At 43.2% G+C, this 72,089-nt stretch overlaps 3 protein-coding genes and 1 long non-coding RNA gene across 5 annotated transcripts in view; 2 read left to right on the top strand and 2 right to left on the bottom strand.

Annotated features, from left to right (window-relative positions):
- LOC117845455 (aminopeptidase P2) overlaps positions 1–1,512 on the top strand; it is a 6,681-nt gene extending 5,169 nt beyond the window's left edge. For both annotated transcript variants that reach the window (XM_034726503.2, XM_034726504.2), the window contains exons 10-13: positions 49–203; positions 276–368; positions 643–723; positions 1,088–1,512. In XM_034726503.2, coding sequence (XP_034582394.1) covers positions 49–203; positions 276–368; positions 643–723; positions 1,088–1,159 — 401 coding nt within the window. In that variant the 3' untranslated portion in view covers positions 1,160–1,512. The remainder of the gene's footprint in view (positions 1–48; positions 204–275; positions 369–642; positions 724–1,087) is intronic.
- A 28,087-nt stretch (positions 1,513–29,599) lies between these two features.
- LOC117846052 (uncharacterized) lies at positions 29,600–30,967 on the bottom strand. The gene is made up of 3 exons (XR_004638208.2): positions 30,687–30,967; positions 30,188–30,604; positions 29,600–30,097 (listed from the first exon to the last, which is right to left on the bottom strand). It is a non-coding gene; the product is annotated as an uncharacterized lncRNA (long non-coding RNA).
- Positions 30,968–41,597: 10,630 nt separating this feature from the next.
- Positions 41,598–45,921, bottom strand: LOC117843168 (disease resistance protein RGA5). Its single transcript, XM_034723727.2, has 3 exons — positions 44,606–45,921; positions 42,064–44,068; positions 41,598–41,942 (listed from the first exon to the last, which is right to left on the bottom strand). The coding sequence occupies exons 1-2, from the start codon at positions 45,430–45,432 to the stop codon at positions 42,079–42,081; spliced, it is 2,817 nt and encodes a 938-aa protein (XP_034579618.1). The 5' UTR covers positions 45,433–45,921; the 3' UTR covers positions 41,598–41,942; positions 42,064–42,078.
- Positions 45,922–49,050: 3,129 nt separating this feature from the next.
- LOC117844031 (uncharacterized) lies at positions 49,051–65,828 on the top strand. Its single transcript, XM_072291777.1, has 9 exons — positions 49,051–50,982; positions 51,478–51,610; positions 51,725–52,992; positions 53,233–53,639; positions 53,718–54,167; positions 64,320–64,464; positions 65,086–65,313; positions 65,562–65,733; positions 65,824–65,828. The coding sequence occupies exons 1-9, from the start codon at positions 49,051–49,053 to the stop codon at positions 65,826–65,828; spliced, it is 4,740 nt and encodes a 1,579-aa protein (XP_072147878.1).
- The last annotated feature ends 6,261 nt before the right edge of the window (positions 65,829–72,089 follow it).

The raw sequence follows: 72,089 nt of genomic DNA, 5'->3' as shown, positions 1-72,089 counted from the left end.
TTTATAGCATGCAATGTAAATCCATTTTCATGTTCATTCTTGTTCCAGGCACAGGCCATGGAGTTGGAGCTGCACTAAATGTACATGAGGGCCCTCAGAGCATAAGCTATCGATATGGAAATTTGACAGCCTTACAGAAGGGCATGGTTGTCAGCAATGAACCTGGCTATTACGAAGATAATTCATTTGGCATTCGTATTGAGGTAGATCATTGTACTGTACTTGAGCTGCAAGTAGACATTTTTATCCCTAATCTTTTCTGTTCGACGTTGCAGAATTTACTTCTGATAAAGGAGCTTAATCTGGCAAATTCGTTTGGTGGAATTTCATACCTTGGTTTTGAGAAACTAACCTTTGTTCCAATTCAGGTACAAACAAATATACTTGGTCCATGTTTCAATGGATGGAATTTTACACTTGTTACGTATATCTCCAATTGTTGTACTGGTGTATTGTTTTTGTTTGACTAATCAGTACACGAGATAATATGAGCTATCTTTTGCTGCTGCTTGATATTAAATCTAAGCTCTCACTATGTGACCATATGTTTAGCAATACCTCTGCTGTTCTCTCATTATTGTTCATGCTGAACACATAATTCATGAAGTACTGATTATTTCCTCATTTATTTTGCAACTTTAGAGCAAGCTTATTGACATGTCCTTGCTTTCACCTGCGGAGATCAACTGGGTCAATGCTTACCATGAAGAAGTCTGGGAAAAGGTGAGCTCATATATATTCTTTAGGCGGTAATCTATTAGTACACCAAGATGAGGCTGGGGATATCGTTATTTTGCTTGATGTAACACAATGACAACCTTCGATGTGTTTTCATGATATAGATCCATGTGACTCATGCCATCTCCAAAAGGAGGGATTGTTAATTTGGAATAGCATTTATATGCACTTTTTTTTTTGGCTCCCTACTCCCTGGTTCTTTCTTGTGCAGCCTGTTGTCATCACTGATTTTCTCTGTGAATGTTTTTATCTATTTAATCATCATCACATTGCCTTACTAGTTCCTACAGCAAGCTATCTCATCTTCCTGGAGTCATGGATCTGCTAAATTATCCACAATCTTTTGCAGGTTTCCCCTCTGCTGAGTGGCGATTCTCGTGACTGGCTATGGAAGAACACTAGACCTCTTTTAGAAATGTAACTCATCGATGCTCATGGGATAGCAGGGAGACACACAGCACAACGGGACAGGAGCAGCAACAGAAAGTGAGAAGTCAATAGAAATTGCTGGCAGCAACATCCTTTGCCCATTTGGTTCCCCTTTATGAAATGCATCTACAGTAGACTACATGGCAGTAAACAGAGGCAATAGATGCCTAGATGGCACTAGGTCAGGGTATGGTGGGTTGAAGCTGGTTTATTTGACATCCAGCCAATTTGATGCGACAATTAATGAGATGACATGGGTCGCATAGATGTCCTCTTCATTGGCTGAACATGCCTCTAAATGTTCACCATAATTTGCAATGCTATATGCTAGTTTTCTGTGGTCTACACTCTGTTTCCTTACAACATGGCATTTTTATGGTTTTTGGGTATATTTTAATCAATTAAGTACATGTTAATTTTGTAAGGCAATGTTTTTATAAAAGTAAAGTGATTTGAGATCATGTAATCATGTAAGCAGTTCAAATATGCATGAACACGAGAAAAATTAGAAAAAGAGCATTACTAATATGATGAGCCTCTGTACATCTACATAATTTTAAAATTTAGCAATTATTAGAGTAGCAACATGACACAATCCTGGAAGTGCCAAACACCACCGTGGAATTACATCTGCCTAGGTTGCCACTAATGCGGAGGGGAACTGGCAAAATAATTTACACTTCCAATGGTGGAGGAAGTTGACAGAAGAAAGCTGCCACCAGCCAGCACTCGAGGATTGCAATTGTTCCAAGCAATCATCTGTTATTCTCCCAGTTGTGTGCATTAGTCTTCATGTCTTTCGTTCAGATTCTTTTCAAAAAAAAAAAAACAGGATATCACAAAATGTGGCATGTGTCTCCTTTCAGCGAAGACATGACAACTATTTTTAAAGCTTGCCTTGTAATATGGAACGTGCCTTGAAACTTACAAGTTGGTTGATGAACCAATAGTAGACCAAATTAAAGGCTATATTTACTGCATACACCAACAGAGAAACTTGATACAACAATCATTGCTTCCTATACATATATTATAAATAGCAGAGTTCCAGAGGTGACACATCCAAAATAAGTTTCATTTCTGAATTTTGTATGGAGTGGCAAGATCAAACCTGGAGAGGTTACTAGTGAAAAAGATTACAGTGAATAGCCTGGCAGTTCAACGGTGACAGGAAGTGAGGCTTCCACTAGGGATGCGAAGCACCAGGAAATTTAGATGAATCAAGAAGGGGGAAAGTTGAGCAATGAATCATCAGAAAGCACCATGGTGACACAAACGTACCTTGTTCCTCCTGTAGGGCATGTATATGGAGACCGGGTCCCTCTGGTAGGACTTACTATGCAGTACCGCATCACATTCACCTTTATCATAAATGTATTAGCATACACCCCAATGTACGCTCAGTGGCGGAGCTTGGATGGGATTACAGAGGGGAAGAAGCTCTGTGTACGCTAAAACGCTTTTTGAATTAATGAACCCTTCGGTACTTCAATGCTTGGGATATCGTTGGGATTCATAGTAGTGGATGCATGCATGACATAGCAGCAGCGACGTAACTGAAAGTGAGATGACAAGGGAAATTGGTGGATGCAACACCTTTATAGATGATTTGATGACCCTTTATGAAGTGCATCTACAAATAAACGTATAGCTGCAGTGACAATTCAAGATGGCCAGAGTTGCCTTCTTGGGTGTGATCTTTGGATGGGATCTGTACCACAGCATGATTTTCCGGAAAAAATTCCATGGGGACCGTCCCCAAACTTCTGTCCGTGAGGATCCATCCTGGATGTGCGACACGTGGCTACTGCTGCCATCCGATGCACCTGTTCACGAGGCTCGACAGGCTCGGCTTGGCTCACAGGCTCCAGGCTTCGATACAGCCGAGCGAGGGTCTTGGGAACCCAGTGACGCCGCCGCCATCGCCTACATCCCCTCATCCACCACTTCAGCTCATCCGCTCGAACCCGTAGCATCCGGGGCCGTAGCTCTGCAGACGTCCCCACACCCCGCACTCAGATGGGTACTGACCCTGTCAAGTGCTTGGGTAGTCTAACATCCGTCGTAGCTGCAATTGTAACAACGACAGTTCGGCTGTTGGAATTTTGAAGGATTGCTGAAATCAAGTTGAGCAAAATGGAAGGGGAAGCACGAGAGCACAGTGCAGAATAGGAATTAGCATAGCATATGTACGTCCTGGTGGCTTGCAAGGGACCGACGAACTCATACACCAACTCCATCCATTTGGTTCTGAACTTTTTTCAGAACCAGGAAGCCTCTTACCCTCTTTGTCGTTTTCAACGCGTGTCTCCACAGTCACAGTGTTTCCTTGCTACATGGGGACGTCTGTGGAGCTGCGGCGATAGCGATGGTGTCCAGCGGTCAAGCTGCGGGTGGTGGATGAGGGGAACGGCCGAACGGAGGTGCCGCGGTGGCGCCGGTGCTGGATTCCCAGGGATTCTTCGACTGTATCGAAGCTAGGAGCCTGTGAGCCGAGGTATGCAAGCCGAGCAATTCGAGGGATATGCTGAGCCAGTCAAGCTTCGCGAGCAGGGGCGTCAGATGGCAGCAGTAGCCACGCATTGTAGGATGTGTCCTCACGCACAAGTTTGGGGACCGTCCCCATGGAATTTTTTCCTGATTTCCCGGAGCTGTTTCCTTTGCTAAATGCAAAGTCATTTCTATTTATGAGGCACCGAGATGCACTTGGCTAGATCAACTCTTTCATCTGCCACTTTTCACCCAAGCTTATGCTCAGCTATAGGAATTGTTGGCAATGCTTGATAGTTGTCACACCCAGTTCTAAAATAAAATCAAGTGCTACCTATATATATATGTGTGTGTGTGTGTTAGAATCAAGTTTCATACATGTAGTGACATCATTAGCGAACGACAACAATAGTATCACGTACATGACATTATTAGTGAATAGCAGCAATAGTACCACAAAAGAATAAGAAAGTATATCAGAGATTTACAGCTTAATCCTAGAAACGAAGGCTCCAAACTTCACAGGCAATCGACTGGGAGTCGCGTACGCTTAGCACTCAGCATCATCTTCAGAAAACTTCACACACCTTCTCCTTCTGAGCAGCAGTTAGCAAGGGTGAGTACACTTTGGTTGGTATTCAGCAAGACCATGAGAAATAACCAGAATAATGATTTAAGTCCATCTTCAAGTTTACTAATCATGTGAGGGTCTATGCCACTCTTGACCGTGAGCACAACTAATATATTAGTTTTACACTATGCAGAGATTGTACACTTTCATCATAAGTCGCGTAAAAGTTTAGAAGAACTTTGGACCCAACCATGCTGTACAAAAGTAGGCATTTATCACACTATCAAGGTGTGACAGCATCGGGATGCTACGGGGCCTTTACAAACATTTCCTAGTAAGTGGTAACCCACTAAGGTTTCAGGTTGAAGCAGAGCATAAACCTCTCTCAAGACTGCAAAGCTACCGTAAAGCAGATCAGCCTGAGGGCCGGGCTATACCCTATCAATGCATCCTCTTACCCTTTCGATAAGATTACCCTAGGCTAGAGTCTCTAATTAGCCAAGACCAAAGCCATGTAGTTCTTATGGTTGGACTGTTTTCCTAGGTGATCGCTCCATGTTCCAATTAATGCATGGTATTCTTGTAAATAAGCATAGATAGAAGGACGGTTAGGGACACTTGACTTTCTCCAAAGAGAAGTTGCTCTCACTGCTCTTCAATTCTTGCTCCTTGAAACTCTTAATCTTCAAAGCAATCCATCTACTCGAAGCAATCATCGGCAAAAATATACAAAACAAACAAACAAGTACAGCTAAGAACAGTACATCAATTAAAAGAAAAGCTTTAAAAAAACGTACTAAAGGATAGGGCTTGATTCTAGGTACGCTTGAATGCAAGAAACGTTGGGAATGGAACTATGGTTGAAAAGACAAAACTATCAAGAGGTTTGAATTATAAAAGAAATAAAAAAAAGACTATATGCTTGATCCATTTTAATTAAATAAAATGCACATAGGTTATTTTAGAGAAATACCCTATTTGGAATTAAGATAAAGTATGTTTGAACATTGAAAACATGGTAAACTTTATCATATTTTATTTGTAAATATTCAAGTGCAAGTTAATGCAAATTTAACAATTAGCTTTAGAAACACATGACATATATAAGACATCTAATCGAATAATTTTGTATTTTGTGTTCAACTAAACATATTAATATTGAAAAAGCATTTATAATATCATTAAGAATATAAACTTTATTCATGAAAACCGATATATGACACTATGTAACTTTTATTTAGAAAAGCTAGTTATAAATAGAAATTAATTAATTAAACCTTAATTTATGAAAACCCGGATAGAACATAATCAACTTTTATTTAGGAAAAATAATTGAATAAAAATTAGTAAAGTTCACATTTAACTTTGATGTTAAAAACAAGCAACAGGTAAACACACATTGCTAGCGCATAAGTTAAGGTGAAACGAATAGGAACAATAAAAACAGACTACTCTAGAGCATAAATGAAAAGTATAAACTATGGTTTAGAAAAAACTAGTCTACAAAGAGAACAACTGGACTGTAGGGACAACAAACTAGTCAAAGCTAAACTAACCTAGTCGGTAGAGAAACAAACTAACAAGATTAGCTCTAAAGAGGTGGCTGCGAAAGGTTTGGCCATAGAGAACTAAAAGAACATAGTTAACTCACAAAGAGACAACTGAGACATGATAGCTATGAAATAGGATTCTCAGAGAAACATGAAACAAGCATGATAGAATTACTTAGATAGGGAAAATGAGCAACACAAAACTACTCACACATGCACAGATTCTACTAGGTAGAATAGAAACTCTAAGATAAACTACTTGGCTCTCTAAGCACACAAACCGTGCTTGAAAAGGAAAGGCTTGGTTAGCTTCATGAAAGAGACTAGGTATGAGCTTGAACCGGGACTAGAGAGATCTAAAGCTTTATAAAAAACTAGATCTACAAAAGAGATACCGAGATAGAGCTGACAAAGAACAGCTATCGAATGATTTGCATTTATGAGAACACAAAAGACTATAAGCTAGGTCTATTTTAATTAGCAAAACATATGTAAAGGATGTTTAAGAAAGAAAATACATTAAGTTGCAATTAACCTTTACTAAAGGGGTATTAAAGGGGAGCCTTTAGTACTGGTTGTTTATACTAACCGGTACAAAATTGGCTGCCACATCGCGTGTGGCCGAGGTCAATTTAGTACCGGTTGGTAAATTCTTTTTTTATGTTTCTTTTCTCATTTTCTTTCTTTATGCTTTTTTATTTCTTTTCTCATTTTATTTTCTATTTCTTTATTCTATATTAGTATTTTGTATTTGTTTTCTTTACGTATACTAGTTCTAATATGCTAATATATATAAAGTTATATTTTATCTATGATATTACATTTAAGATAATATTATACATAGACATATTGTGCGTACAAATATATGAATAATATTACATTGCATCAACTTTTCAAGTTCAACATTTTGGATCAACTATTCTGAACCCGAGTCCTGACGGTGATGCAGATTTGATACATCATTATAGAACTCTTCTACTGGATTTACTACCTCGTCTAGAAGAAATCCACTTAGTTGTTCTTGAATTGCCTAGAATTTTTCTCTCGAGGAGTTCTTCGTTCATGTGCATAATATATGTCATTAGCAATGGATCTGCACAATTAGAACTAATTTATTGTACCGGTACTAATGGGTGACCCTTAGTACCGGGTGAAGGCTCCACCCGGTACTAAAAGGGGTTACGGGGGCCTCCGGGGAACTAGCCGTTAGATCCGGTACTAATACTCACATTAGTACCGGGTAAAAAACCAACCAGTACTAAGCCTCGGGACGAATGCTGAGTTTTCCAGTAGTGAATAGTGCAGTAATATGGCGTGATCTAAAGGGTAATGTGCTACAATTCTAACAATCTAACAGTTGTGGTGTCAATATAAAGCCAGGAGCTCAATTTACTGTATGCACCTAAAAAAGTACATCTTTGAGAAAGTTCACGTGCTTTGTTGGCAGAAATGCGACATCTTAAGATAAACCTTGGGCTCACATGTATGGAATAAGTCGACCATAATTGGACAAGAAACCAGACGTGACTATATGAGGAGGATATGTTGCGCAGCATGACAATTTCAATATTGAATGGGTTGAGGTTTATCGTTGGGGAATCGGAGGCATTGGGAATTTCTCCTGTGTTAGAATATAAGCTCTATCTCTACCAATGCAAGTAGTGTCTACAGATTCTTCAGCCTGCACTAGCTATCATTTATATAGGGAACTGTTGCTGTAAGCAACAACCTGTGACTGCTACATTAATTGTCAGGTCGTTCGCTTGGCTGCTGCGTTCGGCTGGCTGGCTGCTGCGGCAGAGAGCTGCTGCGTGCTGCAGCTGCTGCGGCAGAGAGCCGAGCAGCAGCAGCCGGCTGCAAAGCAGCCAGCCGAACGAGGCCTGTAATTCTGAGCTTGGCGCTCCTGTTTTCCGTCAGGCTACTTTCATGGTATTACAGGCATGTTCCTACGTAATCATGAGTTAGTGAAACCTCGGTCATGTCCGCCAACACCATGACCAGACTGTTATAATATACATCTAAAAGTCTCACCAATGTAGCATTTTTTTTAAAGAAACAGCGAGGGAAACTCCCATTGTGGTATATATATTAATAGGAGAAAACAAAATAAACACTATACAGAGCCGGAGAAGAGCAACAGCAGCACAAGAGTACCCCCACCGAAGAGAAAACGAAAAAGAAGAGAAAAAACTATACATTAACTATACAGAGTTTACCCAATCTAAAAAGACTTGTTTGTTACTATCCTTTAGTCTGTGTGCTTTTAGTATAGCTTTTTCCACAAACTGAGATGTCCAGGCTTGAAGAAAGTGCCTTCTTCCTTAAAAATAAGGTTATTCCTTTGCTTCCAGATTCCCCATGCAGCAATGATAAAAGTTTCCATGAAGGAGTTGTTCTTGTTTTGCCTTGCATTTGTCATCATATTATAGAAAGATAGATTAAAATTCCATAGCACTCCAATCTTTTCCCAACAAGCTCCGCTAAAGGGGCATGAGAAGAAGAGATGCAGGGCAGTTTCTTCCATATTTTCCCTACACAGCATACAGTTGAAGTTTCCATTTTCAATTTGAAAGTTTCTCCTTCTCAACAGATTTCTTGTGTTGAGTCTATCCATTAGAAGAAGCAATGAAAAAACCTTCAGCTTGTTGCTACACTTAGAGTTCCAGATCCACTGGAATGGTGGAGGAATTTTGATGTTTTTATAGGGCAGGTTGTAGAACTGCTTGGATGAGTACCTGTATGTTCCCCAAATGTAATGCCATCTGTCTTTTTTATTCTCTTGAATTTGTAGATTTTGAATCAGGTTTTGAAGTTCCTGATATTCTTGAAATGCTTCACTGGACAAAGGAATGTCAAACTGATCTTAAATTGTATTATTTTGGAGGAATTCAGCCACTGAGATGTCTTGATTCTTGGCAAAGGAGAAGAGCTGAGGGAAGGCCTCGTCTAGATGATTATTGTTCCATACATCTTTTCAGAATAGTACATGTAACACCCAAAAAAATTACAACTTTGCATTTTATTAAAATTTGCTAGAAACAATTTGCTTGTTTAATAGACATCCAAGCATTTTCCTAATTTAATAATGAAATATAGGATTTTATTGATCATTCATTCTGTTGCATATCTCTTTGTTGAATGCTTGAAGAAGGATTTGTGTTTCACCTTGGTTTGCTGTTTTGAATTTTCTGTCAGTCAGCTTCCTGCCCTTGGGTGTTTCAGTTTCAGAGTTCAATCAGTTAATTATCTGTTCTCTAGTTCTTCAGTTGCAGTTCTGTAGCTTTTTTGGTTGTCAGTCGCCAGATGTTCCTATCAAGCTTTTTCAGTCTTGTGGCCTGGTTTCGTGGTTGTGTACTGCTTTTGGGTTGTTAAGTTCTTTTTATTTTTCTGTCAGTTGGCTGGTTGTCCTGTTTTTCCGAAGTTCAGAGTCTGGGGCATCAGTTTCAGTCTCCGATTGATTTGTATCTTTCCGTCAGTTCCTGTTTCTGGTTCGGAAACAGCAGCTCCTTGCTGGCCCGACGCTGTGCTCTGCTCGTGGCCCAGCACCTTTCCGGAGCAGCAGGCCAGCTAGCTTGCCTCGGCCCAGTTCGAAGGCAACGGCCCAGCTCGTGGCCAGGTTCCTCTCGCTCGCAGCTCTCCTCCTGCCGCAGACAAGCAGGGTCCGCAGTCATCTTCCTCGCAGCGTTTTCTTCCGCTCGCACGCAAAATCGCTCGCGTTCCTCCAGCGCCGCTTCTCTGAATCGGACTCAAGCCCGGACCGTGTGCGTGCCGCGCCCGCGTCCGACTCGATGCGGACCCACTCGCCAGGGCTGGTACAAAAGGCCACCGCCACTTCCTTTTTCCCCAAAACCGCAAGCTTTTTCGCATCTACAGCTTCCTTGCGCCGCCACCCGAAGCATCTGCCGCCACGCTCGAACTCCTCTGTGCGCGCTGCCGTCACCCCTTCGTCGTCCTCACCTCCACCAGAAGCTCCGCGGGAAGGTGAAGACCCGGCTACACATCGCCCGTGCATCCCTGCGTTTTGTTTTATTTTATTTGTTTTCCTTGCCGCAAGTTGTTGCCGGAGCCTATGCCGCCGCCAAGTCCTCGCCGTCAGCATCCCAAATGAGTTCATTGCGCTCGTTTCTATTTGCTGGTCTAATCCTCGCTCAAATCTGCACCCAGTCGCGCGTTCCCGGGCGATTCCGGCGAACTGCCGTTTTCCGCCGCCGCTCGCCGTCGCTGATGTCAGCGCAGCAGCTGCCGGCCGCCGGATCGCCATCCGACGGTCCACATCAATTCAGCCGAGTCAGCAGCCGCGCTTTTGCACTTTAACCCCTGCAGTTTCTGCGTTTTGCGTTGATATCCTCCCGCACCTCAAGACTATTTAAAACCAGATCCTTGTAATCTTAGTTTTTCTCGTAGTTATACCCCTGCATCTTGTTTTAAGCATATCTTTTGCTTTATAGCTTCGTTTTTAACGTTCTTTATATCCGTGTGTTCGTTTTAATGCGTAGAATAGATTTTCGAACATGTTTTCTCTGTTTAATTATGATTGGTGTACTGTTTTCTTATGTATTGTATTTATTTGCTTGTATGTGCTCGTGTGACGCGTGTACACGTTCAGCAGTTCGAGGGATTTGAAGATCAAGCTTTCGAGGAGTACGAACAACAAGAGCAAGGCCAAGAAGGCAAGTCGTGTCCTTGATCACTACTTTTCGTCCTATACACTTTTACTTTCTCGTACTCAACATTTATGCTATGCACATGTTAAAATTAAATTGATGGGTCCCAATTAAGGTTCGCCTAGATCGAATTACCTTTGCCTTGACCAACCGGTTTACTTTATGTTGGGTAGCTCATGCTTAGTGCTTACTTGGTATGGTGGTTTAACTGAGCACAATGTTCAATCTTGCTTTACTTCTGTCATACCTTTCATTAATACAAGATCACAAGTGTTTAATCGGAACATGGAGAACCACCCAGGAAAACAGTGCTACCACAAGACTAAATGGCTCTGGTCTTGGCTGAATAATTAGAAACCTTAGTCTGGGGTAATCTTACTCGTGATGAGGCAAGAGGGGGGACTGAGTCGTTGCATTAGCGGCTTATGATAGGTTGTGCACGCCAGACACCGAAACCTTAGCGGGTTACCACTAACTAATGAATCTTTGTAAAGGCCTCGTAGCGTCCCTATGCAATCACACCTCGGAAGTGTGGTATGGTGCCTTGCAAACACCGCATGGTTGGGTCCAAAGTTCTTTTGAACTTTTACACGACTTGTGGGTAAAGATGTACAACCTCTGCAGAGTGTAAAACTGATCGATCAGCCGGGCTCACGGTTAAGAGCGGCCTGGACCCTCACATGATAATGCTATCGAAAGATGGATTTAAATTGTTGTCATTTCTTTTATGGTTATGTTTTTACTTTATTTATGCTCATGTTTAATTTCGGGTGGTATAAACTTATACTTAGTTAATTGCTAATAAAACTTGACCAACTTAATTAAAAGCTAATGCTAATTTAGCCTTAGCCATACCTTGATTTGCCTTACACTACACTATTCCCCACGACTTGTTGAGTACCAACCATAAGTGTACTCACCCTTGCAAAACCGTTGTTCAGACCAAGCTAATTGATAGGAGTATCTGCACGACTTTGAGGAGTTCTAGGTGTACGGTTCTTCAGTCAGCTGCCTGTGGTGTCGTCATCATCTTTGGAGTTCCGCTGCGTAATAAATTAGGCCTATGTTTTATTGAGACTTTCGGTCATGTAATAATGTTTAATACTCTCTTTATTCGCTTTAGCACTGTCTTTGTTATTCACTCTTGTCGTACATGTGTGTAACTTGATCCTGGCGCACATGTATTTAATGCACTCGATTTTGTCCTTAAAATCGGGTGTGACAAAAGTGGTACCAGAGCCGTGTTGACTGTAGGACGTTAGCCTAGTTAGAAAAGGATCGTATTTAAGGATTATAATAATATAGTAGCCATTCCTACCTTTTCTTAATTTAAGTCAGCTTAAAATAATCTTCATCTTGATTTTACCTCATCCTTACTGCTATGCTTTGGTTTTTGTCTTAAACTTTTGTTTTGGTTTTTGTCTTAAACTTTTGTTTTACTTATGTTCTGTAGAATCTTTCAAAATCTTTCAAAATGGGCTGGGTGGCTTCACAGATTTGCTTTAGAGCAAAGGACGCATTCTCCATCTCATGGCTCTTCAAAGTCTCCATAGCTTGAACAAGGTCAGCTTTGCCATCCTCGTGCATCTTTTTCTCCTTCTCAAGGTGATCCTCTAGCTTCTCGACATGAAGTACAAGCTTATCATGTTGGTCGGTCACATGGTAATAAGAATTCTTCCAATCTGTAACCTGCACCTCGAGATCCCTCTTGGCCTTTTTCAAAGCTATACATGGATATAAAATAACGGTCAAAGACTACAGAGCAGAATCAAAAGACACAAGTTGCAAGAGTAAAGGATTACCTTTTACTTTCTAGGTCAAGGACCTTTTCCTCCCAACAAGATGATCGTTTTGTTTCGTGAGCTCCTAAATGCAATTGCCGTACTCAGCAGTTGTCCCATCAAACTTCATAAGTAACCACGAGGAGTACTCTTTCTCTTTGGCAAGCTCCACCTCTAGCGCCTCAGCACGAAGTACGATATCACCATACCCTTCAAGCATCTTTGACTTGTGGTGGGAGCACTCAATGATGTTCTATAGCACAAAAATCAGTACTCGTGGCAATTCATGAGTAAAAGTTTACTAATTATTTCTAACAAGACAAGGGAAGGAGGATATACAACATATAGTTGCCTAGGCGACGATGCGACTCCATCATCAGTGACACCATTTCAGGGTTCAGTAATGGGGCGTTAATCAATTGGATGTCTTCCAGACGGATATTCTTATCGGCTCCAGATTCTGCATGGAATTCTCCTTGCGGCACCAGGCCATGACTACTTGATGGTCTAGCCGCTGCAGCTTCCATCACTATGGCTTCCAGAGTTGATGCCGTTTCAATCTCTACAACTGGCTTGGGGGCTACAGGAGAGGCCACGACACCAAGAGTAGTCGCTGGGCCCTTGGGAAATGGCTCGGGGGCTAGCACTTCTACATTTGCCATTGACTCGACTACCTTGTGCATCAATGTAACTACACTGGCTACAGCACTCGGAGTGGTCGTTGTTCCTTCAGGTTCCTCTTGAGGCCTGAGGGTTGCCGGCGCCGGGGCAAGATATTTTGCTGAGGGGCTAAGGCCATCATTACTTGTTTTTTGGCTAGGCCCCGACAGTTCCATATTAGAGGATTTCTTGCATACCACAAAGCTTTTGTGACACAACAAGTCGATTTTGAATTACAATTAGTACTCGAAAGGAGCATAAATATTACTTTGAAGACCTTCTCAGCCGTAGGGTGGGTTTACCAAATAGTCGCAGTGGCTTGACAGTTGCAGACAATGCTTTTGGCGTGGCCTGCACATCCATAATGGGATATTGGCCAACTTTGAGCTTTGCCTCTGCTGCTTGAGTTGTGTCTACACCAGTAGGGTTCACCACCTAGGGATCAACCGGAACGATATCTTGAGGCTCAGGATCATCCTCAATCTCGATCAACTCCTCAATGATTGGGGACTTGTTTTGAGTGGCCACAGCAGCTGCCTTCTTCGCTTTGGTCGCCTCGTCGAGTACCTACAAACCACCAGTATCATCTTAGTTAGTCATGCCGGTGACATTGGAGACATATTTTTGGGAGTATATGATACTCAGAACCTTGTCGTTCCTCATAGGTAAATTACCAAGGGGGGTACATCATCCGCAACAATGGATTTCTTCACGACCCATTTTAATGCAATGGTCCATTTCTTCTTCGGAGGTGGAGGGATCGTGGCTTCAAGCTCATCTGTAGCTGAGCATTTCTTCACTATAGAGGAAGATCCAACCTTCGCAGATGGTCGAGCCTCGACTTAATATTTTTCCACAGCATCAAAACTAGTGCCGCTGGAGGACTTGACTACTTTTTCCTTCTAGTCATCACCTCTCATGCCTTCTTGAGTAAAAACATGAGGAGCGGCTTCACAGAATTCTTTGGATCTAGGAGGAGGAGGAGCAGAGAAGTACAACGCAACATCTTCCTACAAAATGAAACAAGTCAGATGACAAGTACATTCAAAATAAGTACACGAGGGCTCAAGCCACGGGTACTTACAGGATTCGGCAGGTTGGCGGCACTGAATTCCTGCACAATAGTGGGGATATCGCCCACATTCTTCAACATATGCTTAAGCCTCGCCATGATTTCATCCATGCTGATTTCATCTGGAGAGAATCTGGAAGGATCATCAAGGCTGGTGTACTCGTAGCCTAGTGACAGCGCTGCTGCAGCGGCTAAATCCGTCGCTTCATAAAGTTGAATGCGACGCCAAGACCGATCAAACCTTGTTCTTTCCGATCTTCTATTCACTTCACTAGCTCGGGTACTTGCAGGCAATCACCATGCTTTGGCTCATCAAGCCAGCGGTTGTTCCAAGAGGTGATGTCCTGTCAGCTTGGGTAGTTTCAGATCATGGTTGCTAATGTAGCACCACTTCTCCTTCCACCTAGCATTGGAGTCTATCAACTTGTAATCCAGATACTGGCTGCTCATTGTCTCCTCCATCTAGATCCTGACGTGTCCAACCACGAGGGTATGACCTTTTGCAGGTCGAGGCTTCACTTGGAAAATTTTCCGGAATAACTGAAAGTGAGGCCTAATCCCAGAAAGGATTCGCACAAATGAGCAAAGATTGTAGTATGGAGGATTCCATTGGGGTTCAGATGCACCAACTCCAATTTATAGTAATACAATAAATCTCGGAAGAAATCTGACGAGAGTAATGCAAGGCCCCGCTTAATGAAGTGGGCAAAAATTACCGTCTCATCGGGGTAGGACTCCAAAGGGTAGGCATTGCCATATGTAGATCTCCAGTTGATGAATTCCTGACCTTGGAGTACATTGGTGGCTACGAGTGCCTTGATATCCTCCTCCTTCAGAATTAACCGCTTTCAGGCGTAGATAGGATTCGACGGTGCAATCTGATCGGTCTTCCCGTACTTCGGCACTAGCAACTGTGGCTCCTTCTTCTTATCAGACCTTTTCTTCTCTCGCCCTCGACCGCTTTGGACGCAACAACCTTTCTTCCCATCTTCGATGTCATTAGCATTTTCAGTTGAATTCGCTTGGGGGCTGCTTGGTGGGGAGATGGTGGCGCAAGTGTTCGAAGATCGAATAATGGCAGCGGCGCTAGGGCTACAGTATGGAGGTTGGAAAGGCAATTGGTGAAGATAAAATAGAAGGGATAACTTCCTCCGTTATTTATCATAGTGGCACGGTAATAACGGCACAAATAAAGGGATTTCTATTTAAAGGAAACTCGAGATTTTGGGACACATGATTGGCAGTTACCTCTATGTTAGGAAGAGATAAGGTTTCCTTTCAGAGATGGTCACGTTGACTAGAGGTTGACTCTTATACCTACCAAACTAGTTGGCAAAAGGCTCGGGGGCAGTGGGCCATGTGTCCATCAACAAAAAAGTTTTTTCTCTGGGTTTTAAGAGGAAAGTGATGCAAATTACGGATTGATTCTCAACCTGATTCTTCGATTCAACCTAAGGCTCGGGTGCTACTCCATATGGAGTGCGACTTACGTCGCACTTCCATATAAATTGAAGGTTGAAAGACACAAGACTAAAGTTAAATGAGGCTTGAGTACATTGTAGCTGCATGGCAGTCTTGGGGTACCTTTGAAGATTCAACCAGATGAAGTACTCGAAGAGCACCAAACTAGTCGGTGAAGTCTACAAAAGTATTCGGAATTGCTGCATTTGACTAAAAAGTACTCAGGGGCTTGTCGTACATACATGTATAGGCCCACCAGAAGGTTTGGACAGTCCTAAATATGGGGCTGGACACCGATTTGCATCTAATATGGAGACTATGGCGCATGACGGTGTAGTCTACGTGGAAAGATAGAAACTAGTCGAGGATTAGAAAAGTACTCATAGTAATAAGAGTAGAACTCATCTAGTTGAATCTTGTAACCAACCGACCTGTAACCCTATCCCATGCAATATAAGGTGAGGCAGAGACCCTCCCCAAAGCAATTCAATCCAACCAATACATAGGACGTAGGATATTACGCTATTCAGCAGTCCAAACCTGTCTAAATCTTGTATCTGCATCTACCTTCGAGTTCCTGATCTCGACGAGCCCCACTAATCAAAACACTACCTCGGGCACTCCTCTCAGTAGGTTGCTGGGTTTAAACACCGATAGTTATTTCACGTGTCAAGTAGCAGGTTAGTATAAGAAAATGCATGACAACACTAGTTAAATAGCACTAAAAGTGTGTCAATTACGAGCATGAACACAGTAATAATGGTGCACATCATCGTCGGTTTTGGAACTGGCAGAGGAAATAGTTATCACCATCGGCCTTTGAAAATACTGCATAAAAAATAGTGATATTGGACAAAACTTTTTTTTTACCCAAGCGGCTACCAGAAAACCGCCCATTAGTGTTTGTATACCTACTGGTTTTGAAGCTATAAAGAAAATGCTCAAATTATTGCATGCAACTACAAGGGCACTAGTAAAGAACTCACCTTCCATGCACCCCATTTTGTCCCGGTTTAAAGTTGGCTCGGGATAAAAGGTTCACCAACCGGGACTAAAGCTCGGTCACTGGTGGGGGCCTCACCAACCGGGACTTTTTATCCCGGTAGCAAAGGCTAGTGGAAAAAAAGACCCTGAGAGGTCTTTTATCCCGGTTTGAAACACCAACCGGGATAAAAGACCCCCCTTTTATCCCGATTGGTAACACCAACCGGGATAAAAGGGTCGAGAGCCTTTTATCCCGATTTGTAATACCAACCGGGATAAAAGGGGGTCTTTTATCCCGGTTGGTGTTTCAAATCGGGATAAAAGGGTCCCCAACGGGGTGGCTGAAAGAGGACTAAATCTCTTGAACCCTTTTATCCCAGTTTGTAATACCAACCGGGATAAAAGGGGGCCTTTTATCCCGGTTGGTGTTTCCAACCGGGATAAAAGGATCCCCCATGAGTTAATACCAAAGGATTGCATCCCCTATTTAGTCAGATGTGCTATGTAGGTGGGATGGCAAGGAATCTATGCGCGAGGCTGGAGGTTGTGGGTTCAAATCCCACGCAGCGCGCACGCACATATTTCGCGTGAAAAATCGCGTGACTTGTGACTTTGCGCGTGTGGGGGGGTGTCCTCCCGGGATTTCTTTTTTTTTTGCAGCGCCTGGCATGGTGACCTATTTTATCTCAGTTGGTATTACCAACCGGGATAAAAGGGGGTCTTTAGTCCCGGTTGAGTGACCCGGGACAAAAGGGGTCTTTTGTCCCGGTTGGTTTATCCCGGATGGATTTTCGGGAGATTTGCATCCTACCAACTGGGACTAATACCGAGTTCTCTACTAGTGGGGCATGCACCTTATTAAAAAATTGTTGGCTGCAACATCGACGATATAACAGGGGGTGCTATGTAGACAAAGGACTCGTCTTAGTCAAACTGAATTTTTTAAAAATAAATTCGAGGTGTTTTACATGGTGATGGTAGTACACTACTACTAGAAAATGTGCCTCTTATACTGGTCCCATAACCCCCCCCTTGTACCGGCTGGCCAGTCGGTACTATAGGGGGTCCTCGGTACTAGAGGGTGCTAAAAAATTAAAAAAAAAGAAAAATCCCTCCAGGCCCCCCACCCCTGCCGGTGGCCCCCTACCTCCCTTCCGTCGGCTCCCCGCCTCCCCGCCTCCTCACTGCCGGCAGCCCCAACCTCCCCGCCGCCGGCCCCCTCCGTGCCCCCTACCTCCCTGCCGCCGGGAGTGAGGGAGTAAGGAGAGAGTGAGGGAAGAAGGAAGAGGAAGAGAAGGGAGAGACGTGAGAGAGAGAAGGAGGAGGAGGAGATGGGGGGAGAGAGGATAAGGCAGATGCATGTAGTGCGCGTGGGCTGGAGGAGGTAAAAAATTCTAAGTGTCGTGTAGGTGGACGGGGGGAGGCCTCTAGTACCGGCTGGGGGCTCCCCCCATTACTAGAGGTCACCCTCTAGTACCGGTTGGAGTACCGGGTGGAGGCTCCAACCAGATGGAGCCCCCATCCGGTACTAGAGGGCCTCCGGAGAATCCTAAATTTGGAGCCGGTACTAATGCTAACATTAGTACCGGATCTAAAACAACCGGTACTAAGACTAGGGACGAGAGGTCATTTTTCTACTAGTAGTGGTAGATGCAAGGGGAGGGTGTGATGTGGAACAGATCCTATGCTCCAGAGGACTGGTGCAGCTCCAACCCGTCCGGCATTAGGTTCAATTGGAGCCCAGGAAAGCTGGCATGGCTACGTGTTAGACATAACCATTAATGGTAATCTTGATTGTATATTTTTATATTGTTTTGGCGGTTCAGATCGGGAAGTAAATTAAAGCATGGTGTCTGTGTTGATTATTGTGGGATTGTACCATCAAATCATCAATAGGGCTCGATTGCCCGTGTAAATAGGATAGCTTAGTTGTCCAGGAGTTAGTGCTAGTTTTTCCATTAAAAAGTCAAATAGTTCAAGGAGAAAAGCTGCCCAGTTAGAGGAGCACCAAGTTGCTAATACGTATGCTGTCAAACTTTTTTTATTTCCTGGAGACGTTAAACAGTGTCCTCTGGTTTGCAAAGACACAGTAATATAATAGGTAATTAAATGGTTCAGTAGTTTTATGATTAGGCTGCGACGCCATCCAATCATGTTGCATATGCTAGTTTTGGAAAGGTGAAAAAGGTCATTCGTTTAAAACCACCTCGGTACATATTTTTTAAGATGCATCTGAACATAATATACATCTAAGTGCATATAGATGCATATAGTAAAACATATGAATCTAAAAAGATAAAATAATTTATAATTTGGGACGGGATGAAGGGAGTAATTTGGAACCACCTTCTACTGCTATTTATTCTCATTCAGACGACCGCACTAATCTCTCGTCCACTTTTTCATGAACGCCTAAGCAGCTCCCCAACGCAGCACACTACTATTAGCAACCCTCAGTAGTTTTAATTGGAGTATTGTCAGGCTACAAGGCCATCCAATTATGTTGCATTTGGTAGTTCTGGAACGATGAAATTGGGTCACGTGCAACCAGATGCTTGGCATGTCTAATAATTTGAAAATTGAAATCAACCCTGTCCCTGCACCTACTTCTACTTCCTGGAACGCCTAAGCAGCTGCCCAACTCAACACACCTTTAGTTATACTCCCCAATATTCTGGGGCTTTTCCAGCCGTGACTAGCTGATGCCCGGTTGTGTAACAGCGATGGGAGACCATATGACATGCATTGTGTCAGTAACAACAACATACCCAAGGATGAAGCATGGAGATATATAAATTATTTTATCATCGATCATCATCCCACAATATAAGTAATTACTCGGAAATTATGTATTTGTGAGAAATCGGTGCTCGTAGCCTAAAAGGGGAGGGGGGAGGGGGTGAATTAGCCAATTTAAAACCTTAACCTATGTCTTCCACTACTTTGTATGAACAAAAACTAGATCATTCTAACCTAGATGTGCACTCTACGGTTGATCTAGTGTGAAACTCTCATCCCAAAACAAGTTTTGCAACTTAGAGCCAATCCTAGTAAGATACTATACTAAGAAAGTAAAGGCACGTAAGTTGCAATTATAAAATGCAGAAACGTAAGAGGTTAGGATGAGGGGAAGCAAACTCTTGACATGATGATTTTTATTCCGTGGTATCAGTACGCACTAAGCCACCACTAGTCCATGTTGTTGAAGCACTCACACAAGAGTATTGCTTCTTGGTCACCAAGTCTCTCCCAAGATGCCCCTTGACTTGCCACAAAGGCTCGGCCACTAAGGCTCACACCAAGTCCCTCGGTCACCTTGATGCCATCTCCACTAAGGAGCTTGTCCACGAAGGGAGGAGGTCTCCACATCCCCCGCAAAAGGTTGTCGACGCTGCTCCACACCAAGCCGGAGGGTCGAAGACTTGCCGGTGAGCCACGAAGGCTCCAAGGCACCGGCACACCTGTTGACAGCGGTGGTTCACTCTAGAACTTGATCACAAGGTTAGCACACCTTGCACTCACTCCTCTGAAGGCCTATCCTAGCACTAATCACTCTCCTAAGCTTGTGATAAGCTTACTTTTGGTAGTTTGGATGTCTTCTTTATGAGTCTTGGTCTTCAATGCATCCTTTGACACTCCAGCCACTCTAAATGGACGAGTGGTGGGGGTATAAATAGCCCCAAAGGCTCAAAGAGCCGTTGCTCCAACGGCTAGTGAAAATGTATACCATCGGATGTTCCGATGGTCTATTTTTGGCCTGCATCAGAACATCCGGTGCAACTAGCAGTTGGATTCCCCGTGCCAAGTTCTCCACTGACACACCCAAAATTCATCCGATGCACCCATCGGATCATCCGGTGCTGAAGGGCTTTCTGGCCGAAACCTTCTGTCTGATTTCAAAGTAAATTTTCTTTGTTCGACGCTCCTCTTTTGCCTTCCATCGGATCATCCGGTGCTAAATAATTTTCTTCGTCTTCCAAGCCTGTCCCTCAGAATTTGTCCGATGCTAGTCGACTTTGGCTTGACTTCATCGCAGCATATCAATTGCTCCGACGCTTATCTGGGGGCCATCGAAACATCCGATGGTGTATTTTCCTAGATTTCTTTGTTTCTTTGGTTGTCTTTGGTTGTAGTTGCTTCCTTGGGACCTAGAATACCTTTAAAACATGTTTCTCAACACTTTGTTAGTCTGAATGACCATATTGTCATTGAATTACCAATATCATGGCTTATCAAGGCCATGTTCGCTACAGTATTCGTACATATAAGTACGAATGAAATGCTTTACTTAGAATACTAAGACGCACAGTATTTGAACCGAACAATACATGCAGACAAATAATTATTCAAGTTGAACTTCAGAGATATGACCTCAATCATTTGGCTAGTTATGCATGATTTTGTTTCTAATAGTGGTTAAGCATAAGCATATACACATCTAGTCGATTAATAGAGCGGATTGGTCATGGATGGAGTCTTTGGCTTATCCTTCTTTTTCGGCTGCGGCTTCAGGCAAGTTTTCTGCTCCTGCTGGAGCAGCGGTTTCTTGATAACAAGAAGCCCCCACAGGTACTTCAGCCAAGCCAGCAAGCCTGACTTAGCGTTACTCTGGGAGGCCCTGGCCCGAGAATATAATTAAGCTCCACCACGGCCAGGGCATCCTTCCAGAGTTCCAGTTATCCTCATTATAATACGTCATACATGTCCACGTTTGCAGCTAGTGTATCTGTAATAATATTCATCCTGAAGCTATCCTACTGGCTTTGAAGCAATAAAAACCAAAATGCTCAATTTATTGCACGCAACTACATGCATGGGTATGTACCTTATTAAAAATATCGTTACCTCTGCTGGCAACATCCAAGATATGACTTCATCGGCCTCCTTTATGTTTATGTATCAGATCAGAGTAGCAAGATGGAAGCTGGGTGAGAGACCTGGTGAACGACAATTGTTGTCATCAGGATGGCAGTTGAATGGTGACTGAGGCTGAGGCATGGGATGGGATGCATTGGGAGTTGCAAACGAACCGAAGATAAGAGGAAATGAGCACCACTTGTTCTTTGCAGTATGGTTAGGCAAGAAATAGCAGCAGTTCGTTCGCTACGGGCAGCTGATGGTCATGGACCTTGATCGATCGGGTACTGATCCTCTTGCGTAGCCGGGTACATATGGCTACCTCGACCACCACACATCACGGCGCAGTAGTACGAGGCAAGGCCTGCAGCAGCCGCGTTGGGTACCAAGGTGCTATAGGCATCTATCGGTGGATGTCGCCTATTGGTGAGACCACCGAGGCCCGTGTGTAGTGAATGTCAGCGTACCAGAGGCAGCAGTATTCTATAAGCAAAGGGCTCGTGTCTTAGTCGATATTGTATTTTTTTAATAAAATTTGAGGTATTTCACATGGTGATGGCAGTAGATATAAGGGGAGTTGTGGTGTGGCAACAGATCCCATGCAAGAGGAGCTAAAGAAATAAGGAACTGATCAGAGTACTGAAATCCAAAGTACTAGGTCAAATCAAATGCTTGGTTGGATTTTGAGGAAAACGTCATATAACTCAATGCTAGAGATAGAAATTGTATTATACTATTCTCATAAAAGAATTTTAATATATTTGTGAAATAATCTTATGCATTAACCAGATATAGCATTTCACACCGTTCTATTCATAGCTTTACTTGATGGGCAGTGCTCCCATTCAGCATTCAACATTGAAAGGAAATAACGGAATTAGATTTCAAACTCTACGAAATAATGTCATACATATCCACGTTTATAGATAGTGTATTTGTAGTATTCATCATTAAGCTATCCTTATTAAAATATGTCATCCATGTTTATAGCTAGTATATTTGCAATAAGTTTTGAAGCAATAAAAACCAAAACGCTCAATTTAATTTATTGCACGCAACTACAAGGGCATGTGCCTTATTAAAAAAAAATCGCTGGCTCTGCTGGCAACATCCAAGATATGACTTCATCGGCCTCTTTCATATCTATGTATCTGATCAGAGTAGCAAGATGGAAGCTGGGGGTGAGACCTGGTGAACGACAATAGTGACAAGAATGGCAGTTGAATGGTGACTGAGGCTGAGGCTAATTCCAATGGGCATGGGACACATTGGGCATTTTAAACGAACCGAGAATCAGAAAAATTGATCATAAAGTGTTCTTGGCAGTACGGTTATCCAAGAAAAAGCAGCGATTCTTGCGCCACGGGTACTGATCCTCTTGCATAGTCGGATACATATGGCCACCTTGACCACCAGCAGAAATCACAGTAGAGTACCAGGTAAGGCCTGCAGCAGCCGCGATGGTCACCAAGGTGCTAAAGGGAGCTATTGGTGTATGGCAGTACATATTGTATTTTTTATTATAGAATTTGAGGTATTTCACTTGCCAAGAGGATACAAATAAATGCCGTGTAAATAGGATAGCTTAATTGTCCAGGAATTAGTGCTAGTTTTTCCCTTAAATAGTAAAATAATTCAAGGAAAAAGTGGCTTAGTTAGAGCAGTACGAAGTTCCTAAGACGTAAGTTGTGCGCTTTTTATTTCCTGGAGAGGTCAAATCGTGTCCTCTGGTTTGCAAAGACACAATAACAGGCAACTGCATGCTTCTGTGGTTTTGGAGTATGATCAGGCTGCAACGCCATCCAATCATGTTGCCTCTTCTAATTTTAGAAGGATGAAAGTTGACGATGTCTTCAGGAGGCTAGAAGCATAGCTAATCGTCTTCCTAGACTTGTGTTAAGTCATGTAAAGAGACACCTTAATGTTGTTTCAAATGAGCTCGTGCAAATGGCAAAGTGGCTAAACCATAGTGCTGGAACCACTTGTTTTTTCTGTGTGTCATTGGTGGTCAGCTGGAACCACTTGTTTTTGCTGTTCCAGAAGCCAAGCAGGTAGGCCTTGTCGCTGCGGATGGCCACAGTTGGCTCTGCCGCTGTCCTTGCATTTCAGCTGGACGCATCATGGCGGAGGCTCGTCATCGACCCCCTGTCTGCGTTGATAGCACGAGATGGTCTTTCACGCTCCTAAAAACCTACCAAAAATCTCTATTTGATAGGGTTTATTTCAGTTTCGGTGTTTACCTATTTTGCGCAAATCAAAGCACTATACCATGAAGCTATTTTATAAGTCGGGCTTAAAAATAAAATAGAAGCCAAGTGAAACTAGGTTTTTTTAGCTAGAGTAAGGGACTGTTTTTGGAGAAGTCCTCTCAAACGCCCTCTTACTCTTTTTTGACAAAGCTTTGCGCACTCCAATATGAAGTCCGGCTAGGAAGCCATGTGACATTGGACTTCACCCTCCCTAACATGTTTGAAAACTACTTTCGATGAGCTCTACGTATCCATGGTATCCGATCATACATCTAAGCTACCATTCAGAAAGTCAACTTTTTGCCTCTTCAAATTCATAGTAAAACTTGAACCGCTTTACACTTTCCAACATATAAAGTGTATTTTTATCTAGTACACATTCCAGTGACTAAGGCAAACAACCTAGCTTTGTAATTGTAAACCATATGTTTTCTAAACTAGACACAGAACATCAACTACTTCCACTTTTAGAAAGTTCTTGAGTGGAAGGTCTCAAATATATTCTTGTTGTATAAAAATATGAATGTAGGTAATCGTATTGCTTCTTGGGCAAGATGAAGTGCTGAGGCAAGGCACATGATGTTGGGATGCGCCATAGGTTAGTACCCTTTTGTGCATAAACAAGGCAAAGTTAGAGGATCACGTTCCCATTTGTGACATCCGGACTTAATTGCAGTATCAAAGGACCTTTTGTAATGTGCAGGGACCACTTTGTATTTTTAACAAAACAAATGGAACAAGCATAAACATCCATCTCCTTCTCCCCATAAATAGAGTTTAAGGGTTTGGGAGAGAACTATTGGCCATTCGCTCCTTTTCTTATTTGCTTGGTCTCACTCATTTCACCTCCTCACTTCTCACTTGTTTAGGAACTCGACCCCTATAGCCGTGCCAACCATGTTAATTTTTCTTGAGAGAGATGAGCTGAAAGGAGAGGAAGAACGAAGCAGAGCTTTCACTAGGGATGTGAAACATTGGGAATTTTAGCTGAATGTAGAAGAGAAAAAAGTTGACAATGATACTCTCCATCCCTGATCCATGCAGATGTGTGCTGATAACTTGTTTCTAAGGTAGGTATGGATATCATTATCTGGTTCCTTTGGTATGGCTGACAATGGCAGGGTGAAACTCATCTATTGGATACCCAGCTAATTTAGTGCAAATCTTGGACGGATGAAATGGCTTGGATGCATGATATATGTTCCTTAGCTATTCATTAGTCTAATGGCAAGTGACGAATCCTCAGCCATCCCGTTTTCCTCAGCCAATGGTTAGTCGTTCTCCCAATTGTATAGCATTTCACCATGTCTTGCTTTGAAAAAAAATAGCCCTTTAAGGAGCAGTTATAATAATACATGTCACACTGTTAAAGCTATTGTTCTTGTAAGATGGAATATGCCCTCAAGGTAGCTGGCTAGTTTGTGAACAAAATAACAGCCCAAATCCTACATTCACTGCCCGGAAGCATGCATACAGGCTGCAGGGCTGCGTGATGACAAGGAAGGAAATTTGCAGATTGGCTATATAGGTTTCACAATCGGCAGTGCTCATGTTCCACTTCAGTGATTGAGGCAAGCTATTTTGTCATGTGATAGGATGTGGACGTTTCTTAGCGTGCCTTGTGAGTCCAAGCCAATGCAAAGTGAGTTAATACGCAGTAGCCTACGTGGTAATTAAGGGATGTTGCTCTCGTTTATAAAAAAATAAATAAAAAACAAAAGAAATAAGAGAAGATATGAATGTTGCGTAACATGCAGGTTATATCTAGTAGCAACTTATCCGGATCTAGTACGGCCTAAGCGCATCAATGAAAGCGTAAAAGCTAAATTCACCACGCATTCCTGCTATATAAAGCTGCACCTAACGAAGGGGGACTTAAATCGCCTATTTTATTAGTGCAACCGTGGAAATGAGAGTTCAGTGGCGATCACTGAAATAATTTGCAATGGGAATGGGATACATCAGGTGTTTTAGATGAAGCCTCAGTCTGAAAAGAAGAGCCAGAATGCTTCGGAATGCCAGTAACCTTGTAAGATGGTTTGCTGCAGCATGCGCATCTTGGCTTGGTTACGTTGATTCTAAGATTATGGGCTTTTGTTTAGTTCCTTCTGGCAGTATAGCCGGAGCATGCAACCTCTAGGACCTGAACTTCGTGAAAGACAACATTCCTTGTAATCCTGATACTGCTAGCTTCTCATCATATATGAATAACCTCTTTCTGACGGGAGGGGTTAATTAAGCTGTTGCCTGATTGACTGTAAAAGTTTAACAAGCAACCCCGTTTCAATCTTACCTGATCTTCTACTAATTTTCAGTGGCTGCCTAGTTTCAGTAATTTTCTGCGGTGCAAAAAACAGGGCTGCCTCGGGGGTAGGCGAGCGCTGCTGACGGCCTAGGGAAAGTCTAGGGATAGGCAATTATATTATCCATGTGCACTTGTAGCAAATATCTCTAGCTCAGTCAACTTTCCTATTTTTTAATTCTGCCAGACAAAAGGTGTGCATCTGGGCTTACTGAGATATTAACACATTGCGAATTGGATGTGGGATGCCGTGATATTAACACATCTGACCTTTGATAATTAGTTTGTAGTCCAATCAATAGTTTTTCTAATCCAAACCAAATGAGCATTTGGTAGTCGTAAAAATGAAGTCTTGACAATTTGGTTTCTCAGGGTTCATCAACATCTCAGTAGACATGTACGGTATTCAGCGTTCTGAGGATCACATGAAGCAAATGCAAATTAAATATGAAGTTACATGTTCAATTTATTACTACGCATGCTTAGAGACCTACCACCCTTCCCGGCGAAACAGTAACAACATAAAAAAATAAAATTCATATCTCCAGTATGGAATGGCTAGGATTAAACTGGAGAGGGCGATAAATAGGAGTTCATAATTGGCAACATTAAAGACAGTGACATTTCAACAGTGCTACAGGTAATAACCAACAACAATGCCACATTTCAATTTATAATCTACATTTGCGGAACCTTTAATAGATGGAACACAGGGTGCATGCCAAGACTAGGAACATTAAACGTTTCATCTACTCCCGAATGACTTCTAACCAAGAAAGCTAGCGCTCTATGCTCTACCAACTGTAAATTACCCGTGTCATTCCTTCTCCTAAATGTATGTATTTATAGTATCTCACGAACATGGCTTATTTTTTCTGCAATGTGTTTCAATTGATGAGCTGTGATGGTCTTTCTTTATACTTATACAATAGTAATGATGGTGCTTGTATATTATTATCAATATATATAAACATATGTCATGTAATGTTCAATCCAGCTCGAAGGTATACCTTGGTTTAAAATCTGGAACTCAATCTTTATGCTGCTCTTAAATGTCATAGTAAAAGTTGTGAGCCAAATTGTGTATATCTCAATCCCTCAGCTTCTTTGTGATCTCAGATAACTCTTATTAACAGAAAAAGGGAATAAAGCAAAACGTAAACTGCACACCTAGTACCCTTTTTCAGAGGAGAGTAAAATCACATGGTTGTCAGAGCAGCCGAGCTATATATAATAGAAATTCAAACATTACTCTTCGTATACCTGTTGCATGTAGGCAACATGTACAATGACCATTATCGCAACAATATTCATTGGTCACTGTCGATACGGTTTTCATTGGGGATGGGCTGCATTGGGAGTTTCAAGTGCAGGAACTTCCGACTTCTTCCCCGTGGGTACCGGGGACGCTGAGCCTCGAGGAGCTAGCAAAGGAGTTGCGGATGCCGCCTCTCCACGAGGAGGATGAGACGTTGTCGTCTACCGGATCGTTCTTGGTCAACCTCGACTATCACGTTCACCAATTGGAGTCGGAGGCTATGGAGTTCCACCGTACCTTTTTTTTAAAAAGAAATACTTCCACGATACCTTGGAGATGTTTTCTAAAGATAGTTGGCTTTACTCTTGTCGTTTAGCCTAAAGGCTTGTACGAGATCATACTCTCGTACTCTAGGATGTAATAAATATTAATATACTATTATCGTGGTAGGATCTGTACAAATTTCGGAATTCAGTGGCTACAACTGAACCACATAATAGAGATGGGATACATCAGATGTTTTAGATCAAGACTTACTGTTCAGACCAACTTGTCTGAATAATAGCGACCTCAAGGAGGCATTGGCTACTCCTCTTGGTGGTGGATAGTGGGCACTGTTGCTTTCATGTGGAGACTTCATTCTTTGTGATTAGCTCTAGATTTGAGGGCATTAAAGTGAGACTATGGTAGTTTGTGTTGTTAACTGATGGTACCCCGACCCTTGCTATACGCAATGAGAAGCAAGCAGAATACACACATGTTGCATCAGTCACAAATCGTAACCAGCAACCTTACTGTAGGTTGGCCTCGGTGACTGGGACTGAAAAACACCATTAATATATAGCTAAGATTTCTTAAAATAAAAAAGAGATGATGTTAATAGCTAGCATAGTACTTTGCCTGCATGTTGCTGCAGCCTTCGAGGATAAAACATCAGAAACAAGGGGAGGGTGATGGCTGAAGAGTATGCTGGACAGAGTGATCATTGAAGAAGATGTTTGTTAGTGGTATTTGGGATGGGATACATCTAGAATTTTAGAACAATTCTGAATATGAACGATTGAGCGAGCGTTCACAGAGATACCAGTAGAAGATAGCTTGTTTCTAACGAGTAATCTGTACATGCACCTTGCCTTTGGGTTTTTAGAACTAGTTTTGGTTTGTTGGACGCAGTGAAGGCTTAGCATGAAACCGAGCACCATGTGTGGTTGTCAAAGTCTCAAAAGGCACATATAAGCTTTTTTCCGACATACACATTGAGTTGAGGCTACTGCCAATCAACAAGTTTCAGTCCGTCACTAATGGAGACTCCTTGTTAAAGGAGGTGTTGGATCAGCAATAGGTTAGTAATAACAATCAACAGAGCTCTCGTTTGGTAATATGATGTTTAGTAACTAAATCGTCAGTATATGATAGGATGTTTAAGTTTTTTCAGAGTGAATTGGAACTTCAAGGCTCAAGCGAGTGCAAATTTAAAAGTAAGCTAATGCAGTGTAGCTTACGCTGGTAATTAACCAACTGCTGCCCTCGTTTACAAAAACTAAGAAGATACGAATATCGCATCAGTTGCCTGTTCATCCTAAGCGAATCAATGAAAACGTATCAGCTAAAGTCACATATCCCTACTTAAAGCTACACCTTCGAAGGCTGAGTAAGCTCACCTACTTCTTGATGCGATAGTGACCAAGGGAGTTCAGTGTCGATCACTGAAATGGTTTGTAACGGGGATGGGATACATCACGAGTTTTAGATTAAGTCTCCGGAAGAAAAAAAAGAGCACAAACATCCCCAATATGTTGCCACGCCAGCAAAGGCCTGCAATGCAAGCTACATTGTTGACAACAAACATGCCCATTTTGGCTAGGTCAATTATGAGATTGGGTACTTGGGTTTCTTTTGCCAATGATGCTTGTGCATGCAACCGGCAAGAAACTTTGTCAATGAGTACGTCCTGAATTCCTAATGAAGCTGATTGTTTTTGTTTGAATACCAGCACCTCACGGTTAGGAGATTGATTGTAAAAGGGCTACAACAGCCGACTCTACCTGTATTTCATCTCATGTTCTAATAAGTTGAACTCTTAAAAGTCATAAGCCTCAGTTTCAAAAAGAAAAAGACATAAGCCTTCTCATGCTGGTGTTTTCTTTTAAAAAAATGTTTAGGCAGCCTGAGTTCTCACGAATACAGCCTTCTCGTGCTGTCGTAAAAGTACCAACAATTGGCCCCGCACCCAGTCCCTTTTCTACTCCCCACCCGATGCTCCATGTTAGGTAAGTTTACACGCCTCGACGGGCATGCACAGTGCTATTGCTCCAGCTGCTAGAGGATCATCCTGCTGTAGGTCATCCTGCCTGATGTGTGTGACCATCAACTCTCTAATTGATTAAACTAGTAACACTGCATATAATAAGTGCAAAGCTCCAACTATTTTAGAAGGCGATGCTTCACGATTTACGAACAGTACTCATTCTGCGGCTTGGCTCACTGTCTTTTCCCGAGAAACAAAAGTTGAAGGAAAGCATAGCTGCAGCCATGGCACTGCCAATAAAGGTTTTTATTGGAGCTGATTGGAGGAAGAGAAGAACCCAGAAGAAAACTGTAACATCCTCAATTTCTTACACTAAAAATAGGATTTTGTCTTGATATTTCAGTTTCTACCAAGGCCATTACGGACCCCATTCATTCCCTAATTTAACCTTCCTAATTTCTCAGAAAAATCAAATTGGAAGCTGCCAAAATATCTGCATTCTCATCTTCCCTATTCCCATGAGCCCAACTGGGAATTTTGGAACATATCATTTCCCAGGTGCCACCGTTTGCATCTCTTTTTCTTCCCTCTGCAAGCCGTTGAGAGCTCTGGATAGGATACGTGGTCGCCCCCAATGGCATGCAGCTAAAGCACCATCTAAAGCTCGCATCAGATCCAGACGTACTCGTGTGAAAGGAGGCATGGAAGAAGTGGTGTCACAACATTGGATCCGCACGCCAGAAAGCCCGGCAACACCAATCAGCCAACGCCACCTTGCCCGAGCTGATGACATGAACACAAGCTAAGGGCATATGCAATATTCAATATTGGATGATTTGGAGATGGAGGTTTCTTTGAAAGTATGAAACTAACATTTATGCTGGACTGACGCAATGAAAAGTAGTAGCGATCCAAATCATCTATCTTAACAATCGATGTGCAGACTCTGCTTCTTAGATATCAGGAAACTTTTTATGGCCTCGTTCGTCTCAGCCAGATTGGATTCCAGCCAGGATTACTTCCAAGCCCGGTTTGAGTGATTCCATCTGTGTCACTCAATCTGGTCAGGATTTAATCCTGCCAATCCACTCAAAACGAACAGGTCAGGATCTAGTTAAGAGACATCCAATTTCTAAAACTAGCATATTCTAAATATTGTTCGGTCCTTGTCCTTTCACCAATTCATCTGAAAAATTCTGAAACATAATCCAAGAACGACACAAATAGAGATAGCGGCGGCTTCCGCCGTCAGCGGCCTTGCAGCAACATAGCTCCATGCTCTTGGACGCCCTGTGGACAGCGACACGTTGAGCTGACACAACGAGGAAAAAGGAAGCTGTACGTGTGGGGGCAAGGGTGGCAACGGACGGACCTGAGGGGAGGAGGAGCGTCCACCAACACAACGATTCAAGACCAGCCCTGGCGACAGCACGCGCTGGCACGGCACGCGTATCCAGCTACATCGCACCCCTACCCAGTTCGAAAACCTAGGGTGAGAAGAAGAGAAGAGGAGAAGGAGATGGCTTACCGGCGAGGAGAGACTGCATATGAAGGATGGGAGGGGGTCGCCGTCGAAGATGAGTCGCGCCGCCACCTCACGCTGCCAGCTCCGCTTCTCGCCTCACGCCGATGCCTCCTCGCGTCCGTAGGCAGGATTGGATCTGGAGGGTAAGATGGGAAGCTCCGTTCCGGGCCGTGGAAGGAGGGGAACGTCCATTCCCGGGCTGTTTCACTTCTGGGCCTGGTCGAAACGAACACCCTTTCCAGACTGGATCTAATTTCAAACCGGGCCAATTTGATTTGCCTGGAACGAGGTCAGGAACGGGCCATTCCGAGGAAAACGAACGGGGCATACAGCAAACAAACAAAGAAACCAGATGAGATCTCTTAGGCCATGTTTGTTTGAGCTTTTGCTTTCCGAAAGCTGGGTTTTGGCTTCTCATCTTGGAATGCTGGGTTTCTAAAAGCTGAGGTCCGTTTGGCAACCCAGCTTTTCTGAGGATGAAAGTGACTGGAAGAGATATACAATGTTTCTATCACACCTATGTGTACGTACTGATTGTATTTATTTCATGTATAATTATTCATAGACTTTGTTGGCAATATAATTATATTAAGTCTGAGTTCAAGCGACATTACAATACTCTCTCACGGCCATCAAAGCATCGGCAATACTATCATGGAAAGCATTCATGTCGCTCTCTTCCTGTCTATGTGCTTGCGGCTGAGATGATGTTACTTGACCAACACTTGGAACAAAGTCTTCATTTATTTAATCACACATGTCAAAAGTTCATCAGTCAAAGCTAGGCTCACGAGAAGCTCGTTTTTTCCTCCTTCGAGCTTTTCATTGTACTGTGGCTTTCCACAGCTTTTGACCCACGAAAAGTTAGGCCCGAAAGCTTACCGTTTGTTTGAACTTTCGGCTTCTGAGGGCGAGAAGCTGGCTAAAAGCCCAAACAAATAGAACCTTAGTTTGGGACCCGCCACCTCCATGCTTTCACCGAACAATGTGCAATAATACATGCCAAGAGAATTGATAGCCAGTGTACTTGTTCGTATGCAACGAGCTGTTAATATAACTGATAGCGATTGTTGTTTACGAATGAGTAAAAGCTTATAGGCCTTCAAGTAGAGGGAAAGAAACACTTGTTCCTAGTGAAGCGGTGGAAATATTCCGTATAAATCAAACTTCAAACCTCCTTTGCTTTTAATATTAGACCATATAGGGAGCAACGCAACGCTTGACACAATGGCAAGGATATTCAGTAGTGGTGCCAGTACCTGAAGGTTCACTAGGGGATGAGATGCATCAAGAGTTTCAGCTACAGTCGTTCAGAACGGCGAGGTGACCCAGCACCTCCCTTCAGGCAGGAAGCTCCACATCCTCAAATGGTAACTCTTCCTCGCTGCCAAGGTGCCAACATCTGTTCACCTAGGCTAGCTTCCTGCATTGCAGCCACCATGCATGTAAACAGTTCGCAGCGTCACCCGATACCGTTAAATCATGTTTTGTTGGGCAGTGTTGTAAACCATTCGCCGAATGATCCGTTTTGATAGGCTTTACTAGCAACATTGATCTTGCATGTCCAGCCTCAGTGAATCACTTTATGTCTAAGTGCTCAACATATTACTCATGCCTATATTCGAGTTTGCACTGGTTGTCTTTTTCTTGCAAAGCAAAAAACTCCACAAATTCATCAATGGCTAGATTCAATCATATAATTAAGTCTTGTACTGTTTGCACCTTGTGAAGCACATTCTTTTTTTAGAAGGAATTGTAAAGCACTTTCTCATTTATATCTATATCCATGTCTAGTAGTGGTTTAATTTGCACTCCTGTTTCCTAAAAAAAAGTGATTCGTAATGGGAGTATGTAAGTCACCTACTTCTGGGTGCTACAGTTGGCAATGGGAGTGCAGTGGTGATCTTGAAGTGACTCGTAGTGCGTATGGGATACATCAGCACTTCAAGAGTTTTACTATTCAGACTAAGCTTGTTTGAATAATTTCAAGATGGTTTGCTCATTCCTGAAAATAATGCACCATCGCGAAAACCACAATAATTTTTTGATGGTCTATTCATCTGTCCCAAGAAAATAAAGCACCCTCACCAAATCTCAGCTATCTGGTGGCGTAGGTTACCTAGTCAATATTGTGTCAAGTACTACTTTTCAGTATGGTTCTTGATAATAAATTGTCTGAGAGATTGTTAATTCACTGGCAAAGGAAACATCCTTATAACACAAACTTCAACCCCAGCATTAAATGACTGGAGGCTTAGAGAGTGGAGACTGAACCCAAAATGGTTAAATAGGGCGAGAATGCAAGTAAGCTGAGAAGCATGGAGGCGGATCCAAGGATGACCAGAGCAATACTGGCTACTTATTTTTTAGAACAAATGGCTACTTGGTATTGGACAGTTGGCGATGGGATACATTCGGAGTTTCAGCTGTAGCTGGACGAACTACCATTGTCCCTCCAGATGGTACAAATTCAGGGTTAGTTGGGCACAAGGCTTGTAGAAGTATCAGATACTCGCAGACTTTTTGCAAGCTTGAACAGGATACTACACCATGTGTTATTGTTACAACCTGTTTCTGCCTGGACTGTCACAAGCCAGTTGCATAGGAATCGTTAAAGGTAACAAATTTATCTTATTCAGTACAGCTAGCTGGCTTGCGGAGCAGCAGTAATAGCCCAAATTGAAAAGAATGCAGTATTATGCACACATATTTAGTACAATAATGGAGACAAGGGCTGGATTTCTGTTATGCAATTGGAGTTTCAGTCGAAGTATGACAGCTCTGCAGGGACAGGTAATTTACTGAGTAATGATCTACAATTTGTCAAGTTGAAACCTCTCGCTAAGTAAGCAAATAGGGTTCAATAATTGTACATAGGAAATTTCCTATCAAGGCACCTAGTTGGTGAGTCACATGTAGCCCAAAAGCTCAGTGTACCGCGTAATCTTGCAAAGCTACAGCTTTTGAGCATAGAAAAAAAATCACTTATTTCCCTGTGCATACTTAGCGAAAAGCGGATGTAACATTGGAAAATTAAAGTTCACACCTATCAATATAATGCCTGTAGCACCAGGGACGAAGGCAACAAGTCCATCAAACACAGGTCAGCTAAAGAATTCAATGGTGCCTGGTCACAAAATTTCCGTTGGCCATCGGATACATTAGGAGCTACACATCAGCCCGTCAAGCGAGCAACAATTAGTGAGCCAGCGTGACGGCATGCTGTGGCTAACATGCAGAATGCCTTCTGGGTCCTGAGCAGAGCATGTGGATAATATATGCAAATGTTGGCTTTGCTTATGGGATCTTGAACAATGTGTTCTGTTTCTGAACAGTAGGCAGTTCTTTGAGCCCGTCACCTAGCGATTGCACATCCTGCTGCCGAAACACACGGCAGGCACGCATTCATTCCAGCATTGAGAGTGCTTTTAGCATGTTCTTAATTATGTCCCAAATATATTTGTTTTGCCCAAATGCCAAAGTGTGGTAATCATGTATAGCTTTTTGGGCAGGATGAAGTGTTGATGCAATGCACGCCCCGCACGCGATGTTGCTTTCGCCACTTCGCTTTTCCACTCTGGTCATTGTTGTGCGTCGCACCTGCAGGCACACCAGACACATGCTCTCGTCCGTCTAACCTTTGGAACAGCTTCTTCCTGGTAAACAGTGAGGAACAACTGTAACGCATGGCAACACGTACTTCTATATGCAATGCGCCTAGGAACTAGCTGACACTGGATGATGATGCAATAGGCCAAAGGCTCTATATTGACTTCACACACCCGGTGAGGTACATCCTACAAAATCATTGCTTCCTATATATATAGCCGTGGTGACGTCCAAACTTTTCACCTCTTTTAGTATCGATTCGCAAGATTGAACAACGGAGGAGAGGCTAGGTGCAATTGAGATTACAGTGATTAGAAGGGACATTTCAATGGTGACCGGAGGTGGCGCTTTTACTGGGGATGTGAACCACTGGGAAATTTAGCGGAACGGAGTTGGGGAAAGGTCGCTAGAGGTGGCGTTCCTGATCAATGACTGACCCAGCAACAGCGCAGCATGGTGGGGAGCCAACAGGCGGCGGGTCCCCAAGCGCACACGGGTGGCAACGGGGCATGTGGAGCTAAGCGCGGCCGGGCACACAGGGTGCGGCAGCGGGGCTTGGGGAGCTCAGCTCCATGCCAGCGCTGGCGATGTTGCGAGCAAGCATTAGCCAGGATGCATATATGTATTGGGTGGGCCCCGCGTTGATGGAAACCAGGACTTGCCAGAGCACAATTTGCCTCGTTTCTTTAGTCCTTGAATAATGCGTAGACATAATTCATATCCTCATCGAAATGAGATTTGAGTAGATGAATGAAATAAGGTCTCTTAATACGGCGAAGTTGTAATTTCATAGGTTGGACATACCATTTGATTGCTAGGCCTATGATTGGACGTGATGAGATGAGATGAAACTCTCTAATCTCCAATACTAGTTTCATCAGGTTTTATAGTCTTGGAAACAGTGTATAAAGAGTTTTATCCTGATGAAGCTCCATTCCTCTATCTCTTCATAATTAGCATGCCATATCATCAAAATTGTTGATGTGTCGTATCATTAAATGAGAATGAAACTCCTATATGAAACCCCACTGGTAATAGCCTTAGGGTAGAAAACGTTCCTCTCTCTTTTCCTATTATTAATTTGCTTGTCACATCATCAAAATGCTAACATGACTGTCTATTAAATGCTATAGAAGCAGGGTGACTTAGGGGGTGTTTGAATACCTTGCTAAACTTTAGCACCTGTCACATCGGATGTTTGGATACTAATTAAGAGTATTAAACATAGTCTAATTACAAAACTAATTGCACAGATGGAGTCTAATTCGCGAGACGAATCTATTAAGCCTAATTAGTCCATGATTTGACAATGTGGTGCTACGAGAACCATTTGCTAATGATGAATTAATTAGCCTTAATAGATTTGTCTCGCAAATTAGACTCCATGCAATTAGTTTTGTAATTAGCTCATGCTTAGTTCTCCTAATTAGCATCCGAACATCCGATATGACCTACTAAAATTTAGCACCTCGTATCCAAATACCCCCATTGGGACTGTCCTTAGAAGCAGATTGAAATAGCTATAGGGACTTGCCACACCTTAGTACGCTTCCCAGCATGACACATGTCAAGAGTTGACTTCTTTGCTTGGAGTATTTTAGTAGTCTATATTATAGCTCATGGAGAGATAAAGCCATTGCACTTTCAAACATTTCCATCTCCTCTTTAGTATTTCACCATGCTCCTGTTCCTTCCTTCCTTCTACCCGCCAATGTGAGCATCTATACATAATTAGTACATAGAGCTAACTGATCAACATGTCAGTTCTTTAGTAACATGTACTTGAAATAACAAATGTGATATCATTATTCAAGATTGCGAGCCATGCAGTTGTCAGGTCAGTAGAAACCCAAGAGTGAATTTACCGTGTGACCTATAAAGGTAAATTGTTTAGAACATTCTTGGGCTCGCCACACCAGGAAATTTGCCCGGGTGAGTTTCTCAGAAACCGGGATGTTGAAAGTCATGGAAGCCGAACTCGTCGAAGCCATGTAGATCGTTGACGAGAAAAAAAAAACACTAATTTCTAGCTAGATGTATTTAGGAGGAGGTGGCTCTTATACCTTGTGAAATATGCTCAAACGGCTTAACCCAATGAGGGTGCCAGTGGTTTCATTATATAGCTCTGGAAAGCAAGGTACAAAGAGTTATATGAGTCCTAGTTGCTCATCCTAAGCATGTGTACTTCTACAGAGGCGACAACCATCGTCTCTGAAACTTAAACTCATTTATATGCAATGACAGGCCATAATTGAGGAAGCGGTGCAATAATGACGAGTATGTTGAACAGAACAGCAATTTCAAAACTGAATGGGTCAAGTGAGATTTTAAGTGGAGAACGGAGACATTGGGAATTTCCACTTTGTTAGGACATAAGCTCTATCTCTACCTAGTTATTCAGCTTGTACATCTCCTGCACTTGCTACCACCCAATGGAAATGTTGTAGTATATACAACAACTGGAGATTGTCGCATTCTAACGATGAGAGTAGATGATCCTGTTTTCAATCAGGCAATTGCCGATGTTATATTAACCTATAAAGCCAGGAAAGAACAAGCTAGCTTCATTACAAACCTAGTTTATCTTGTTCTCTTTCATTGTGTTCGAGCCACCTTCGTACCTAATCATGAGTTAGTGAAACCTCCTCCATGCCGACCAGCACCACCATGACTGTGCCACAAAAGGCATTTATGAAATGCATCTAAAAGGACTACATGGCAGTAAATATAGATGATTTGGTGGCGTGCCACTTCAAGCGGTTGATCTGTTGAAGATGGGTTAAAATGGATGAAATATGTAGTGCAGATTGGACGTGAACACCTTCAGTAGTTGAGTGATTAGCCAACAAGCCTATGGAACATTTATAGTGAACTTACGTGCTAATTTCCGCTCATCCTTCTATCTATATATTTATTGTAATTTTTTCTAACACATTATTTTCAGACAATTGTATTACATTGGAGATCAAAGACATCCGGCAGCAGCAAAGACGTGTATAATTCTAGGATGTGTCAAAGCCAAAGTTTCATGGCAGTTTGAATGTGCCCTCTATTGCAGGAGGATATCTCTAGAAAGACTGAAGTCAATGCTTAAGATAGTAATCGTATTATTTTTTTTGTTTGAGAAACAAAAGTAAGTCATCCTCCCAGATCAAGCATTCAAAATTGAAAAGGAAAACAGAGCAAAGTTGCAAAATCTAGACTAGAATATGTAATACATGTCGTCTCGTTAATAGCTAGTGTACTAGTAATATTTATTGAGAAGTTATATTTTGCTGGTTTTGGAATTAGAAAAAATTCTCAATTTATTGCACGCAACTATAATGGTACCTTATTGAAAAATTGCTGACTTTGCAGCAGAGGCGACGACCTAGGTATACCTTCAATACTTCATGGACCTCCTTTATAATTATATAGCGGAGTAGTAGCAAGAATGAAGCTGGTGGTGAGGTCTGGTGAACAACAATTGTGGTAAATTATCAGGGCAGTTGAATGGTGACTGAGGAGCGTGAGGCTTCTATTGGGTATCCATTGGGTATTTCAAATGAACTGAAACTAAGAAATATGGATCATCAGTTGTGCTTTGCAGCACAATTCTGCTAGATCCAGCCATCCAGGATAGCTTGCTTCTCAGGCAGCTGACACACAATCGTAACATTTCTGTACTCATTACAGCCAGGGCCAGCCTATTAAAGGCTAGCGCTGCAGGTGGGATTTATGAGAGAAATCACTTTTGTAGCAGTGTTTATTTGGCCCCTTCTTATATATAGTAGCGTCACCACAGAACGAACACTACAGTAATAGTACACCGTAATCCTGTTTGCAATGACTCAGTGTGGCTTCGATAGAGATGTTGCCGTCCATAGGAATGCAATGCATCGAAAGAAGGAAGAAGAAACCCAAGTTTAAAGAAGGGCAGGCCAAGCTGCCTGTGTATCGTCGTGCTGAGATACAGTAGCATATGGTCGCTGTTCGGCTAAAGTACCTATTCATTAGTTTCAAGACAATTAGGCAGGACGATTAGGGAGGACGATGAGTTACTATGCTTGCTACTCACACTGTCACACAACATTCCAGAGTAGCCGCCTTCTTGATCGGGTACCGATCTTTTTGTATGGCTGGACGCTGGATTCATGGCTACCTATGCCCACAAGCACCACGCACCAGGCAAGGCCAGCAACAACTCAGTTGGGCACCAAGGCACCAAAGGGAGCAACCAGTGGCACTACCGGAAACCTTATGTTTGCCGAGTGTTTTTATATTTGCCGATTCCCTCGAGCACTCAACAAACTAGCTTTTTGCCGAGTGCTGAGCGAAAAACACGTGGCAAAATGCACTCACCAAACTTGCTTGTTTGCCGAGTGTTTTTTTTTTCACTCGGCAAACAAGCTATTTGCTGAGTGTTTTTTTGCATTCGACAAAAAAAATAAATTTAATTATTTGCTATCTTTGGAATGGGCACTTTTTGAAATTTCAGTTTTAGCACGGTGTCTACATTTTTGCCGCTATAAAGAAGTTTTAGCAACATATTTGCTATTTTTACTAACATGTCAAGCCACGTCCGCATGCCAATGTGGACTGAGCATAGTAAATGACCATAATACCCCTGCATTCCTCGTGTTACCTACCTCTTTTCCTTTCTCCTGCCACTGGCATGTGGGACCCGGACGTCAGGGTTATCTTCAACCTCCCGCACCCCCTGTGGGAGCTGCAACGGCTGGTGAGCTACGTGCTGCTGATGGACTCGGTGGTGTCCGCGGCCCACGACATGGAGATCCTGCAGCGAGCTGGTGCGCTGGTGAAGGGGGACGAGGACACGACGGCGTTCCACGTGCACCTGGCCGGGGAGCTGTGCCCGCCGCCGGAGTTCGTCAACAACTGCTATGCCGACCTGTTCCGTGACGTCCGGTAGCTAGCACTGCGGCTGCAGCTGGAACCGGCACCGCGCATGAAATCTTTGATGATGGTTTTTGTACTCAAGCACAACAAATCCATATCACAGTTACATTTAAGAATCTGATGCTTTTATGTAAAGAATTTTCCTACATCATGAAATTGGCTAGTAGACATGCATTATTTTGTTGTTTTCCACATCTTTCTTGAAATCTGATCAAAATTGACCGTTAAGGTATATCCAGCAGGAAACAAACAAACAAAAAAAAAAGCCGTAACCTGCACAACCTTCTGCACATCTAGATACCAAACTCCACATATCCTTAACCCTCTGCATTCTCTAGCTATGATCTATTGCCATTGTCACTTAACAACATACTAGTATACATATGGATGATGATATTTATTCTAACAAAGGGAGGTGTTTTTTCTTGATTTATGAATCCAGCTGTTGATGAGTAGTTAGCTCTGTTTATCTGTTTGTTTTATGGCTGTTTAGTAACAAATGTTTACTAAGGAAAATCGGTCAGCTGATGTTAATGATGTAAAGCTTTATGGTGTGGCAGGTTTTTAGCAGTGAGTTTAGTCAGGGTCTTAGTTTGTTGGTCTTCAGGAGTTCTTCATTTTGTGCAAGGGATCTCATCTCTTAGGTTTGTTATCCCAATCATTGCTGGAAAGTTTGCTTGGGTTTCTCTGTTAAGCTGACAACCCTGTATCATTCTACTCTCTGTACTCCTTAGAATGGTTGATGCATATGGTTCCTCTCACGTAAAAGCTTATGTGCTTGAGAAAACGAGCATTTGAATTAAAACATCAGAATTCCATATTAATCCTGCTCAGTTTTGCTTTGGTTCATTATCTTACGAGTTGAACAGGAGAAGTGATTGAGAGTATCAATGGCATCTTTTTTTCACCGTATTGATCATGAGGAGCTAGATGCTCTCAAAGATTCAGTTAATCTTTCGTTGCGCATCAGTTGTGAAACGATCAGGATCGCATGTGGAGTATATGAGTTTCGGATGAATGAATATAGTTCGTTCCTACAAAAATCCTTTAAAATTTGTATACTAGGATCAGGTCTTCGCTAGCTCTGTGTGCATACTGGCATGATGAATAGTTCACTGCTAAAGGAAACACATGGAAACTTGGAAAGGCTGAAAGGGTAGCTGAACAGAGAGACTGATCAGGCAGGCAGTAATATTGCAAATGCGAAAGGTTGATGCACAGCTTGGAAGAATGGCTGCACCTTCTGTGGAATTTTTGGTTTCTCATTTGTATCGATGCTCTTCACAGGAGGAGATCCCAAAGATAGGAACGCAAGATGTGGTGTATGGAAGTGTTAAACCTCATGGAAAATTTGATATCCTACAAGCTATATTTACGTCTATACTTGCCCTGCTATTTGAGAGCTAGAAACTGTTGGTGCCAAGAGGAAGTGCTCTATCGAAAAGAAGTCACAATCTCTTAATCTTGTCATATCTAGCTTGTCTAGGACTAGGAGGATATCTGATAAAGGTGGTACAAGTTACTGCATGGTCATGATAAGATGTCGCGCAAGCTATCACATTGTCATGTGCAGAGTTTTTTCTTTTCCTATTTTTGCAGAATAATGCATGATGTTGAGGATATATGTTTTCATGAGATAAAATGAACTGCTGATGTGTGATGTGGCAACCTTATCAAAGTATGGATCGCAAAGCAAAACAGCAGCCTAAACTGTGATGTGTGATGTGGCAACCTTTGGACTCCATCTAATGACATCCTTAGAAGGCAAAGTCGTGCATCGAGTTAGAGGACTCCATCTAAAGAATTTTGTGTTCCCGTGTTCTCTCCACTCCATGAACGGAAGAGCACGGTGTGACGGACGAGACGCCGCCCCCAACAGAAGCCTTAAATCAAATAGCATCACTGCATCACACACTGACAACTCCAGGAATGGTGAGGACTGGAAAGGCTGCAGAGATAGAAACTGCTCTGTCACAGGCATGTTCGCGGCCGCGGAGGACCTGCCCACGGCGTTCTTTGTATCCTCTGTTTCCAGGGCACAGCACTGTCACCCACAAACCCATGTAAACGAAGCGAGACTTAGTAGGGCCATAAACCAGGCAACCAGGCATGCAAGTCACCAAAGATGATCACGAGACTCTGTTGCCAAAACCTCCTGCAGGGCTGCTATCCGGGAAAAAAAACTATTGACAAATAATTCACTAAATCTCATGAAAATCTTTTTCTTCGATGAGAACTCAACTCGTAGCGTTAACTCAAGGGGCTTTGAAAGACGCCTCCAGCAGTTAGTAAAGACAAAGCAGGTGTGCAACTAAGTTGGTTACAATGAAGGCAGCCCAAAAGGTTTGTCTGCATGGAGCAGAACATAACAGATGGGGCTGGCGGAGCAAATAATGGATGACCTTTCTTATTCAAGAACAACAAAAGTGGAGCAACTAAACAACTTTCATATATAGATTATGAATAATGAAAGTCTGCAAATAGTACGGATGAAATTGAACACGCGTCATGACCAAACACATGGTGGTGGCTTCATGTCTCCGCACTGATAAACAAGACTGGACGGACGAACCGAAAGACTGGTCGACAAGGATCCTGCTTTGTTCACCAAAAAGAACAGGAACTAGTTACTATCGACGGAGCATGTAAAGGAAGGAAGAGAAAAGCTTAAATAAACCTAGAAAACTGTGTGGCTTAGGAACAATTATTGTATTACCTTGCTATCGTGAAGCTACTGCTTATTTATCAATTTTTTCAACCCTTTTAGTGAATACCGATGGCCTGAAAAAAAATCTGCGCCCAAAAAAAAGTGTGTATTGAAGATTAGTGTGGGACGATTGGGATGTGTGTCAAGTAAGCTCGGGGTTTTGGCCTCCAGATATTCGACGACGAGGCAGTCTCTTTGCTCACACTTGATACCCACGTCGACCCTGGTGAGGCTGGTGAGGTGCTGGATGCCGAGATCATCTCTGTAACTATTCGTGGTGAAGGCATGACGTTCAATCTCCAGTTCAATTTTGAGGTGCTTCACGTTAGGCATAGCACCGGGCATAAACAGAATTTGGTAGAGTTCACCGACACTGAATGATTTGAGATGCTGGAATTCGTGTTCTTGGATAGTGAAAGGACCCGCATGTGTCTGTGCAAGATACAGTATAAGAGTCTCAAGAGCCGGCATGCCTCCAAGCACTCGCAAATCCTCCGGAGTGAATTGTTTAGTTCTGAGTTCTAACAGCTCGAGATTAACAAGTAAGCCCATCCAGCTAGGGAGACTGATGATGGTTGAAATAACAAATGTCTGGAGGCTTTGCAGAGCAGGGAACGAGGAATCCATCGGGATTGGGGTCCATTCCGTCGTATATATCTCAACATCTAGAAGTTTATGGCTGCACAGTGCTTGGAGTGAAGAAGTGAAGATCCCCCACCTGCTACCTTCATAATCGAGAATGTTCAGGGTTCTCAAGTTGGTAAGCTGGCCTAGCTCTTTTAGAAAGCCAAGTGATTGCCCGTGGATCGAGAAACATGTTAGTTGTTCCAATGCTTTCATCTTGCTGAAGCCTTCTGTTGGGAACTTGACTTTGGGACTGATGAAAAGACGTGCCAGCTTTTCAAGTCGAACAATAGTTGATGGCAATTTTTCCACTTGAGTGCATCTTATATCTAATGTTTCTAAATTTTGGACTTGTCCAATTCCAGCAGGGAGCTCACTGACACCTGTTCCGGAAATGTTCAAATACCGCAACTGAAGTAACACCTCTACATTTGCAAGGTGAAAATTTGTCAATGCTCCACAGTCTTCCAGGTTTAACACACGTACAACTTCAAATTCCGTAAGAGGAAACAATTCTTTGCAGTCCACAGAGCATGCAAGTGACCGGATATAAGGCTTAATAGACTTTATCCATGAAACTACATTCTCTTGGTAGCTATTTTGGAGAGATAGGCGACGAACCTTGCTATGGAGAGAAGTTGGGAGCCCGGATGGGTCCGACAATGTAAGAAAGTTCTCCTCAACTGATTTGGACACAAGGAAATTAAGGATGACATCGTGAACTTTACAGCTCACCACCACACCTCTCACCTCACGCCATGGTTGGATCAAGCTCCGGTTTATCAGATCATTAAAATACCTTAGTCCTGCTTCATATAGACTCTCTCCTGGTTCCACATTAACAAATCCTTCTGCAATCCATCTGCCTATTAAACGATCCCTTGTAATTTGTGAATCTTCTGGAAATGCACTCAAGTATAACAGGCAAGTTCTCAGATGGTGTGGGAGATTAAAGTAACTGAGTGATAATACTAATTGCATGGTCTCAACAGACTTATTTCCAGGAAGTGGCAAAGTTATAGATTCTTTCACCTTGTTCCAGTGATCAGCAGATTGTGGTACATCAACTGCCAAGAAGCTGGATATCGAAATTATTGCAAGTGGTATGCCATCACACTTTTTTAGTATATCTTCAGAAGCTCTTTCTAGCTCAGGAGGACACTTATCTTCAAAGTCAAAAATTCTTTTGAAAAACAACCTTCTAGAGTCGTTGTCATCTAGAGGTCTCATATCATAAACACGACCACCGTGAGAAGAACAACATGACTCGGCCACATCTTTGAGACGTGTTGTCACGATTATTATGCTACCAGGGCTAGTTCTGACCAATGCTTGTCCAATGATCTTCCATGGATCGGAGCGCCATATATCATCCACTACAGCAATGTACCTGCCATAATATGTGATTCTGATTTCATAAACTATATGTTGTAAGGGAAAAACTATGCATGTAATGCTTCATTCTTGATCTGGTGAAATAGTAATCAAAATGAAAACATATTGCATTATGTGAAAAATACAACTATTCTAGGTAAAACGAACACAAATATATGCTAATCATTTTTTCCATCTGCAAGATATAGAAAAGTTATGAATCTTTTTAAGAGAGTCAGAACACATGCTTTTCAGATCTTGAAGATTGATGCTTATGTATCTCAAATTGGCTTGAAACAACATGCTTTTAAGGTCATGAAGATTGTAGTGTCCGTTAGATAAAAGAAACATGCTTATATATTCTCATGAAGATGAAGCGGGTGAATCAGATCTCATAATAAAGGTTGATGTGTGTATTTTCTTTTCCTACCAAATTATGTGATAATTTCTAGTTTTAAGATTATTGTGGCTGGGTGCTTCTACTAGGTGAGCCCAGACATCACTATAGATAAAGGAAGATAGGGACATATAGTGCTGAAATAAAGCAACACACCTTTTGTACTGGAGTCGCTCTCGGAGCTTGTTGACGAGAAGGAGCTCATCATCCGCCATGCTTGGGGTTGCTCCAACTTGAGAACAAATCTTCATCAGTATGTCCTTAATGTTAGGGTTCTGAGACACCGATACAAAGGCTTTGCACTCAAAATGGCCTTGAATTTTCTGGTACACCTGATTGGCGAGAGTGGTCTTGCCCAAGCCTGCACACCCAACGATGGACACAGTCCTGACTTGCTGCGAGGGCACCTCTCCCTCTCTATCCATCAACAAGCGGATGATCTCATCTCTCGGTCCGTCGAGTCCGACGAGATTCTTCGTCTCCTCCCAAAGCGCACAAATCCGGAGGTCAACCTTATTACGAGAAGCATCGGAGCTGGATCCGATGAGGCCATCAAGCTTGTATCTCTTGTGTCGATCGCTCTCCTCAATGACACGAGCCTTGAGCTCTTGTATCTGGTGAGCGATCTGAAAAGACACTCTGATTTTCTTGAGCTTCCGTGCCAGCTGGGCGCCGAAGAACCCGCCTTTACTGGCATCACCACCGGCACGATGGAGCCGGGCCACAGAGAGATCGATGCAATCCTCGATGTCGTAGGCCAGCTCCCGCACCGTGTCCCGCCACCCCTTGTTGAGGGCGTCGAGCTCCTCGATATCTGCCATCACATGCAGCAGATCATTCATGACGCCGAGCTCTGACCTGAGGAACTCGATATCCTTGCGAACCCCCTTGGCAAGCTTGTACTTCTCATGGAGTAGCTCCGCCAGCTTTGCGAGGACAGAGCTCATCGCTCCGGTCGCCGCGCTCACTACGGCTCGCTCCATGGCGCATGAGTGTGGATGATGGATCGAGGGTGGTTGTCTCTAGAGCTCAAGAGATTGACAGATACACCATGCCCCTCCCAATCCTATCCTCACCACCAGGCAGGAACATATCATGTGCTGTGCTGCAGGAAAAACAAAAAAAAATGCAAGCATCGTGGCGAGCATCTTTTGACGACGACTTGAATCGGGAATCACAGCAAGACGGCATTATCTTGTAGAATCGGGGAATCACAGCAAGCATCGTGGGGAGCATCTTGTAGATTGAGAGTGGTTTTGCGGTTGAGGGATGCGATTGAAAGCACACCAAATTAGGCCGTCACTCCAACGTGCAACTCAACACATGCTCAGCGTCAGCATGATTAGCAAATTGACTGGTCAGACAGAGCATGTGCAACTGGTGAGACGGAGGTGGCGGTGGGTTCAAGATATTCTCCACGGAAGAGCCAAATTAAAGGAGCTTCCTCAAGAACACGACGGCTTGCGAGAACACCTACCGTGGCGCGTTCGTGGCGACTTCGCCGTGCCTGTCGTGCTCGACTGGGCCATCCGGAACGTCGCCAACTGCAACAAGACGGGTACCTGTTCCCAGGGCTACGAGGGCAACCCCTACTTTCTCAACGATCGTGGATGCAAAGGTAATTGGAGATCAGACGTCAGGGACAAACCAGAATAAACTAGAGCCAAGAGGTATGGAATGAGCTGCCGGTTCTTGCAGAGCGACGACGAGCAGAGCCGGCCAACTGTGACGGCTTGATCCATGATCTGCAGAAAGGAGTAGAATGCCTCAGCCAAGGATTCAATGACATATCAAGAACTCTTTCAAAATAAAATGTGTCACACATTTTTTACCATTTCAAAAAAGAGTCCCATTTAAGTTATGCAAAAAGGTCAGTCCAGTGAAATAGACAATTTTCATAGCCTTTCTGACCGTTGGGGCCTGTTTCAACCAATGTTATTTCTTAATAAATACTACCAGTTCCAATCATTTTATTTTTTCTACTTTCTCAATTCGCATATGCTCTTCACTCTCATAATATAAATGCTAGCTTTACTAACTTTTCTTGTCTTTGTGTTATGAATCATAAGTAACTTAAAAGAGCATCTGACATTGTTTCCGACATCAGAACAAGTAGCTACACTGATATGGTAATGGATAGGTCACTGAGATTCCCAAGCCATTGCCTCCAATTTCCCATCTATCCGAACACTGGCAGGAAGTTTAATTGTAACCGAGGCTTTACCCTGAGCAACAAGATGTTCTTGGGCAGTGAACACAGAATCAAGTAGGCAGCAGCATATTCTTGGCGTCTGAAATGCGTTCTGATTCTGTTCAGGTACCATAACCAGAATCAGGAAAATAGATGGGCTGAAAAGAATCAAAGATGGAGCAAATTGGCACAAAAGGCATAGTAGTGCTTCAGATTGGGGTTCAGAGTCTTCAGAGTTCAGAGTAATGGGCAAACCGGAGAGGATTGGAGTTTAGCGTATGAATGGATACCTGGATGCGGAAAGTGCGGCCAGTTGTGCGGGGCGACGGTGAGCGGAGTCGGCCAGGATATTTAATTATTTGTCATCCTTAGAATAAATAGTCTTTGAGATGCAACATTTTTGCCACTTTAGAGATTTACCATTTTTACTGTCATGTCAAGCCACATCCGCACGCCAGGGTACCATAATGCCCCAGCATTCCTCGTGTTAGCCATCTCTTTTCCTTTCTCCTGCCACTGGAGTGTGGGACCGAACATCAGGGTCATCTTCAACCTCCCGCGCCCCCTGTGATGCCCCAGCATTCCTCGTGTTAGCCATCTCTTTTCCTTTCTCCTGCCACTGGGTGTGGGACCGAACGTCAGGGTCATCTTCAACCTCCCACGCCCCCTGTGGGAGCTGCAGCGGCTGGTGAGCTACGTGCTGTTGATGGAGTCGGTGGTATCTGCGGCCCGACGTGGAGATCCTGCAGCGGGCAGGGGTGCTGGTGAAAGGGGACGAGGACACGGCGGGATACTACGTGCACCTGGCCGGGGAGCCGTGCCCGCCACCGGAGTTCGTCAACAACTGCTACGCCGACATGTTCCACGACGTCCGGGAGAGCTGCGGCCGCAGCTGGAACCGGCACTGCGCCGTGCTGCACGACTACTTCAGCAACCCGTGGACCAGCATGTCCGCAGCCACCGCCGTCTTCCTTCTCGTCCTCACCGTCGTGCAGACCGTCGACACCGTGCTGCCGTACTACAACCCCCCGTAATTAACACCGGGACGGGACACGATGATCAAGCATCAGGAGGAATTGGATACGTCACAGAGAGTCAGTGTAATAGAATACTGAGTATCGAAACATTTCTGTATATAATACAATAATCCAATAACGGTGTGCGTGTGACGTGTCTCTTGGCAGGTGTGGTTGCAGGTGACAGGTGGAGACGAGGTACATGCGGCGACGAGTGAAGAACGGGGATAGGATGCCATGCCGACAAACCGTGGGACGGTGAAGGGTGGATCAAGGCTCGCGTTCGAGGGACAGGCGATCGTGTGGTGTACGTCTACTGTACCTGGCTACACGGCGAGAGGACGTCAAGGGAGGTTTTCGGATTACACCACAAAATCCGGGGTTCGCTGGTTGAGCCATAAAGCCATGCAATCGTACCGGGACGCTCGTGCGGCGAGCGTTGGCCGAAGATGGAAATTCCGGCGATCGCGATACGATTTCGGATGGTCGTGCGGCGACATCGCGAGGATCACATCACGGAGATGGAGGAATCGCGGACATCGCGGAATTTTTCATGGAGGACGTAACTGGAATTTACGCACCTACGTTAAATTTATTTAGCGTAGGGGGTTATGTGTAAATAGGCCGTGCCACCCTAAGGATATAAATACGTGGCACCTAGGGTTGAGAGTTTTGAGCCCTTTTTGCTACAGGCGGCGCTACAGTACTCGCGCTACAGTAACTCAGCGCTACAGTTCATCGCGATTACTGTTTATCGCGGTTACTGTTCACGCGCGGTACTGTTCATCATCGCAGGTACTGTTCATCTCTCTCTAGTCTAGCCTAGGGTTTCAATCTAAGTGAGGGATTTTTATTGATCTCTCCAATTAAGAGAGGGAGGATGTTTGGGCGGAGGCTAGATGCACTTTTGTAAGCACATTACTTGTCTCAATTTTTCATATTAGTGAATTAATCTATGTGCTTGTGCGTCATGTTGTGCTGAGGTTAAGATTGATTTGATCCATCTAAAATCATGCTAGGGCATCTTATTAGAGCTTAATCTATTCTCGTCATTGTCTGATACAGTCTGCTTGTTCCTTTAATATCTCAAGATCCGAAAGTCCGATTGACATGATTCCAGTTGGGTTAGTTGCATAATTTTGTATGGATTTTTCTGTCAAATTTTTAGGTTGATCGGTCTTACGGATTTTCGTCCATATGTTTTTTATTAAGGAAACAGTATTCTGTCCAGATTTGAAAAACGTGATTTAATTAGGTTTTGAGAGGAAAGGGAAGTGTTAAACTTTATTTTTTGAACTTGCGCCCATTCACCCCCCCTCTGGTCGCCGTTTCGGTCCTTCAATTGGTATCAGAGCAGGTTAAGGTTTTCTATATCTTAATCGGTTACGAAAACCATGGCGACCTCCGGAAAATTCGATACACGCGCTCCGCATTTTGATGGTACTGATTATGACTATTGGCAGTCACGTATGAAAGCTTATTTGAAGGGGAAGGGGATGAATCTGTGGAGGATCACACAAAACTCTACATATGTGATTCCTGCAGAGGACCCTACTGATCCTGCTGCTGTTGCTCTTCTTGAAGCAAATAATCGGGTTGTTGACATTTTGCAAGCTTCTCTTTGTAAACCCGAGTATGATCGTATTTCCAGTGAGGAGCTAGCTTTTCAGATCTGGGATAAATTAAAGAAATATCATGAAGGCTCCAACGCTGTGAAAACACGAAAATTTGAAATTTATAGAAAAGAATTTGATGCTTTTTCTCAGTTGCCTGGTGAATCTATTGAAGACCTTTTTGCAAGGTTTCAAGTGATTGTAAACAAAATGAAAGCCCTTAATAAGGATATGCCTTACAATGATCATGCAAGGGCTCTCATATTGTTGCATTCACTTACTGATGAGTGGGATATGAAGGTAGAGGCAATCGTTGAGTCTGCTGGCTATGAGACTCTTACCACTGACGAGCTTTTCAGTAAGCTTAAGTCAAAAGAGATTGATGTTCTCTCCAAGCGCAAATTGAAAAATCCCACTAGCGCTTCTTCTTCTGATGTTCCTATGGCTTTGGTTTCTGGGAGTAAAACTAACGCTAACACTAATCCAGTTCCTCCAAGCTTTGCCTTGTCTTCTTTGTGTCATGTTGCAGATGATGAGTTGGAGACGCTAGATGATGATCAGTTGGTGCTGCTCTCCAACAAATTCAAGCGAGTCTATGAGAACCGACGCAACAGAAGACGCTCAGAAGGATGTTTCAGCTGTGGTGAGCGAGGCCACTTTGCAGCTGATTGCCCGAACAAGAGAACATTTGATCAGGGCAACAACTCCAGGCGCCAGGAACAACCAAGGGAGAAGAAGAAGAAGGGTGACAGGCGCATGAAGAAGAATGGCCAGAAGTACACTGATAAGCAAATTAAAAGGGCTGCACATGTTTTGTTTTCTTCTCTTGGTGATTTTGTTTCAGATGCTTCTTCGAACTCAAGTGATTCAGACTCCGAGAATGAGCTGCCCAAAAAGAAAACTGACGGACTCTGCTTCCTCGCCGACATCAAGGGAGGGATGTGCACCATGGCCTTAGAAGATGATGAAGCTTCTAATCTCAGCGACAACTCTTCTGACAATGAGGTACAAAATTCAGCAGAAGAAGAAATTAAAGAATTGACAAAAATTATTGATAAACAAAACAAGATTTTAGCAAAACTTAAGGCTGAGTATGATAGAGTCATCTCTGAATTAAAAGACTTAAAAGATGCTACTCCTGCTGAAGTAGAATGTGAAGAGTGCTCTGTGCATATGGTTTCACTTTCTGAATTGCAATCTAAGCATGCCTTCATTGTTGACAAATTTGAAAATGCTAAGATTGAGTTAGAAAAACTTCACTCTGGTTCGGCTTCACTTGGCGCTTGTGCTTCTTGTCCAACCTTGAAATCTGAATTGAATAATGCTAAATCTCGTGTTATTGAGTTGGAGAAACACTCTTGTCCTGCTTTGCCTTCCTGTTTAACTTGCCCTACTTTTGTTGCTGAAAATAATGATTTGAGGGTGAAGATTTCTGCGTTGGAAGAAGAAAATAAACATTTGAGAGTGATTCTTGGTTGGTGCTCTATTCGTGAACCTCAGATTGGTATGTCAATTGCTCAAATTAAACGGAGTAAGCGTTTTGGACCTAGATATGATTTGAAACATGTTTTTGGTGAAAAGAGTGGACCTCCTATTTCTGAAAAGAATCCACCTTTGGCTAAGTACACTGGACCACCTCCTAGGAAAGAGGGTCCATGTGTCACATCTGAGGGGTTGTTAGTTGAACCATCCAGATCTGTTCCAAAAAAGCAGGTTTGAGTGCCTAAACCTAAACACTTCAATGTTGCACAGAACGCTAAGCCATCTACTTCGCCATGTGTTCACACTGCTAGACCTAAGTATAACTTTGTTGCTTCTGGTTCTAAGGCTAAGGCTTCTTTTGCTCCTTCACATAAGCATTACCATTGTGATTTTTGTGATCGTGATGGTCATCTCTATGGGTTTTGCTTTCGTCGGAAGCGTGCTGAGAGACGTGAGCAGTACTCTGCACGTGGTACTCATGATCGTCCTATTTTGGGTCGTGAACCTGCTAGTTGGTCTTTTGGTTTTCGCCCACATACTCGTGCTCCTGCCCCACGTCGGAATGACAGGCCATGTTTTCCCCCTCGTGGTTCTCGTCATTCTTTCGAGAGGTTTGATTTTGCTAATGCCTCTTTTGAGCAAGTGGCCCAACACTGGTTTTCTCTACATTATCCTAACCCCAGTGTTGAGTCATTAGCTCACTCTTGTGTTCGCCATTGACTGCAGGATGGAGGCGAGGAGAACATATGGATAATGGATTCCGGTTGTTCGCGCCACATGACCGGAGATGACAAATGGTTCTCCAACCTCACCCCCGCGAGCGGTAAGGAATATATTACATTCGGGGATAATAGTAAAGGTAAGGTTTTGGCGCATGTCTGCATCAAGGTAACTGATAAATTCATACTAAAGGATGTCACGAAAGTACAAAATTTGCACTATAATCTGCTTTCTGTCTCACAACTTCTTGAAGATGATTTTGAAGTGCGTTTTAAGAAAGGCAATTCGCGAGTTCTTGATTCTACTGGCAACCTTGTTTGCAAGATTTCTCCCTTTGGACGAGTTTTTAAGGTTGATTTTTCTAAATCTTTTGGACAGACTCGTTGTTTGGTTGCTCGTGGTTTCCCTGATATTTGGAAGTGGCATCGTCGGTTGGGCCACTTGAGCTTTGATTTGCTTTGTCGCTTGAGTTCGATGGATTTAATTGATGGTTTGCCAAAACTCAAGTTTGAAAAAGATTTAATTTGTGCTCCCTGCAAACATGGAAAAATGGTTGCTGCTTCCCATGCACCTGTGACGCAGGTGATGACGAGACGACCGGGTGAACTGTTACATATGGACATTATTGGTCCAGCCCGTGTTCGGTCTGCTGGTGGGAAGTGGTATGTGCTCGTTGTTGTGGATGATTTTTCTCGATACTCATGGGTGTTCTTTCTGGAATCTAAGGATGACGCCTTTTCACATGTTCATGATCTTGTTCTGAAGCTGAAAAATGAGTTGTCAAATAATGCCGTTAGAGCAATTCGCAGTGACAATGGTACGGAATTCAAGAACTCTCGTATGAAAGCTTTTTGTGCAGAACATGGTCTTGATCATCAATTTTCTTCTCCTTATGTTCCTCCTCAGAACGGTGTTGTTGAAAGGAAAAATCGCACGCTTGTTGAAATGGCTAGGACAATGCTAGATGAATATAAAACCCCTAGACGTTTCTGGGCTGAGGCAATCAACACCGCTTGCTATGTTGCTAATAGAATTTTTCTGAGAGCTTTCCTGAAGAAAACATCATATGAGTTGAGATTTGGACGTCCTCCCAAAGTTTCTCACTTTCGAGTGTTTGGTTGCAAGTGCTTTATTCTAAAAAAGGGAAACTTGGATAAGTTTGAGTCTCGTTCTTCTGATGGGTTATTTCTGGGGTATGCTTTGCAAGGGCGTGCTTACCGTGTGCTTAATATTGACACTAACCGCATCGAGGAGACATGTGAGGTCACCTTCGATGAGACAATGCCTTGTTTTTCTTCTGCTTTTGAATGTGCAGGTGATGACGAGATCGGGCAGGATATTTTTGAGGATGAGCAAGAGGAAGATGGATACAACAATGACGACGACGATGACGCCCCGCCTGTGATGCAGGGGGAGCCTGGCGCGCAGCTCGAGCAGGCACCCTCCACCACTTTGGAGGATGGACCATTGCCTACACGTACATCTACAGCAGCTCCTGCAGCCTCACCGACTTTTGATCAGGTACCGGCTGCAGTTGAAGGAGAGGCGATTTCAGAACGTACAGCACCACGCCACATTCAGAATTGCCACCCTCCTGAAAAAATGATAGGTAACTTGAATGAGCGAACGACACGGAACAGAGGTATGAAAAACAAAAATTATTGTGTTTTTGCTCATACTGCTTTTGTTGCCTCTTTTGAACCCCGAGATGTTGGACATGCTTTATCTGATTCTAACTGGGTCAATGCCATGCATGAGGAGTTAGAAAATTTTGAACGAAATCAAGTTTGGGTTTTGGTTGATCCTCCTCCTTCTTGTAAACCAATTGGGACTAAATGGGTTTTTAAGAACAAACAAGGAGAAGATGGTCATGTTGTCAGGAACAAAGCCAGATTAGTGGCTCAGGGGTTTTGTCAAAAGGAGGGTATTGATTATGGTGAAACTTTTGCTCCTGTTGCTCGTTTAGAAGCCATTCGTATCTTGCTTGCATTGGCTGCTTCACATGGTTACAAGCTTTATCAAATGGATGTAAAAAGTGCTTTTCTGAATGGTTTTATAGAAGAAGTTTATGTCAAACAACCGCCTGGTTTTGAACACCCCAATTTTCCTGATCGTGTTTTTAAGTTGCAAAAGGCTTTATATGGTTTGAAGCAAGCACCTCGTGCTTGGTATGCTAGATTGAAAACTTTTCTACTTAAAAACGGATTCAAAATGGGTTCAGTTGATAAAACTCTTTTTCTCCTCAGGCAAGGCAATGACACTTTAATAGTTCAGATTTATGTGGATGATATCATTTTCGGTGGTTCCTCTCATGTTCTTGTGAAAAAGTTTGCAGATGTGATGAGCAAAGAATTTGAGATGTCTATGATGGGCGAGCTGAAGTTCTTTCTTGGCTTACAAATCAAACAAACTTCGGAAGGAACATTTGTACATCAGGGAAAGTACACGAAGGATGTCCTGCAGAAGTTTGCGATGGATGATGCAAAGCCAATTTCTACGCCCATGCCGACTAGCGCGGCTTTGGATGCTGATGAGAATGGAGAGCCCGTGGATCAGAAGGATTATCGAAGCATGATCGGGTCACTGCTGTACTTGACTGCAACAAGGCCGGATATACACTTTGTTGTGTGTATGTGTGCTCGTTTTCAGGCGTCCCCCAAGATTTCTCATCATCAGGCGGTGAAGCGCATCATGAGGTATCTTCGATTTACTCCTGAATTTGGCCTTTGGTACTCTGCTGCTTCGACTCTCAGTTTGTGTGGTTATTCGGATGCTGATTTTGCTGGGTGTCATTTGGATAGAAAGTCTACTTCGGGTACTTGCCAATTTTTGGGTTCTTCGCTTGTTTCTTGGTCCTCTAGAAAACAATCCAATGTTTCTCAATCTACTACAGAGACCGAGTATGTTGCTGCTGCTAGTTGTTGTTCTCAGCTTTTATGGATGATAGCTACCCTTCGCGATTTTGGTTTGTCGTTTTCTCGCGTTCCTCTCTTGTGTGACAGCACTAGTGCTATAAGTGTTGCAAAGAATCCTGTGCTTCATTCTAAGACGAAACATATTGAGGTTCGTCATCATTTTCTGAGGGATCATGTTGAGAAGGGTGATATTGAGCTTAAATACATTGATACTAGTCAGCAACTTGCTGATATTCTGACTAAACCACTCGATCAAACCACTTTTGCACGTTTGCGTGGTGAGTTCGGGGTGTGTTACCCATTTTAGTATCATTATGAGTTGCTTCGGTTACATATGCTTTATACTTGTTTTGGCTAGTTTGCGACCGATGCTTTTGGAGAGGTTTAAATGCTTTGCTTGACCAGTTTTTTTTTGAATACAACATATATATATATATATACTTCAAAAATTATGTTGGGCTCTACTTGCTTTTCTGGACTTAGTGACTTGTTGAATACTAGACATATATCTTGCTCATGGTTCGGTTGTCAGCTTCTTTTAATGATTTTTCACTGCAAATGTAACTCACAATGCAAGTTTTAACTCGGAAGTGCATACCATGGTTGTGAGCAAAAACTCTGAATTCCCATATCTCTGCTATCTCGCTCATGATCTGCTTGCTTTATGAGAATTTACATATGGGCACACCTCTGATTTTCCCATGTCTCTGCTGGTTCTCGCTCATAAGCAAAATTAAACAACCTGGCTGAGCACAATTCTTGCTTCCCATATCCCTGCTTGTCATGCTCATAAAAGCCAGAATTAAATATGACAAGTGCATTTGTGGGCGTTGAAGTGAACTTTGATTGAAGCTGTGTATCCGTCGTGTGAGCTTGATATATGTTTCTGTCTTCAGCTTGGCACTAATTTTGAAATATGCATGCTTTTGCCTGGTTAATTGGTTTTCAAAATGACTTTAATTCTAACTTTCTATTGGTCATGGCATTGTGTTGCTTCTCTGGATGGCTAGTGTTGTTAGTTGGCTATTATAAGTATTTGACATATGTCTCAGAAGCTTCTACTTGTGCTCTCTCACATAGTTCTCGAAATTGATTCTTTGCATTTTAATCTTGATGGAGTGCTTTGTCAACAAGGGGGAGAGTGAGTAGCACAAATTCATTTTTGCAAGAGGAGTTTGATTTCGTTTTTTGCTGAGACTTGACGTGCTTGTTTTGAGGGGGAGCTTTGCTGAAAGTGTTGAGTTTTGCTGAGAGTGTTTTTTTATCTTGATTGTGTTGAGCCTAGTTTTTTTCTCTAGCCCATGTCTTTGGGGATCAAGATTGTTTCTTTTTCCTTCTTTCTATTTTCTTTTTTAGCTCGAATAAATTTGTGCGGTGTGGTGTTGTCAATGCACTCATCAAGGGGGAGATTGAGATGCCGGTGGGCTAGTACCTTGGTGATGAGCGATTGACAACACGGTGTGCGTGTGACGTGTCTCTTGGCAGGTGTGGTTGCAGGTGACAGGTGGAGACGAGGTACATGCGGCGACGAGTGAAGAACGGGGATAGGATGCCATGCCGACGAACCGTGGGACGGTGAAGGGTGGATCAAGGCTCGCGTTCGAGGGACAGGCGATCGTGCGGTGTACGTCTACTGTACCTGGCTACACGGCGAGAGGACGTCAAGGGAGGTTTTCGGATTACACCACAAAATCCGGGGTTTGCTGGTTGAGCCATAAAGCCATGCAATCGTACCGGGACGCTCGTGCGGCGAGCGTTGGCCGAAGATGGAAATTCCGGCGATCGCGATACGATTTCGGATGGTCGTGCGGCGACATCGCGAGGATCACATCACGGAGATGGAGGAATCGCGGACATCGCGGAATTTGTCATGGAGGACGTAACTGGAATTTACGCACCTACGTTAAATTTATTTAGCGTAGGGGGTTATGTGTAAATAGACCGTGCCACCCTAAGGATATAAATACGTGGCACCTAGGGTTGAGAGTTTTGAGCCCTTTTTGCTACAGGCGGCGCTACAGTACTCGGCGCTACAGTACTCGCGCTACAGTAACTCAGCGCTATAGTTCATCGCGATTACTGTTTATCGCGGTACTGTTCATCGTCGCAGGTACTGTTCATCTCTCTCTAGTCTAGCCTAGGGTTTCAATCTAAGTGAGGGATTTTTATTGATCTCTCCAATTAAGAGAGGGAGGATGTTTGGGCGGAGGCTAGATGCACTTTTGTAAGCACATTACTTGTCTCAATTTTTCATATTAGTGAATTAATCTATGTGCTTGTGCGTTATGTTGTGCTGAGGTTAAGATTGATTTGATCCATCTAAAATCATGCTAGGGCATCTTATTAGAGCTTAATCTATTCTCGTCATTGTCTGATACAGTCTGCTTGTTCCTTTAATATCTCAAGATCCGAAAGTCCGATTGATATGATTCCAGTTGGGTTAGTTGCATAATTTTGTATGGATTTTTCTGTCAAATTTTTAGGTTGATCGGTCTTACGGATTTTCGTCCATATCTTTTTTATTAAGGAAACAGTATTCTGTCCAGATTTGAAAAACGTGATTTAATTAGGTTTTGAGAGGAAAGGGAAGTGTTAAACTTTATTTTTTGAACTTGCGCCCATTCACCCCCCTCTGGTCGCCGTTTCGGTCCTTCATTAGCCAAGCCAAGTAATCTTATTGAGAAGATTGCTTGCAAATGAGGCCGAGTCTGCTGAGGCACCTAAATTCCTATTTTGGGATCCCACAATGTACGGTATTTTATTTTGTTAGGACCTATAGTTACTTTGTTAATAGTATATACTATTTTTTTCAATAAAAGGTAGCTTCTTTATATTCACATTGAAAATATTTCGTTATAACTTGAGGGAGCGAGTGACTGTGACCCGTGGAGACAGAAACACCTAGGTTTCAACGGTTGTTCCTTGATTCTTTCTCCAAGTCCAGAACCCTCAAGACAGTAGCAGCAGCAAAGTGGTGAAAAGAAAAGAAAGATGCGAAGGCTCTGTCACCATGCTTCACGAGAATTTCCGATAAAAAAAGAGACAAGAGCCTAAACAATCGCTAGTAGATCTAGTACAGCGACGAGGACTGAGCAACTAATGTTAGATGCTTCACTTAGCATCATTATTTGTCCTAACCTCTAACGAACCACCGGAGGATGCTGACAGAGTAAACAAACCATCGCTTCTTCCACAACCCCCACACACTCACACAGAGCTGATCGCCTGATCCGGATTTAAAAACTTTCCTAATCGCAAACGGTTGAAAAGGGATTAGCGTCCAAATCATTCGCCCCAAAACATTCCCGAATGGAGACGACGTCCCGTGGGTGGGCCGTGGCCGACCTGTGGCTGGAAGAAGCGCTGCCCAACTCCGCAGGGCAATTTCTGTGACTTTTAGCACCTTCTTACTATGGAAACGATTAAACAGAGACAACGAAATCGCCGAACGGAGTCCACGAACTCCAAGGAATCCACACAAGTACACACAGGCCAGGAAACTGAGCAAGCATCGTATCGTATCGAACTGCAGCACATGTACTCGGTAAGAATGCAAGATCAATCAGTGCAGTTTCAACTCATTTATCTGATCCTAAACATTTCTGGACGCCAAGTCTAGGAAGAAGAAGCTGATACAATTTTCATTACAAATGACAAAGGTAGCAGTACAGTTTCACTACACAAGACAAGGTTGCTCCTCACATATTGCGAGTTGTGACATCCTATCTCAACTTCAAGAGTATGCTGTAACATGTTATTCTTGGGCTTATGCAGGAGGACATCTGTGAACTCATGAACTTGATATATGGCGTCACAAGTTACAGCATGACGATGAAACTGCCCGCTCAGGTGAAAGGAAGTCCATATAAACTCCCATGAATCGACACAAGTACAGACAGGGCAGGAAACAGAGCAAGCATCAAAGTGCAGCACTAGCACAGTATATGTACTTAGAAAGAATGCAAGACCAATTAGTACAGCTACAATCGTATGAAAATGAAAGCATTCAGTTCACCCAAACTCATGTATCGTCTCTATCTAAACATTTCTGGACGCCAAATCTAGCAAGAAGAAGCTGATACAATTTTCACTATGAATGATGAGAGAGCAGACAAGGTAGTTACACAAATGTTGTAAGTTATGACATCCTATCTCAAGTTCATTAGTATGCTGTAACTTGCCGACACCCTATCAAAATATATTCAAATGTCCTCCTGCAAAAGCCTAAGAATGACTAAATTAACAACTTGGGACTCCATTTTTCATAGAGCGCTTCCTCTTGGTGGCTCACTGGCTGTAAGTTTTATGCATGGACGTAGCTGTAGCATGGGGGTATCTGGGACCTCCATACGAGGAACTCAAATATCTGAACCTAAACATTTCTGCGACCGCGGGTGGCTTGAGACGGCTTCGAAGCACAGTCCCGTGCGACGGCGGGGAGGCTGGCACACTTCCGGCAAGGAGCTCTGCTCGCCGTTGGCTTTGTGGCTGGTTAGTAACAAATGTTTACTAAGGAAAATCGCTCAGCTGATGTTAATTTGAAAACTATGCATTTCTGCAGCATTGGCAGCAGCCTCTACAGTCGAAGGACCAAGCACAAATGCCTGATAAACATAAGATGAGATCTGTGGGTTTCTCAGTCAAGGTTAAACTGAATTGTGGTAGTGGTTAATGATGTAAAGCTTTATGGTGTGGCAGGTCTTTAACAGTGAGTTTAGTCAGGGTGTTAGTTTGTTGGCCTTCAGGAGTTCTTCATTTTGTGCAAGGGATCTCATCTCTTAGGTTTGTTATCCCAATCATTGCTGGAAAGTTTGCTTGGGTTTCTCTGTTAAGCTGACAACCCTGTATCATTCTACTCCCTGTACTCCTGAACCTTGGGCTTGCAATGAAACCTTAGAATGGTTGATGCATACGGTTCCTCTCATGTAAAACCTTATTTGCTCGAGAAAATGAGCATTTGAATTAAAACATCACAATTCCATATTAATCCTGCTCAGTTTTGCTTTGGTTCATTATCTTATGAGTTGAACAGGAGAAGTGATTGAGAGTATCAATGGCATCTTTTTTAACTGTATTGATCATGAGGACCTAGATGCTCTCAAAGATTCAGTTAATCATTCGTTGCGCATCAGTTGTGGAACCATCAGGCACTACCGAAAATAGCAGATATGCCAAGTGTCTTTCGGTTTGCCGAGTGCATTCCATCGGGCACTCGGCAAAGGCATAGTATGCCGAGTGCCTCCATAGAAACACTCGGCATATAGATTGCACTTGGCAAAAATCTGATTTTCCGAGTGTAGGAAAGAAAACACTCGGCAAACAACAACACGACACTCGGCAAAGAATGGACACTCAGCAAAATACCACCACGTGACCACCACGTGCGTCGGCCGTCAAACGTCGTGCCGGCCGTTAGCACTTTGCCGAGTGTCTATTAGTGACACTCGGTAAAGACACTTATTTGTCGAGTGTTTCTATAAGACACTCGGCAACGTCATATGTTTACCGAGTGTTGTTTCAAGGCACTCAGATAGGAGTAGAGCATGGAAACTAACCCCATCTACACATCCTCGGGTAGGATTCGGACCTATCTTCACGTATTAGATAGTATAGGAACCTGTAGATACAATTGATTTTTATATTACTTGCTGATATGTTAGAGGATGGATGACCGTGAGTGGATACGTTGACCGATGAATGGATTGAGAAGACTGATGCTTTCTTGAAACTAGTATTTGCTAAGGTTAAAGGAGCACTTCTCACTTGGTGTCCTTGCAACATTTGCGCAAACATGCATCGACAAACAAAGGAGGTCATTGGTAAACATCTTTGCAAGAATGGATTTACGGCAGACTATACTCGGTGGATCTACCATGGTGAAGCCGATCATGTGAGAGATAAGGTCATGAGACAACGCATCGAGGATTATGATGATGATGTTGGGGTAGGAGACATGTTAAATGACTATCATGAAGCACACTTCGATGAAGGACGTAGGGAGGAGGAGCCAGAGGCAACTACAAAGGCGTATTACCTCATGTTGCCTGCAGCACAACAACCCCTTCACGGGCATACCAAGGTTTCTCAACTGGATGCCATTGCACGCCTAATGGCCGTAAATTCCTAGTTTAGCTGGAGTCGAGAAGCCTTCGATGTTATCCTGATAGTTTTTGGGAGCCTACTCCCGGATGGTCACATTCTGCCAAAGAGCGTGTATGAGGCACATAAACTCCTTCGTGCACTTAAGATGCCATACGAGCAGATACATGCTTATCCAAAGGGATGCATCTTATTTAGGAAAGAACATGCGGAAGCAAAGTACTGTGTGAAGTGTGAATCCACTAGGTTCTTGGAGGTAGACTCTGGTGATGGTCAGAAGAGGCAGCTCGCAATCCCAGTGAAGATCCTACGGTACCTTCCATTCATACCGAGGATCCAACATCTTTACATGACTGAGGAATCCACGAAACAGATGACATGGCACAAAAACGGACATCGATACAATCCTGAGAAGCTAATACATCCATCCGATGGTGAAGCCTGGACAAGGTTTGATGTGATTCATCGTGAGAAAGCTCTAGAGGCTCGTAATGTACGTGTTGCGCTAGTAATAGATGAGTTCAATCCTTATGGAATGGTAGCTACCCCGTATACTTGTTGGCCCATGTTCGTCATCCCCTCAATCTCCCCCCTGGTGTCCTCTTTCAACGATAGAACATATTCTTGTCGTTGATAATTCCTGAACATCTGGGGAATAATATGAGTGTGTACATGGAGCCTCTGATTGATGATTTGGTCTGTGCTTGGGAGGAAGAGGTATGGACATACGACTGAGCTACAAAGACAAACTTCAAAATGCATGTTTGGTACCAGTACTCCCTGCATGACTTGCCGCATATGGGATATTCTGCGGCTAGTGTGTTCACGGGAAGTTCCCATGCCTAGTATGTAAGGCGTATCTAAAGTTCATTTGGTTGACAAAGGGTGGCAAGTTTTCTTCATTCGACAAACATCGACAATTCCTCCCTCCTGACCATCCATTCAGACGAGACATCAAGAATTTTACGAAAGATGTCGTAGTCAAAGAACCTACACCGCAAGTGAGGACAGGTGCCATGGTTCATGCTCAGTTAGACGCTCTCGAGGTGGTTTTGTGGGATATGGTGAGCAACATGCCTGGACTCAGAAGTCGTGCTTGTGGAACCTCGCCTATTTTGATGACCTTCTTATTCCACATAACATTGATGTAATGCATATTGAAAAAATGTCACCGAAGCATTTTTTGGTACAATCATGGACATTCCTAATAAGACAAAGGATAACATTAAGACTAGAGTGGATCAAGCGAGGTTATGCGATAGACCAAAGCTAGACATGGCGCCTCACAGAGGTGGCAAGTCATGGAGAAAGCCTAAGGCCGATTTCGTACTGACGAGGGCCTAAAGAGGGAAGTACTAGAATGGTTCCAAATGTTAATGTTCCCTGATGGGTATGCAACGAATCTGAAGAGGGGAGTGAACTTAGCTACAATGCGAATCAACGAGCTCAAGAGTCCTGATTACCACACATGGCTTGAGAGCCTACTTTTCGTGATGGTTCGAGGCTATGTCCCTGAGTATGTTTGGCAAGTGCTAGCGGAGTTGAGCAATTTTTTCCGCCAACTTTATGCTAAGGAGTTATCTTGTACCGTGGTTGCAGAAATGGAAAGAATGGCGCCTGCCTTGCTTTGTAAGTTGGAGAAGATCTTTCCACCTAGCTTCTTCAATCCAATGCAGCATATGATTTTGCACCTCCCGTATGAAGCACGAGTGGGGGGAGGGGCCAGTGTAGGACCGTTGGTCCTATTCAATTGAGAGATGTCAAAAGGTTGAACTAAATGTAAAAATAAATGCAAAATTGAAGCATCCATTGCAGAGGCATACATTCTGGAGGAGGTTTCAAACTTCACAACAAAATACTATTCTGACAACCTTCCTAGCGTGCATAATCCACCCCCTCATTACAATACTAGCGAAGACAAATCGAACCTTAGCATTTTCTGAGAGCAACTTGGAAGTGCAAGTGGTGCGACCCACAAGACCTTGAAACATGAAGAGTGGCGCACTATCATGCTACATGTGTTGACGAACCTAACCAAAGTGGATCCGTACATCCTGTAAGTTCTCAACAAACTTGTTCTCAAGTAGTCACTATTATGTGTCCAACTCCCATGTTTCTCGTTGGTACAGGGAATTTCATCATCAATTCTAGCGTGAATCAAGGGAACCTACCCGCAGGAAACTTCGACCCTTCTTAGAGAGGGTGCGGAAAATGGAATGCCCAATTTTATTTCTTAGTTCAAACACAAAGTACTGTCCAATTTGGCTCGTACCTAGTTTGACATTACAAGTTGCTCGTGGGTGCGAACAATATAACGAACTACCTTGCTTGAACTTGCAGGGCCAAACCGATGCATCAATGAGTGCCAAGTTGAGACAGGTTGCCGATGGCTGTGCCTATAGGGTTAGATCATTTACAGGTTTCACACAACAAGCCACGAGCAGAGTTGGCCCAATTGAAGAACTACAAATACCAGAGTTTTTACGCAAGGCTTTGATGTGGTCGAGTATTACGGAAGAATTGAAGAAATATACGAACTCATGTTTCATGGTTGCAAACCTCTTAATCCCATCATATTCAAATGCCATTGGTTTGACAATCATTTGTCTTACCAGGAGACGATGTCTATATTATGGCTCAATAGGCCACGCAAGTTTATTATATCTCATACTCGTGTCAAATCATCGAACATCTTAAGGGTTGGGATGTTGTGTACAAGATATCGCCACACGGTAAAGTACCTGTCCTAAACAATGAACATTACAACGTAGACCCCAACACATATGATGGAGAGTTCTTTCAAGAAGATGGGCTCAAAGGGAGTTTTGAGATAGACTTAACCGAAGTGATCGAAATGGAAGTAGGCAATGAAATGGTTGCTGACGAGGACGCTAGAGACGAGGTTCAGAATGCGAAGGACTTAGAATTAGTTCAGCGATTACATTTAGGCAGTGACAGTGATGATGACATTCCTCCTTCGGAGCACGAGCATGATTATATCGACACGCGTGATAGCGATGATGAGACTTATGATCCAGCTAATCCTGATCATGATGATTATTTCTAATACATGTATGTTCTGTCCTAATTGATTTATTATTTGTCATACCTTGTTAGTTTCTAAGTATGTTTCCTTTATTTTGCACCTCTTTCTAAGTACATTTTGTTTATCTGTGCTAATTGGTTTAGTCTTTTTAATTGCAGGTGATTGAACAATGGTGGGTGGTGTGAGGAGGGTAACGTCGCTTTACGCAAGATCGACCGATGCTGCTGAAGGGTCCGATGCAGCTTAGGAGTCCGGGAGGGGCTGAGGGAGGGATGGAGGCAGGGTTTGAGGGAGGGGTGGGGTAGGGTTCGAGGGAAGGGTGGAGGCAGGGGTCGAGGGTGGAGGTAGGGGTCAAGGGAAGGGTGGAGGCAGGGGTCGAGGAAAGGCTCGAGCGAGGTCACTGTCACCTGTAGCTTCGTTGTCATCGTCTGAGGAGGAGGTACCTTCCGTGCATGCCTCTGGTGATGAGGAGGAGGAGGTACAGGTGGAGCAGGACCAGGTGGAGGAGGAGGCAGGGGTTTCCGGTTCCTCTGGTTCGTCCGGTGTCTGATTGCGAGGTCCCTTGACCCTCCTGAGGCGACCGATACCTCTTGAGAGACGCCCGGTTATTTCACCCTCTGGGAAAAGGTAAAGTAACTTTAGATGTTATTACTAATTTTTCGTTTGATATGTTGAAAATTACAATAGAAACTAATAATTTATCTTAATCACTTGGGCAGGTCTTTTACGAAGGTTGTTGGGGGTGATCACGCACGCCATCCTAATGGCATCCTTGGTCTTTTGTGTAGGCTACACTTCCCTGGCCTGGTGGAGGTCGGCAGAAGAGCAGAGCCGGCCTACACGTGGGAGCACTACGTCGCCGCTCGCGACGCCCTTGATCAAGATGGCAGGGTATTCCCCAACAAGGCAGAGCAGGTGAAGGCCGAGCTGTGGGTAAGTCTTCCTCGCACTACATTGCTCAATACATCACATTCATTGGACATTCTTGAAATAATGATCGGATACATCGCGTCTATATGCAGGACTTCTTCAGATGCCAGGAGGGATAGAAGGCCAGGGCGGCTACTGTGCCTCACGAAGCCGCCAAGAAACTCGTGAAGGACATGCACTATGAGGCACGCGTCTAGGCCATCATCGACTACTACGCTAGATACAGAAGGATGAGGATCACTAAAACTGATGCAAGAACCATGAAATTGACCCTGGATCAATACTTGCAGGTAAATATAGAACATTAGTACTTATTTTTTTTGAGATTAATTAGACTTAATTTCATCTCTTATATGTCATACACTTGATGATGTAGGTGCCTCTATGGTGGTGCACCCAGCATCGCCAGTGCTGGGAACACATGGTGGATGAGTGGTGCGAGCTCGAGTGGGAGGAGACGCATAACGCTTGCCGGGGCCAGCGTTTGCTGATGCTAGGTGAACCACACCATCAAGGGAGCCTCAACCTCAACCAATACGCGGCTAGATAAGTACGCGAATTCATTTCTTTATTGTAACACTCAATTTTGCATAATTTCTAATCATTTTGCTTTTTCTTTCACAGTCGTTGTCACATGGTGGCCAGCCTTGCTCCCAGTTCAAGGCATGGGCTTTGTCCCACAAGGGCAAGGCGATGGCCAACATCGACTACAACCCGGAGGACCCACCGTCGTCATACAACAATGCCACCATCCACATCCACCTCAATGAATACACAACGATGGCAAGGAAGGTCCATGGGCCAGAGTACAATCCGAGCTTCCAGGATCTTGATGGAGAAGTCGTCATGAGGGTAGGAGGAGGCAAGAAGCATGGCCGGTATTGGATTGGCGATAGCACAATCGACGCGGCCAGTACTCCCACACTCTCCTAGATTTGTGCAAGGAGCATGAGCTTGAGCCCGGCGATACGCCCAAGACCGAACACTACACGCTTCCAGATTTAGGTACTCGAGGTAATTTCTATTTTATTCATTGTTCATTGATTTTTACATACTTTTGCTTTGCATTGTAACATTGGGATGAAATATTGTAGGCCTAGGTGGAAGCAGAAATGAAGCGACAGCAAGAGTTGGAGGCAAGGATGGAGCAGATGATTCAGCAGAGGCTGGAGGTCGAGCGGCAGAGGATGGAGGAAGATCGCTGGAGGCGGGAGGAAGAACAGCGGATGAGGATGGAGCAGATGTTTATGCAGGGTCTTTCTGAGAGGCTGGGTCAACCTGCGCCACCGCCACCGATGCTATTCCCTCCACCTCAACCACCCACAACTACTCCTGTGAGTCACTTGACACCTTATACTGCAGATTGAATACTTTGACTTAGAGAACTTGTTTCTGCCGTAAATGTCCAAATGCCAAATGATATGTTAGCTCAAAGTGAAATATACTATGATATGTTAGCACAAAATGATATGTTAACTCAAAATGATATGTTAGCACAAATATTTTTTGGCCACATTACTTCCGATTTAGGAATCATAGTTTTGCCTAATTCTTGCTCATATTATTAAGTGCATGACATATAAATATCAATCTTATCTCACACATGCAATCTCTTCTCCTTTGTGCAGAATCAATTGGCGGCATCGAATAATCAGCCACAAGACCCGGATTTGTCACAGTAGTTCCCAGGGTCTCCACAATGACTACTTGTGACTTAGTTGTGACTTGCATTTGCATTTATGGCTAACTTGATGCTTATTGTGAATTATGCCTGTGATTCTTATTGTGAATTATACCTGTGATACTTATTATGAATTATGCCTGTAATGTTTGTTTGAGTGGGGGTCCGTTATACGTGACCGAACCATAAAAACAGGAATTTTATGGTCACTTTGCCGAGTGTTACACTCGGCAAAGATGCCAAATCTGTCATTCTGGGCATAACTTTGTCGAGTGTTTGCCTTGACACTCGGCAAAGCGACTATACAATCTGTCATCTACGCGCTACTCTGCCAAGTGTTCTAGCCTTGACACTCGGCAAAGTTTTAAATATTACCGAGTGCTTTAGCCTTAACACTCGGCAACGCTTTAAACATTGCCGAGTGCTTTTAGCCTTAACACTCGGCGATGTTTTAAACATTGCGGAGTGCTTTAGCCATAACACTCGACAAAGTTTAGATTTTTGCCGAGTGGTTTTCCGTCGTGATACTCAGCAAAGCCTCCGTCACTGTCTTCTTGCCATCCCCGTCATTTTTTTTTTGCCGAGGGTCAACCTAGCACTCGGTAAAACCTTTGCCGAGTGCTCGACAAAAAACACTTGGCAAAGAGCGTTTGCCGTTAAAATCGAAGCCGAGTGTCGGTTGCCAAGTGTTACACTCGGGAAAGAGTTTGCCGAGTGTTTTTAGGGAAGCTACTGTGTCCCGTAATGTGGACGACACTCGTTGCTGAGACTGCCGGGGCAGTTGGCGACAATGGCGTGCTGATTATTGCAGACGCTCCAAGCTAGTCCATTGGCGGTGCTTGTTTTTTTTTTTTTTTGCCAGGGCAGTGCTCAACCGAAGAATATGCTGACAAATTTTTGTTTCTTTTGCGAGTGAAAGAATGCCAACGCTCGCATTGTTTTCTTTTTTCTTTCTAATTATCTTGAGCATCAAAAACAACATTTCTGGCAACATCACCGATCATGATCTGAGTTCCAAAACTAATATTCAGACGAATCTGTTTGAAGAGGTGCACTAGCTCAACTATAGTCTCAGATCACCCATTTAAACATGAACCTCAAAAGTCGCAACTAAGTCTTTGATCGCTCATGTAAACTTACCGATCAAAAGTCAACATTTAACTTATGGTTCGTGCCAGAGTGCGGTGCACATGAATACAGGCAAGCAAATGCAAGAAACACGCACATAATGGTAGACTTTTGATCAGTTGTGGTTCAACGACAACGTGGCGATGCAGGGACATGCAACGAAGAGTCCTACTATCCTGACCCAGTTTTATTTGCTTTTGTACGATGCCCAATCGTTTTCTATCTAGTGCAGCGAATGCAACGTCAGAAAAACAACACTGACAAATCCTTCAGCGTTGAATGGCGAGGTGACGACTGATAAGTATGATGAATAGGGTGATCATTGAATGAAGAGATTTGTAATGGTATTTGGGATGAGAATGCTGATGCGTCCTGTAATTAACTGGATTATTAAACGCGGACTTAATTTATCTTATCTGCTCTTCTATGATTTGTCACTAGCCACCTAGTTTCCCCTACGTATGCATTTTTTTTCAACATACCCTGTGAGTTCAAGACACTGCAAAATGAACGGTTTCAGTTCTTAACTGATTGAATCAGCTATATAGGTTTAAAAATCAGCATTGAGGCAAGGTATTTTGCCCTGTGATAGGATGTCTAAACTTTTTCAGCTTGCCTTGTGAGTCCAAGCCAATCGCCTAATACACAGTAGCCTACGTTTTGGTACTTAACTGGATGCTGTCCTCGTCTACCAAAAAAAAAGAAAAGAAACAAGAGAGGATATAAATGTTGGGTAACTTGCATGTTATAAATAGTAGCAACTTGGCCGGATCTTGTTCAGCCTAAGCCCATCAATGAAAGCGTAAAAGCTCAATTCACCACGCATGCCTATATAAAACGGCACCCAATGAAAGGGGAGCAATATCACCTTTTTTTTCTTTTTGGTGCAACAGTGGCAATGGGACTTCAGTGGCGATCACTAAAGTGGTTTGCAATGGGAATGGGATACATCAGGGTATTTAGATGAAGCCTCAGTTTGAAAACAAGAGCCAGAATGCATTGGCACGCCAGCAACCTTGCAAGCAAGATTGTTGACAACGCACGTGCGCATTTTGGCTTGGTGGATTCTGAGGTTGGGAGCTTTTGTTTGGTTCCTTCTAGCAGTTTATCCAGAGCATGCACGCTCTAGGACCTGAACTTCTTCAAAGACATCAGTCCAGGTCATCCAGTTGAAGCTGCACATCTGGTATGAACTTCTTCAAAGACATCAGTCCAGGTCATCCAGTTGAAGCTGCTCATCTGGTATGGTTGCCTGGTTGGTTGTAAAAGTTTAACAAGCAACTCTGTTTCAATCTTATCGGCTTAGAGAGATATCAACATGTTGTAAATTGGATGTGGGTGGGATGCCGGGATATTCTCTAAGTACAAGTGTAGCACCTTTGAAAATTAGCTTGTAGTCCCAATTGATAGCTTCTGTAATCCGAACTAAATGAGCATTGGGTAGTCATAAAAATTAAGTCTGACAATTTGATTTCTCAGGTTTCATCGACATCTTTGTAACCGGACATTCACGGTATTCAGCGTGCCGAGGTGTCACTTCAAGCAAAATGCAAATTAAATATGAAGTTACAATCTCAATTTACTACGCATGCGTAGAGAGAGCTACCACCCTTCCTGGCTCAACAGTAACAACATTAAAAAAAATTCATACCTCCAGTATGGAATGGCTAGGATTAAACTCAAGAGGGCGATATATAAGTAGGTTGGCAAGGGGAATTCATGGCGATCATTAGCTTGATTCTGAAGATGGAAGATGGTGAGTTGGTGACAGAGTATTCCGCCACCCCAGCAACTGCAGACTATTAGTCTTGTTCAACTCAACCTGCTTTTCATAGCTGTAAATATACGCAGAGATCATTTTACAATCCAGCAATGGGAAACTGATTGTAACTGGTTTAATTACAGAACCCACTCTATCTCAATTCTCATCAACTCATCTTCTAATGACTGTAAATGCACAATTAGCTAGTTTCTGTGATTATGTTAGTTTCTGTAAATCAACCACACATGTCAGTACTTTTTTTTTCAACATGTACCCTGTGAGTAGAAGCCACTGCAAGGTGAACAGTTTCTTTAGCTTTTAAACTCCTTGTTAAACAAGGATGTGTTGGATCAGCTATAGGTTAGTATAATGAACAGTACTGCTTGGTCCATTTCAGCGTTTGAGAACAGGTATGTGGCCCGGTGATAGATGTGCAAGTTTTTTCCGGGTGTCCCGTGTGAGTAGCCAACACAAAGTGAGCTAAGGTGTTATGGTTTCTTCAGTGAATTACTGAGGGCTAAATAGCAGTTCAGTGGTGGCCACTGAAGCACTACAGATCGTAATTGGTATGGGATACAGATCAAGTTTTGTTCAAAGTTAGATTGAATTTTAATAATATAGCGAGCTGAAGGGGGCACGAATGGGATACACCGCCTCTTGATTCGTGGACAGTGGTGGGCTCCTTTCTTTGTGTGGAGACTTTGTTCTTTGTGATCCAAGGTTCATAGAAATGTTTAGCTTTCTTGATTTTGTATATTAGATCTAGATTTGAGGGTACTAATAAAGTGAGACAACAATGGAGTTAGTGTTGTTAACTGATGGTATGCCGGCCATTGCTATGCATTGAGAAGCAAGAAAAATGCACATGTTGTATCAGTCACAAATCATAACCAGCAACCTTTCTGTATGTCTCAGTATCTATGACTAAAAAACCATTAATATATAGCTATGATTCCTGAAAATAATAAAAAAACATTGATGATCTTAATTGCCAGTATACTTGTGCTGTTGACCTGCTGTGCATATGCAACATGACCGGAGCCTAGAAACATCAATTTACAACGCATTCCTATAAATGGTTATAGCCTTAGAGGGGCAAAACATCATCATTCGCTTCCTGGTGCAAACGATACAACATCAGAAAACAAAATCGACACCTCCTTTAGCGTTGAATGGCAAGGCTAAAACACTAGTGGAGTGTGATGCATGTTCATTGAAGAAGATGTTTGTAATGTTATTATGGATGGGATACATCTGGAATTTTAGAACAAGTCTCAGCAGAAATGGTTGAGCAAGAGCGCCGAGAGACCCTAGCAGAAGATATAGCTTGTTTCTGATGAGTATTCTACGTATCTTGCCTTGGGATTTTCAGAAGATATCCCTTGTCTCTCTGGAGGGTTGCGAGTATTAACATGTAATTTGTCGTGAACCCCTTGGCTGGGTTTGCGGTTACATGTAATTAACCTGGAGTTCAAGCAAATGCACAGTAGTACAGTTACCTCGTTTACAAAAAAAAAACCCGGAAAGATATGAATGTTGCAACAGTTGCCGGCCAAACCGAATCAATGAAAGTGTATATAAGCTAAAATCACTATACATGCCTACTTAAAGGTACACGTTCGAAAGGTGAGTACAGTCACCTACTTCCTGGTGCAATGAAACGTTGTGTGTAATGGGGATGTAATACATCAGGAGTTCAAGATCAAGTCTACGGATGATAGAGAGCCCAAACACCACAATATGTTGCCACTCCATTAATGTTGCAATCTAGATTATTGTTGACGACAAACGTGCACATATTGGCTTGGTCGATTCTGAGTTTGGGTAATTGGGCGTTCCTTAATTCTCGCAATGATCAGCAACGGGCAGGACTTGAACTTCGTCACAAAATACACACATACCTTGTCCTGAATTTCTAATGAAGCAGCTTGTCTTGTTTGGATAACCACTTTTCAAAAATAGGAGATTGTGTAAAAAGGCTCTGACAGCCGACTCTATCTGTATCTCGTTCTTTTTTTTGAGAACAGGAGGTCGCTATACATTGATCCAGGAGATTGGGAAAAGGAGTACGTACAATCTTAGAAAACATAAAAAGAAACAAAAAATCAAAGCGATTACAACAAGGGTACTATCCAATGATCCGGGAGATGCGCTAGCTAGTGAGGGCTTTGCTCTCAGAGAAACCAGAAGTATTTCTTTCTTGAAGAGCGTTCTGGTATTTTGGATTGAAGGTTGAATACCTTTGAAGATGAGATCATTCATTGAAATCTACACCAGCACATGATGATAATAATTTCCATGAAGAAAGGTAATCGCAGCTGAGCCTTGAATGATTCCAAAATTGCAAAGGGTTCCATCAGCTGTGGAACACGGACGTTGAGCAGAGTCCAGCAGGATTCTTCATAGGTGCAATGAAGAGAAAAGATGGTCCCTTGACTCTACTAACTTAAGGCAGAGGACACATTCATATGAAGGCAATGCCATATTTTTTCTATTGAGCAGGCCTTGAGTACTTAGTCTGTCTTTAGGAGGAGTTTCCGTAGTTTTCTGCAGTGCAAAGACTGGCATTTCAACAGTCTGCTACAGGTAATAACCAACGACATTGCCACATTTCAATTTATAATCTACATTTGGCAGAACCTGTAAATAAAGGAAATGTTGAGTACATGCCAACACTAGGGACATTAAATGTTTCATCTACTCACGACGAATGACTTCAAACGAAGAAAGGTAGTGCGCTATGATCTACGGACTGTAAATTACCCGTGTCATTCCTTCTCCTAATTGCATGTATATATAGCATCTCACATTTACCTCCACAATCTCAAGAATATGGCATCTTTTTTCTGCAATGTGTTTCAATTAATGGCTGGTGGAGAGCGGAGACTGGACCGAAACTGGATAAATAGATTGACAATGCAAGTAGGCAAGCAGGCATGGCCGCTAATCCAAGGATGACAAGAGAAGTACTGGCTACATGGTGTTGGGCAGTTGGGGATGAGATACACTGGGAGTTTCAGGTGCAGCTGGATGGACTAACAGTGACCCTCCAGCTGT

This window comes from Setaria viridis, chromosome 2, assembly GCF_005286985.2.
Source record: "Setaria viridis chromosome 2, Setaria_viridis_v4.0, whole genome shotgun sequence".
Lineage (NCBI taxonomy): Eukaryota > Viridiplantae > Streptophyta > Magnoliopsida > Poales > Poaceae > Setaria > Setaria viridis.
This window is presented reverse-complemented; position numbering and strand designations above follow the sequence as displayed.

Excerpts from the sequence above, each read along its gene's own strand:
- LOC117843168 (XM_034723727.2), bottom strand. The coding sequence starts at position 45,432 with ATGGAGCGAGCCGTAGTGAGCGCGGCGACCGGAGCGATGAGCTCTGTC. Across the intron at positions 44,069-44,605 it reads GAGCGACTCCAGTACAAAAG|GTACATTGCTGTAGTGGATG; the intron begins GTGTGTTGCTTT and ends ATATTATGGCAG.
- LOC117844031 (XM_072291777.1), top strand. The coding sequence starts at position 49,051 with ATGGCGACCTCCGGAAAATTCGATACACGCGCTCCGCATTTTGATGGT. Across the intron at positions 51,611-51,724 it reads ATTCGGGGATAATAGTAAAG|ATGATTTTGAAGTGCGTTTT; the intron begins GTAAGGTTTTGG and ends AACTTCTTGAAG. Across the intron at positions 65,314-65,561 it reads ATGGAGAAGTCGTCATGAGG|GTGGAAGCAGAAATGAAGCG; the intron begins GTAGGAGGAGGC and ends TTGTAGGCCTAG.